Source organism: Pollachius pollachius (assembly GCF_949987615.1).
Source record: "Pollachius pollachius genome assembly, chromosome: 7".
In the NCBI taxonomy this organism is placed as follows: Eukaryota; Metazoa; Chordata; class Actinopteri; order Gadiformes; family Gadidae; genus Pollachius; species Pollachius pollachius.
The window spans coordinates 1,577,738-1,635,040 of NC_136940.1; the positions used below are offsets into that span (position 1 = coordinate 1,577,738).

The 57,303-nt window shown below is 49.2% G+C and overlaps 3 protein-coding genes across 4 annotated transcripts in view; all 3 read right to left on the reverse strand.

Moving 5' to 3' along the window:
- The window catches only part of lmo4b (LIM domain only 4b), an 18,207-nt gene extending 14,353 nt beyond the window's left edge, over positions 1-3,854 (reverse strand). The window contains exons 1-2 of one of the 2 annotated variants that reach the window (XM_079739223.1): positions 3,748-3,854; positions 2,405-2,693 (exon numbers count right to left, since the gene is read on the reverse strand). The gene's annotated coding sequence lies outside the window, so the exon portion shown is untranslated. Of the gene's footprint in view, positions 1-2,404; positions 2,877-3,747 lie in introns of those variants that run through there. The other variant, XM_079739222.1, reaches the window with a different exon arrangement.
- Positions 3,855-25,711: 21,857 nt separating this feature from the next.
- Positions 25,712-33,115, reverse strand: hs2st1b (heparan sulfate 2-O-sulfotransferase 1b). Its single transcript, XM_079740363.1, has 7 exons — positions 32,741-33,115; positions 31,981-32,219; positions 31,359-31,444; positions 30,476-30,614; positions 28,296-28,393; positions 27,188-27,345; positions 25,712-26,958 (listed from the first exon to the last, which is right to left on the reverse strand). The coding sequence occupies exons 1-7, from the start codon at positions 32,865-32,867 to the stop codon at positions 26,732-26,734; spliced, it is 1,074 nt and encodes a 357-aa protein (XP_079596489.1). The 5' UTR covers positions 32,868-33,115; the 3' UTR covers positions 25,712-26,731.
- Positions 33,116-35,031: 1,916 nt separating this feature from the next.
- LOC307078695 (claudin-18-like) lies at positions 35,032-38,680 on the reverse strand (the record flags this gene model as incomplete). The annotated part of the gene is made up of 5 exons (XM_079740638.1): positions 35,032-35,173; positions 35,675-35,785; positions 35,884-36,031; positions 36,648-36,812; positions 38,461-38,680. The coding sequence occupies 5 exons, from the start codon at positions 38,678-38,680 to the stop codon at positions 35,032-35,034; spliced, it is 786 nt and encodes a 261-aa protein (XP_079596764.1).
- Positions 38,681-57,303: the final 18,623 nt, after the last annotated feature.

Sequence of the window (57,303 nt, forward strand, 5' to 3'; positions counted from 1 at the left end):
CTCCTCCCTGCTGTTTCAGCCTCATTGAGAGCGTTTTATCTCTCTTTTATTTCATGTTCTGTGTGTTGTCGCCTGTCTGACCTACTTTATTCTGTACATCTCAGTCTCTATCCGTCAAGCTGCCCAGTCTGCTGACCCTGCATCAGCCGACTGACTGTCTGGGCTGGGATTAATACATATCTTAGCTTAGGGAATAACTTGGTGATAGCTGATGTTTACTTTATTTGCTAAACATTTTGTGTTGTGCAAAACCCATGGTTTGTGTGAACCACGTCTTATCGTCCTATTGTGTCTTATCGTATCGTAGGAAATGAAGAGGTATTTTAACTTGTGTTAAATCATTCCACATGCGGTATGTCCGATAGAAAACAGGATAAGATAAGGAGTAAGTTATTACTACCAGACGGGAGATTAAGGACCCTACACAGACATAGAACCTGTTACCTATCAAGTGTGTTATTAATAATTATGTGGACAGACTCTGGGGGCCCACATGGTACCAACAACAATCAACGGTTAATTAAATCAGGAACACGGGGGTGACTCTGATCCAAGCACGGAAGGAAGTGATCTTCCTGTGACCTGCTCTCACCTCCACCTTAACCCTAACACTAACCCTAACACCAACCCTAACCTTAACATTAACCCTTACCCTAACCCTAACCCTAACTCATACCCTAACATTTAACTCTAACCAACTACCGATACTGACCAGGTCAGTATCGGTAGTGACCAGGTCAGTATCAGTAGTGACCAGGTCAGTATCGGTAGTGACCAGGTCAGTATCGGTAGTGACCAGGTCATTATCAGTACTGGTCAGGTGGTCACGGTTAATCCTGTGATTAGGATGTTTGTAATGATTATTCTCCACCAATAAGAGCCTCCACTAACAATCAAACAAACCCACTCAGTCTCTCCCCTCCACCTCTAGGACGGGGCGGCCAGGGAGAGACATCAGACCCAGGAGGGATCTGACCCCAGCGTGGCCGGCTGCCGTCCTGTGTCTCCGGGCGGAGTCCTCAGCCCTAGCCCAGCGCGCGGCCGTACCGCCGGCGCTCAAACCAACAAATTAACGGGGGATCCGCCGCGGCCCTAATCCCGGCCCCTCCATCCCGCCAGGCAGACTTCACGGAGAGCTAAGCCAAATCTTTGTTGAAAGGCAGGTAGGCTCATTAGAAAAGGGGGGAGGGTGGGGGGGGAGGGGGGGGAGGGGGGGAGGCTATTCAGCCACCCCATTACCCAGAGCTCTTAGGGACGGCGGAGGAGACCCTGGCGCTGATTACATCTAGCAGGAGATGCATCAAAAAGCCGACCTGAAAGTGACTCCAAGATAAATAACCCAGCGTCGTCAAGTTTCATTCAGAGGGGGGGGGGAGGGGGAGAGAGAGAGAGGGGGGAGCTTTTAACTTAAATGGGAGAACTCAAGCAATTACACAGACAGGCAATCAGCTCGAGTCAGGACGCGGTCTGAGGACCGCACGAGAGCGGGCAGCCACCAGGACCAGGACCCAGTACCCGGGTCTATCAGGACCAGGACCCAGTACCCGAGTCTACCAGGACCAGGACCCAGTACCCCGGTCTACCAGGACCAGGACCCAGTACCCGGGTCTACCAGGACCAGGACCCAGTACCCCGGTCTACCAGGACCAGGACCCAGTACTCCCGGTCTACCAGGACCAGGACCCAGTACTCCCGGTCTACCAGGACCAGGACCCAGTACCCGGGTCTACCAGGACCAGGACCCAGTACTCCCGGTCTACCAGGACCATGTCCCCAGTACTCCCGGTCTACCAGGACCACGTCCCAGTACTCCCGGTCTACCAGGACCACGTCCCCAATCTCCTGGTCTACCAGGAGCTTGTGGACCTGGTAGGACCTGTGGTTATAGTTCTGGAAGACCACAACGAGGACATGGTGTTATAGTCCTTGACTGTGGACCTATACTGTACCAGGGACTAATCGATAGAATCCAATCAAAGTACACTACAGAGTATTACTGTCGTAAAACTACTGGAGCCGAACATAACTACCGTCGTAAAATACAGAGTAGAACTAGAATAAAGTACAACTACCCTAGCTGAATAGCATAGAATACATAGAATAGAGTAGAACGGAGTAGAACCATCGTAGTAGAATAACCACAGTAGTACAGCAGTAGTATGCAGCGGTATAATATAGGAGTGGAATAGAGAGCGCTTCGGAGCGGTCGTGGGATGCATGGGCAGAGGGTGGAGGAGGAGGGAAAACAAGATATCAAATATCACCAACATTCTTTAAAACACACACAGCCTTTCTAGATGGAGCGGAGGGACGTGTCTCCACTGTGATCACCACATCTAACACCATCTAACACCATCTACCATCACCGCACACCGGGGCACGGGGGGGTAGAGCGGACACCCACCTCGCTTGTCCTTTTTAAGAGTAATGGTTGGATCTGACGGCGGAGTTTGACGGGACGGAGAGTCAGATCGGACTGCGTGGAGCGGAATAAAAAGGCTTTAAACGTCCGTACAGTAGAAAAAGTTAGGCCGGTGTATCGCTGGACAGACGACCTCCAGGTCCGAGAGGAGAACTGCCTGACGCACGGACCGGAGCGCAGGAACCAAGTGGCACTTCGCAAATGGAGTTCTCAGATAGTATTTCCAGCGGGTAGGTTCCGTGGTGTCGGAGCCGGGGCGTCGGTCTGGGCTCTGCGGGGCAGCGGGTCCATGGCCCGGGGAAGAAGAGACACACGCAGGCGGTAATGTCCTCCGCAAGAACGACAAGTGTGCAGCGAGACGCGTCTGAAGATGCAACACACACACACACGCACACACATGTACACACACGCGACCCCCGCTTCACGCACTGTCTCCGACGCGCGCCTCCGCATGTGTGGCTGACGGACGGAGGGCTCCGGTGGAGAGCTGTTTTAGCCGGCTGACGTCACGGTGCCCGCAGCCAATCACCGCGCAGTCCATTTAGGAGCAATAACAAAGGCAGCCAATCAGCGAAGTGGTTTATTATTATGTCTTCGTTCCTGGACGCGGAGAGCATGATAAAGATCGGGATCGTGATATTATAATAATTATAATATGTTTAATGATAATAATAATAGTAAAAGTAATGTAACCAAGTGAACAATCCTTCTCGTTACGGAGGATATGTTAAAGACGCGTATAGAGGTTGTAAAGACAACATTGTCCAAGTGTTGATTTTTGATTAGACTGATTACATTTCACATCACGTGACGTGCCCCCAAAAAACACCTCAGTTCAGTCGTGTTCTCCACGGAAGTATATATTAGGTGTTTGATTTTTCCTCCTTTCAAATGTCGAAAAGAACTACTCGTTCTCATCGTACTGATGTCAAAGTGAACGTTAATAAAAATGCTCTCTTACGGAACGTAATGACGCCATCGTCTGGCGGCTCCCGGTACTGCAGCTCGCCCCGCTGATTCGCAAACCCATTAAATTAATCTTTAGTTCACTGGTTTGACCATAATCTGAAAGACCTCGATGGCTATTTAATCCGATAATTTATTTAATCCTACACTATAAATTCGCTCAATATAATTTTTTTTTCAATATAATTTTTTTCTAACGGATAAAGACTTGACATCTTTTACAACATATTTACTCGGGATAATTCTCTCCTGACATGTTCCCTAATGCAAAGTGTAGTGTGATTTATGACTTTTAAATAGCTTGTTACGGAGGTTCACTCTATCACCATCGCTGCTGCCCGGCTCACAGAGCGTTTTACCCCCAGAGAAGCCCCGGGTTCCCCCCATCAGGCAGATCAGATGAGCCGCTGCAGGTCCGAGCCTGCTGGAGCCCTGGGGCCGGCCGCGGGGACCGGGGAGGTTTTCCTGGAGAGTTGGAGAGCCTCTCTTCAGAGTGACTTGAGAATCAGGGAGCAGATTAGTTTAGTTTGCTATTAGATTAGTTTTACATGACAAAACGGCTTCATTAGCGCGCCGGGGCTTCATTAGGAAGACATCAGACTCATAAAGAATATCTCCTTCTTGGGTGTAATTGTTTAATTATTCCGTCCGCTACGACTTGATTTCCCTTCTGGCAGACGACTTCTCCCGGCTCTTCCTCCTCCTCCTCTTCCTCGTCGTCTTCAAACCGAGTCGAACAAAAACGCGCCACGGACGCCAGTGAATGTCCCGCTCTCCCAGGAATGATTAATTGATATAAATGATTAAAACAGAGGAGAATTATGAAGCGGAATTGAAAGGGGTCCTCCCAGAGCGCCCTGTTTGTTGCGGGTCTGTTTTAATGAGCTTTTCATAACTGGGCAGGAGAAATCACTCCTCCTCCTCCTCCTCCTCTTCTTCCCGCGGAATAATTACGACAAGGAAGGGCACATGGGACTGTGTGTGTGTGTCTGTGTGTGTGTGTGTGTGTGTGTGTGTGTGTGTGTGTGTGTGTGTGTGTGTGTGTGTGTGTGTGTGTGCGTGTGTGTGTGTGTGTGAGGTTTTGTTTGCGTTTATCTTGGTATATTATAAACATCAACAATAGTGTGTGGGGGGGGGGGGTCTCAACACTCTCAACTTAAAGGACTTCAGATGAAGAAGGGGCTAATATCTGATACTACTGGAATACTTTGAACATGGATTCATAGGATACTATGATACCGGTCTGTAGTACTGGTTCTGGTAGTGTTCTATGTGTTGCGTGTGCGTGTGTGTGCGTGTGTGTGCGTGTGTGTGCGTGCGTGCACTCTATCTGCTCAGCAGAGAGGTGGGGGGGGTGAGCCGGCCTGACTGATGCAGGAGATTAAAGCCGTGATTATCTCCTGATAGAGAACAAGCCTCTCAGGGGCGTGCACGGGTAGCGTGCACGCTGAAAGTGCACGCTGCACGTACATGCCGTCCAATCTCCAAATGAGATCTGCTAAGTGAGTAACTGGCTGCTTGTTCGCAAACACTTTACATCACGGACCAAGCAGACAGACAGACCTCTGGAGTGGGGAGGAACACAGGCCAGATCCCGTTCATAGGGGGAAAACGTTATTGTCCGTCAACGTGGGGACGCACAATTCTCTTCGACGTGGATCATGTTACAACATAAAGACCCACAAAGTTCGGACGAAAACGTTGTTCCTCTTTCTCCTGACAGATGTACTGATTGTAAGTCGCTTTGGATAAAGCATCTGCATCTGAATGTAAAACATTGTAATGAGCTCCCTGACACTCTGACAGAGAGGGAGGGGCCTTCGAAGTCGGGTGGACCTGATGCGACCAATCAGCGGCAGGCATTTGTAGCGGTTCAAACTGATTAGAGGCAATATTGTGGTGAAGCCGTCTGCGAGAGCAGGACCACTCCACAACGCTGCCCTGAAGTCTCTGATGAGGTCTGGGCCCACAAACCATATTATACTGTACATATGTATTATATTGTATGTATATATGATATTGTAGAGAGGAACTGAAGCTCTGTCTGGCCGGCTTCAACATCACTAGTGGGCGTGTCCCCCCAGATGATCCATCTTTCGATCTACCGGTCTGCCCAGTGGGCCAACTGGGAGCCTAACCCCTCATACATCTGGGTGGACTCTCCCAGTACTGACGTCACCGGAGGGTTAGAATCTGAAATGGCTTTTGACACGAAAGTCTGCTTGCTTGGATGAGAATGAGTGTGTGTGTGTGTGTGTGTTTGTTTGTGTGTGCGTGCGTGTGTGTGTGTTTGTGTGTGCATGTGCTTGTGGGTGTGTGTGTTGTATGCAGACACGTGTGTGTCGTATGTGAACATGTGTTTACTTGGTGGGTATAGCATGTAGCGTTCTCTGCGTATCTAAGTGGTCTGTAATCGCAGTCTGCTGTTCGGTTTCCTCTTAAAGGATAAGCACTGTAGCGTAGTGACACACACAAACACACACCACACACACAAACAACCATCATCCACACACATACACGGACACACACACACACACACACAAACACACACAAACATCATTCACACACGCACACACACTCAACACATACACAAACACACTCAACACACACATAGCCACCTTTATTCACACCCACTTACACGCATACTCGCACACACACACACAACACACACACTCCCCGACTCAAACAGCCTGCACTGCTTTCTAGAACAATATTGCTTTAATGAAATGTTGTGAATCCTTAATGAGCGCCACGTCTCGTGATAAATCTCACAATTATTCTTGCGCACGTGAGCGGAGTGTGAAACTCATCCGTCAGGCCGAATTAGCAGGGATGCATTAGGCTACGGTGGCTGGTAGGGACACACTTTATTAGACGCTTACACCCATTCCTTTAATTGGAACCATTTTTCATTTGGCTCCCAGCCTCACTATAGTGAATGACTGCTCCTTCACTTCCCATCCACACAGACGCCGTTTACACAACCGTGGTACGAGCCCCACAGAGTACACAACAGAGCCTATTTATACATTATAAATCTATATATATATACAAAGTGCACAGGTGGAGATGTCTTCATTGTGTATTGTTTAGAATTGGGGGGGCTGTACTGATAAACAATACATTTGTGTTACTATGTATGGCTGCTACATTTAACCATTTAGCAGACAACTTCTCCAAAGCAACTTACAGCGACTTTAGATTTCATTAATAAGCTTGGAGGGGTCAGGGGTCATCATGCTATAGGAGGCCTACAGGTAGGTAGGGGTCAGGGGTCATCATGCTATAGGAGGCCTACAGGTAGGTAGGGGTCAGGGGTCATCATGCTATAGGAGGCCTACAGGTAGGTAGGGGTCAGGGGTCATCATGCTATAGGAGGCCTACAGGTAGGATGGGAACAACAAACCCTAGCCCACACTATCCGCCCCCCTGTACAACACACAACTACACAACACACAATGAAGACGCACAATCGCGGCGGGCATCTCCAGCTGTGTGCTTTGTTTTACAGCGCCGGTCAACAGTGGAGATAAAACGCTGGATTGATTCCTGAGGGGAACTCAGCCCCGAAACCACTCCCCAAAACACGGGGTCCTGATAGAAGCGCTGCCTTTAGATAGAATCAACCATCGACCCTTATCACAGCGCTCAATTAATATAACAAGAGAGAGGAGAGAGAGGGGGGAGACAGGAGAGAGAGGGGGGGGGGGGGGGGGGGAGACAGGAGACAGAGAGAGAGAGGGGGGAGACAGAAAAGAGGAGGGAGACAGGAGAGAGAGGGGGGGGGGGGGGGGAGACAGGAGACCGAGAGAGAGAGGGGGGAGACAGGAGACCGAGAGAGAGAGGTGGGAGACAAGAGAGGAGGGAGACAGGAGAGAGAGGGGAGACAGGAGAGAGGGGGAGGCGGAAGAGAGAGAGGGGAGACAGGAGAGAGAGGGGGAGACAGGAGAGAGGGGGTGGGGGGGGGGAATGGAGGGTCACATGTGACTTCATTGTTTCTGGCTACTCAAAGTCTGCCTCAGGCCTGGCAATAGCTGGCCTCTCTCTCTCTCTCTCTTTCTGTCTCCCTCCCCCCCCCCCTCTCTCTCTCTCTCTCTCGCTCTCTTTCTGTCTCCCTCTCTCTCTCTCTCTCCCTCTCTCTCTCTCCCTCTCTTTTTGTCTCCCTCCCCCCCTCTCTCTCTCTCTTTCTGTCTCCCTCCCCCCCCCCCCCTCTCTCTCTCTCTCTCTCTTTCTGTCTCCCTCCCTCTCTCTCTCTCTCTCTCTCTCTCTCTCTTCACCCCCTGCCCTCCCCTCCCTCCCTCTTTCTCTACCTCACCCCCCTTCCTTGGTTCAGTCTCCCCCTCTCTCTCCCATCGTCTCTATCTCTTTCTCCGTCATTTTTTCCCTCCTCCCCTCTCTCGCTCTCTTTACTCCCCCAACCCTCAGTCTCTCCCCCCTTCACTCTCCTCCCCTCTTTAATACTATCCTCTCTCCCTCCCTCTCTCCCTTTTCCCTACCCCCTCTCGCTCCTCTATCCCTCTCTCTTCTCTTCTCTCCCTCCCTCTCTCGCTTATTTCTCCCCCCTCTCTCTCCTCGATCCCTCCCTGCCTCCCTCTCTCCTCCATTCTTCTCTCCCTCCCTCTTTCCTTCCCCCTTCTCTCTCAGTTTCTCTCCCTCCCTCTCTCCCTCTTTCTCTATCTGAATCTCTCTCTCTCCTTTCTCTCCCTCTCTACCTCTCTGTCCCACGTTTTACGACATGTAAATTCATAAGTAAATCACGCATTGTAAACAGATTGAGTATGAACAACTTTCATGTGTAATTTTATGGTTGTTTTTCACCAGTTTATTTCATTAGAAGGTATTTTTTTTTCATTCTCTGAGCGACACACACACACACACACACACACACACACACACACACACACACACACACACACAGAGTCCAAACCAGTCCAAGATGTGAGGTATAGCTGTGAGTGGCCGATACATATCTGCGAGCTAATAACAGAGGATTTAAGAGGGAGATTTCTTTATTGAAATTCCAAGAGTGAGATTTTTTTAATTAAATGACTGGAGAAGAGGCAATATTGAGACAGATGTTCAAATGTTTGCTCTGCTGTCGAAAGGAAAGCTTCTTAAAGCCTAATGGACGCCTTCCAGAGCTCGGACCGGGGTACACCGCACACGCTCAGAACGGACAACGCTCACCGCACACGCTCAGAGCGGACAACGCTCACCGCACACCACGCTCACCGCACACGCTCAGAACGGACAACGCTCACCGCACACCACGCTCACCGCACACGCTCAGAACGGACAACGCTCACCGCACACGCTCAGAACGGACAACGCTCACCGCACACGCTCTGAACGGACAACGCTCACCGCACACGCTCAGAACGGACAACGCTCACCGCACACGCTCAGAGCGGACAACGCTCACCGCACACGCTCAGAACGGACAACGCTCACCGCACACGCTCAGAACGGACAACGCTAACCGCACACCACGCTAACCGCACACCCTGCTAACCGCACACCACGCTAACCGCACACCACGCTAACCGCACACCACGCTAACCGCACACCACGCTAACCGCACACCCTGCTAACCGCACACCACGCTAACCGCGAACCACGCTAACCGCACACCACGCTAACCGCACACCACGCTAACCGCGAACCACGCTAATCGCACACCACGCTAACCGCACACCACGCTAACCGCACACCACGCTAACCGCACACCACGCTAACCGCTCAGAACGGACAACGCTCACCACAACGCTCAGAACTTTCAGAACGCTCACCGCGCACAACGCACCACACTCGCGTTCCAAACGCACAATGCTAAACGCTAAGAATGCCCAACGCACAATAATCAGAAGGCTCCTAATGCTCACACCGTTCACCTCTCGGCGCTCACGCCCAGCGACGCCATGTTGGTTGAAACAGCGACCTCGGAGTCACGCGCCGCCGCCACACGGAGCCGCGTGATTGGAGGGGAAATACCAACTGGAGCCCAGGAGGAGGAAACACGCTACCGTCAACTCGGCCTGGCTCTCCCTGTCGCACACACACGCACACACACAGACACACACAGACACACACACACACACACACACACACTGACATGCACGTACAGACGCACACACACACACACACACAGACTGACAAGCACGTACAGACCCACATGCACACACACACGCACACACACACACCAGCCCCCACACACACACAGACACTGTCGCACACACGCACGCACGTGCACATGTAGGCTTTCACACACACACACGCCCCCCCCCCCCACACACACACACACACACAACCACACACACACACGCCCCCACACGGGAAATAGCCCCCTTATCTTCCCCATCTCATTTAGAGTTGATTGCTGTCGGATTATAATGCAATCACCACACTGTGTGATGGGTAACCATGGGAACGGGTTTTAACTGTTTATCTTGCCTGAGATCTTAATTTAAGTTTGAACACTCTGGATCACAGGCATACGGGCGAGAGACATGGGAACCCAGCGAGAGAGGGGAGAGCGAGAGGGGGGAGGGAGCTGTGATGAATACGCAGAAACAGACACATTCCTGTTCTTTTTGTTGGATTTCATTTGCAATTAAATTTGTCTTTCAGAGGGAAAATCAATTTATGATGACAATCCGCCGGGCGTCTGAAAGCCAGGACGCTCCCGCCGCACCCTGGGAAGGGAGGAAGAATGTGGCTAATCTCGGCAAAATGAATCATTCACACTTTATTTGGACATCTGTGTTACCTCCCCCCCTCCTCCCACCTCCTCCCACCTCCTCCTCTAGCCCGCTTCATTCACATGTGACAGTTTTATTAGTCGGGTGCAGGTGGCGTGCGCGGCGTTCCTCGTGCGGCGGTCGGAAGAGAACACGGAGCGCCGTAGACGACGGAAAGGAAGAGCCATGAGAAGTTTAGGAACGTTTGTCTAACCGTTTTTAAAAAATATGTCAAATTTAAAACAAGATTCTTTGGGTTCAAAATGAAAGATTCATGAAGGGAGAGTCATGAAGACCCATGATGCTCTCTGTCTGGTCACCTCACAGTTTATTAATAGAGACGGTTCAGACACACACACAAACACACACACACACACACACACTAACCTCCACTGCCTGTGTCCTGAATGAGGGAGGGGTCACGTGCGCACCCTTTAGTATCCAGCACAGCATCTCTGGAAAGCAGTTTGGGTAATTTACTGCCATTGTACATTTCCTGGAAAAATCGAAATCCTGTTAATCTTGATGAATTTTAAGGAGAGAAAGATGATGCTGAGACCGAACTGACGCCAGTGGAGTCGCATCGCTGAGTGGAGACCTGGAAATTGTACAGAAACTCATATTTATTGCCCCAAAAACATGTCATTCAAATCTCTAGAACATCCCAACCGCTTTTCCAGATGTTCAGGGCTGGTTTAAAGCTAGGGTAGGCAATTTGTTGTCATATTTATTAAATTGCCCTTACGTAAGGACAGTAATCGATAAATCAAACGCTAGGACCAAAAAAAATAACAATATCCGGTATCTCTGACTGTCACAGGCCTTTGAGCCTGTCCAATGGATGGTCTACCTGTCTGTCTGCCTACCTAGCTAGCTGGCTGGCTTCCTGCAGACCTGTTGCTTAAGCTCGCAGGTAGCCAGCTGCAGACCTGTTGCTAAAGCTAGCAGGCTAGTCATGTGTTTTGGGGGAGTGGCCTTGAAGGGAGGCCGGAAGGAATGTATATTTCAGTTGGTTATTTTCAAAATCGGGCTTACATTGACTGGTTTCTTTAAATTGCCTACCGTAACTTTAAAGCCCCTATTCGTAGTTTACGAGAAGACGCAAGAAAACTACAACTCCCATGAGCCCTTGTTTGCAAGAACTCCATTCATCCTGGTTCCTTCTAAACTTTTCTTTTTTAGAAAAGGTTTTTGAAAACATGTGTTTGTAATAATGATATGATGTTATCAGTACCAGTGGATCTTGCAAATTCATCTGTGACTCTTATTTCATCTTAAAAGGATACATGTGTTCGGATAATTTGTCAATTTTATCACAGATGGCTTATGTCGGTGTCAAAATATTCAAAATTAAATTCCACCAAAAGGTCAATAGTTTAAACCGAGATTACAAACTTAATTGAACATTATGTTGAACTTTAACATAATGATTTGTTTATTGGATATGTGTGATGTATGCCTTGCAATTTAATAACTCTCATAGCAGAACAATGGGCCACATACAGAGAAAACGAAATCGTTATTAAATGTTATTTAAGGAGAGAGATGCAAACAATGCACATATTAAACCGTGCTGGATCGATTTTGGTTTATTTTAAATGAAAAAGCGAGCTATGAGTGGTGCATTTAACTGAGCTCTGTATGTACATTCACTGTCAGGCCCGTTAATTCTCAAGGTCTTTCAACAGCCCAGCTTTGAACAAAGAAAATCAATTTTACATCATAGGATGGACCATCTGAAGGCTAACATCATTACAGAGCCGCCCGTATCTCCAATGTTTAATCTGCCCTCCTTTCACCCAGACGCTCCCCATTTCCTGTGTGTCCCTCACTCCACACATTCATCCAATCACAGCAGCCACATTCACAGGGAAATATGGTGAATTGGTTTGGTGGCCAATCAATAGCAGGCTAATTAAGGGGTTATGAGAGGGGTTGTGGATCTATAGAACCGCGGGCGGGAGGACGGAGATGGTGTCACTGGAACATCATCGCGGACGTTTGGATATCATTGTTCGTTTGAGCTGCTTAGTCACTTGTACTGGTGTACTTTTAGCATATGTTTATGTTTAATTAGGTTTTGACCGTGGAGTAAACAGTGAATGAATGAATGGAGCGTAAACGTGGTTGTAATTCGGTCACCCTTTCATTCATTCATCAGCCATTTGACCGGACGACATGGAAACGACAGATGTGGCGGCATTAGATTAAATGAGGATGATGCGTGGCACTTGAGTTCTGCTGGAGGTCTATTTGCGATACGTCTCCTGAGTTGAGTGTGGGAGCGCACTCGACTCTGCAGAAGAGCTTTCTCTGTTCCTGTGACGGAGAGGACGGCTGTCGTTGTGAATGGATCCCATGAAAGGGATTCAAGAGTCTTTGGTTCGCAGGACTTCAAGTCAAGTCACGTCTAGAGAGCGTGATATAAAAAAGCATAAAAATGTGTCAAATAAAACATAAACTTCTATACATTGGCATCCACTAATTTCATTGATTACTGATCAGGTGTTGTGTGATCAGTGTGGTATTGATTAAGCCAACAGCACTTGGACGTGGAGGCGATTAGCTTGTTGGTTTTTAATCATTAGCTCTCCGTCGTCTAGAGACCTGGGGAGACCTTTCTGTCTGCTCCTCCACCTCTCTCTGCTCCTCCACCTCTCTCTCTGCTCCTCCACCTCTCTCTTTCTCTGCTCCTCCACCTCTCTCTCTCTCTGCTCCTCCACCTCTCTCTCTCTCTCTCTGCTCCTCCACCTCTCTCTCTGCTCCTCAACCTCCCTCTCTCCACCTCTCTCTGCTCCTCCACCTCTCTCTCTCTCTGCTCCTCCACCTCTCTCTCTCTCTCTCTGCTCCTCCACCTCTCTCTCTCTCTCTCTCTGCTCCTCCACCTCCCTCTCTCTCTCTCTCTCTGCTCCTCCACCTCTCTCTCTCTCCCTCTCTGCTCCTCCTCCTCCTCTCTCCTCCGCTCCAGACTGTTTGTTGCACAAACCTCCAGAGTTTGATTGTAACAAAAAAAAAACAAGTTGAGCTCTGAGAACAAAACGAAAAATTAAGTTCTGATTACGATTATGGGACGTGACACTTTGCTGATTTCGAATCAGCGAGGCCAAATCTCACAAAGCCTGTCACCGGCGGAGGCTCCGCTCGGCAAATCCCTCCCCAATCAAAAGTTTTGCTCTATATAATTTTACGCAATCAGATTTCTCCACAGTCATCCAGTGCAATCAGGTAATCAGAGGGGAGCATTAACAAGACAAATGGGCTCTAAAAAGTGGGTGCACTCTGCCTGGAGGAAGTCCCCGCGGAGAGGAGCCCCTCTCCGCCCTGATTACCTCTATCACCCTCACACGGCACCCCACTCCCCGCCACACGCCCGCGGGCACGCCCCGCACGCCGCCGCCTCCGTCACCACGGCGATGATTGTCATTAAGCCGTTGTCGAGGTGACGGGCGGCGCGGGGGGGGGGGGGGGGGGGGGGGGGGGGGGGGGAGGTGTTGCTCTTAACACACCTTGGTCAAGTGATTAGTCAGGGGCTAGCGGGTCGCGGCGGCGCGGCGCGGCGTAGCGTAGCGTAGTGTACGGGGCGTGGAGCAGGGCTCTGCTCATGACCCGGTTTGTGGACTCGCTGGGACGCGTGCGTACGGAGGCTGGGCCCCCCCGGGGGGTCCGCGAGGAACCGCAGGGGGGTCCGCGGGGAACCGTCGCAGTGCAGCAGCAGCTGTAGGAAGCGATGGTAAGGTTTACTCAGCTAATGAAGGGCTGATTAGCCGCTGCTCCAGGTGAAATCAAGAACCAATGAGCCTGGGAAAGAGGAAAACAACCTCCTGAAAACAGTCTGAGAAACAACCAGACAGCTAAACAGTGCATGGCTGATGTTCTGGAGGAGTGTCTGTGTAGAGTCATGGCATGACAACACCCAAATGCACTTATTCTTCAAGTTTTGTGTTTATTTAGTCATTTTGGAGATGCTTTTATGCAGGGTGACCTACAGTGAACGCAGATGCATGCCATTGAGCAGCAGGTAGGGGTTATGCATCATCGTAGGAAAACAGGTCATCTCCCACAAGTCAACTCTGGACACCGGGGCTCGACTGGGTTGGTTGGGGGTCAGCCCAGCTGCTGCTCTGTCCAACCGTTGCTTCAGCCAATTACTGTGAGTTTATGATGGTCTTGTGTTCATTTATAGTAATGACCCCTGGTTAACTGCATACATTCTCCTATTGACTTATCAGAGCAATGTGTTCTTTTGACTCAGGTCAGGGCCTTTAGGTTGACCTAGTTTTTCACATTATTATTCAGAACATAAAGGAGTAAGGATCAGGAGTTGGGGTTCAGAGAGAGAGAGAGAGGATGGGGTTCAGAGAGAGAGAGATGATGGGGTTCAGAGAGAGAGAGAGGATGGGGGTTCTACTCACAGAGATCCTCCTGCCAGCAGGGTTATGGAGCTGGCTGGTTCCATCGTTGAGCAGCCTTTTTTTATAATTCTCGTTTTGGACGTCGCCCCAGACTCCGCCCCTGGGTTGACGCAAACGCTAAGAGGAGCCTCCTTCAGTACATTGATACAAGAAATCAATGACCAACACATTAATATCATCTCTGGACTGCTGGCCAACTGGAGAACCGCTCTGCCAAGACTACCATGATACCATCGATACCATCTTTATTATTATCCCTCAGCCAATCAGAGATCAGCCTTCATTTAAATCTTTCGACCAATCACGACTGCCTTTATTCTGATCAATCACCAATCAGAGTGCCTTTTGTTTTAACCTACGGCTAATCAGAACCCTCCTTTGATGTTATCGTTAGACCAATCAGAACCCACCATCATTCTGGATCATTCATCCAATGAAAGAAAGCCTTCTTTATTTCAAATCATTTGGCCGAGTGATTCTTGGCTGTGAAAGAGTTGGTGAAAATGAAGTACGTGAACGACAAAGGACAACAGCAGACTGAGAGAGAGGGCCCCTCTCCGGGCCCTTCGGCCCCTAATGAAGACTATTCACAGCCAGAGGCTCTGGTCCTCATCAGGGTGTTCTGCACGTGGCTCTCGTGTCGGGGATACACAGCCAATTACCAGCAGGAACAATGGAGGGATAGCAGTCATGGAGCTCCACGACGGAGCCGCCGCCACCACGCTCTGACGTGCGACCGCTTTAGCGCTCACACCGTCTGGCCGGGACTCGTGTGGTCAGGAAGCACTCGGAAGAGGACGGGTTGGGGACCAGTCTGGGACCGCCCTGATCATCGTTCTTCCACTCCGGAGCACTTTTGTTTATTGGATTTACATACAGGCCCCCCCCACAGCAGCTGGCGTCCACCTTATCTCAGGTCTGACCGGGACCAGATTACGGAGCCTATCTTTCATTTTGTTCATTGTGCATGAAGGGTAATTGCCCAGAGATAAGTGTTTCCTCTGACCGGGACCAGAACCAATCTCTTTCGGACACGGCTGCCGTGCCGAGCTATTTGCTGGCCGTTCGTACGGATGTTGGGGGGGCTGGCGGGGGGCGGTGGGGACCGGCTAAGCTCCGCTGGTCTTAGTCTGGCGTTGCCATCAGGGCGGGCGGCGCCGCTGTGGGCTTCAATCTTTCAATCCGACAGCCTCTTTACCATCGCAAAGCTCGGCTGCTCGCGCGGAGGCCTGCGACCAGACCCCGATACGGAGCCGGACCCAGCCGCCCGTCACGTCTGGCCCCCGGACGGACGGACACGTACCAGACACCAATCTGGTGGCAGGGCGGAAAATATGTTTAAAACGAGAAGGGAGAACTTAGAGATGGACTAACGGTTGAGGTGTTTAGGATTGTGATGTTGAGTGAATATCACTTTAGTTTACCGCTGTTCCTCGACAAGCTGCACACTTCTTTGACACGGAATGACCAGAAGGGTGGAGGTATGGGAGACAGGTGGAGGTATGGGAGACAGGTGGAGGGGGGGGAGACAGGGTGGATGGATGTGCGGCCGGGTTGTGAGACCAACAGTGTTCTGACCATACGCTGACCTCCCTCTCCCTGTATATTGGGCCTTCTTCCTTCTTTGTCCGCACATAACCTTAACATTGTTTACCATCTGATTCTGGTTCCTGTACTGCAGAGCGGAGCCGGGCTTCACATCTGTTCCTGAGTCTAGTCTGGGCTGGACACGTTTCTGTCCTGTTCTGCCCAGCCGGTGCAGACTGCGACCCCTGCCCCCCCCCCACTCAGGGTCTACCCCCTTCCTGCTGGTTTGAAGACTTTCCATTGGTACTTTGAACGGTTTAGGGTAAGCAGTGGTTCTCTAATGGGTCTGGGAGACTTTAATTGTGCTACAGAGCTGTGGTAATAAAGTTTTAAAATGTCTTTCCTGCTCTAACTAGTATTTAGCGAATATGTTCTTGCTTATTCATCTTCTCAACTATGTTTTCAAATTAAACACTTTTCTTAGACACATAAAATTCACACGATTTTAAGTACCTGTAACATTTCGTCTGAGAAGTTTGGGCGAACCATGTTTGTAAATGACTGGTAAAACGTAATTGGTAAAACGTGATATCCGCCCGTGAACATTCCAACAGAAGTGTTTAATTCGATATTTCCTGACATGGAAACATTGTGTTATTTCAACAACAAGAGCAACAACACAAAACCATTTCCTCCCACTGTGTGCGTTTCAGCTCATCGGGACCAAACAACAATTCCCTCTTTCTTTGTAGCGAAACGAGAGACGCGGGTTAATCTCATAAAAGTGTGTTGTGTGTTTCTGGTTTTTCCCTCCATAATCTGACGTCGGGGAGGGAGAGAGGGGGTCTTTGTCTGGGTGGGGGGGGAGGCGTGTGGAGGAAGGGTCTGCAGTGGGACAGCGAGGGACTCCGGGTGGGTGGGGTTGGCGGGGATTGCGGGGGCAGCAGACACATCCCTGTTTGATCAGGGCCTGTTGACGGAGCAGAATGAGGATCATACCGGACCGCGATGACAAGAGCCAATTTTGATGTCCCCTTTCTCTCAGTGCCGCTGTCGGCGCTCAGGGGGAGATCTGTTTGAGCTCCCTGGGAACAGGCCGGCCCGCGCCCCGCCGGCCAACACGCTGACAGCGGCCAGACGTTATGAGGAGGTGGGGTTGGAGGAGGTGGTGGGGACAGTGATGGTGGAGGAGGGGTGGTGGGGTGTGCCGCAAACAAGCGGCTTCTTACACAATAAAAACCAGTTTGGACGGAGGGCTGACGGAGCCGGACTGACGGAGCAGGACAGCTCGGTTCCATGCCACACGACGTCCGACTCGGGTTTCAGCCGACGGTCGGACCTGGGGACACCAGAGTTCTGCTCCGGGATCCTGGGATCCTGATGTGTATGACGAGGAGGAGGAGGACGAGGAGGAGCAGGAGGAGGAGGAGGAGGAGGAGGAGCAGGACGAGGAGGAGGACGAGGACGAGGAGCAGGGCGAGGAGGAGGAGGAGGAGGGGGAGGAGGAGGAGAAGGAGGAGGAGCAGGAGGAGGAGGAGGAGGAGGGGGAGGAGGAGGAGGAGGAGGAAGAGGAGGAGGAGGAGGAGGACGAGGAAGAGGAGGAGCAGGACGAGGACGAGGAGGAGGAAGAGGAGGAGCAGGACGAGGACGAGGAGGAGGAGGGGGAGGAGGAGGAGGAGGAGGAGGAGGAGGAAGGAGGCTGGTGTAACAAGGGCCCGGTTGTTCGGCCCCTCATTGTTTAATGTGAATATGCGGCGCCATGTGTGAGGCATTAGCCGGCTCTGATTCATATTCAGGGGAACCGTAGCCTGGCGGAGCACATGTTGATCAGGCATTAGTGAACACTCTCTGCACTGTGGGCCCGCCGCCGCCACCTGGTGCCGATTGGTTACAGATGTGGGCTGTGATTCATAATGAAGTAATGCCCGTCGTGGCGCTAGAAGATTGTTTTGCTTTCTCCGCTCGCACACAACGGCGGTCCGAGAGAGGGGTGGTTCCGGGACGGGGGAGGTCTCCGGGTTGAGGGGTAGGGTGGGGTGAGGGTCTCGGGTCAGGAGAGGTCTCGGGTCAGGAGAGGTCTTGGGTCTGGGGGTACCTGGGTCGGGTCGGGGGGTCTGACCTGTAAAGCCGTAATGCTTCACACGTAAAGCCGTCACAAACAGTCTGCTCACCAGGCAGGTCTGTGGGCGCTGTACTGGTCCAGGTTTGATTCAGGACTACGGTAACCTCCCTCTCTTTCAATCCAATTCAATCTCTTTCCTGTCTGTCTTTGCTGTCCTGTCGTGTCCAAACACACACGATGTTGTCACTTATTTCTAACTTCATTCAACATGCTATTGTATGGTTACTCACACTCAGGCCTAGACGTTATTTGAGATTTGTCTAAATGTCTAGGTCAAATTGATGTCTCTGGAACATCTGTCTGTATGTCCTGGTCAAACTGCGAACATCTGCACTACAGTAGTACAGAGACACACAGGCTATATATTAATACATCGATTCACATAAGAGCTACGATGCTATGTTATTAATATTTCACATCTCAAAATCCCATCATGAGATCTCTGTAGTAATGTATTGATGTGGTTACACATATGTGTTACCTGTCAATACCTTTTCTACACAATGAACTAGGAGATAAACATTCAGCAGCCTCTCTCAATGTTAAATAATAAATACCCCAGTGCAGTCAGAGAGTATTCTGCCCTCTCCCTTTTCAGACAGAGTAGAGTTCATGTGAGGCAGTGGTCCTGTGCTAGGCCACAGGTCATATCTGGATTAATTTGTTTTTTTCCCGTTAAAACCGACTTTAAACTAGGATTAGCTACGAAAATAGGGAAATCTCACAAATATGTTGCCAAATGTTAAGATCAGCACTCGCATCTCCGCCCAAAAATTGCTTTTATTTTGAAATACAACAGGAATTAAAGCCAAATGGTCCTGAACATAATGCCTCCTGTATGGCGCCGCTTAGTGTGGGCGGTTTACCCATGGGGGTCTGGACAGCTGCGTCCCGCGTCTGAACTGACCGCGGTAAAAGAGACACAAAATGTCCGACAGTGAATCACCGTTTTAGAAAGTCATCCGTTTCCTCTTTCTCTTCCACTACAGGAGTGTTTTGGTTGGCTGAAAGACGGGCCAGAAGTGGCGTGACAGATGTGTAAAGCCTGGCAGATGTTCCTTTAGAATAAATCTTCGAGTCCCGATCTCGTTAAAGGCATCTCAAAATAACAGCAATCCAAGAGTCAGCTGTCAGACGCCTCTTGGAGGAGAGGGGGCTTTAAATGGATGCCGACCAAAACACAGGTTATCAAACCTGCACTCAAACCTCTGGACGTCACAGCCAAAGCCAATCTGCCCACTTATCTTTATACATTAAATACCCCCCCCCCCTCCTGAGCAGACGCTCTTACTGCGACGACGCCGGCTGAAGTCGTTTGCCTGCCAAGAATACACGCTTTTAATGTGTAGTTTGACTTATGGAATTGACCGGCTCAGACGTCCTCTCGCTGCTTCCTTTCAGAGTTTTGACGAGTGCCGAATCCTCTCAGCGCGCGTCTCTCTCCCTTCCAGGAGAACTTCTCCTGGGAAATAATCTGCTGTGAGGGGGAGAAGCGACGCCGACCGCGGAGAGCGAGAGCGGAGAGCGGAGAGCGGAGAGCGGAGAGCGTGGAGCGGAGAGCGTGGAGGAAGGATCGATTGTAATTAGTTGCACCTGTTCCTTTCAAGCCCACTCCGGTTTCCTGGACCGGGGCGTGAAGATCGCACATCAAACGTCTCCTCAATGGAGCCTTTGTCAGCAGCGCTCGTCAGCAGGGCCAGCGGAGGACGGCCTAGCGCACCCCAGAACCGGCCCACCACCACCCCAGAATCGGTCCACCTCCACCCCAGAACCGGTTCACCACCACCCCAGGCCTGGTACCCCAACACCCCAAGACCTGGTCCACCAAGACCCCCAGGCCTGGTCCTCAGAGAACCCCAGCTTTTGGCCTACCCAGACCCCCAGGCCTGGTCTACAGACACCCCCGGGCCAGGTCTACAGAGACCCAAGACCTGGTCCACCAACATAGACATGGCCCACCAATGCCCCCCTGGAGCAGACCAGCTTGTATAATGATTATTGATTGTTGACCAGTCCAGGTCAACTGTCACTAATCTCGGGGTCTAGACTCTGAGCAGAAAAGTGATACCCCTGCAGTTCACCATACTGAGGTCTGAGTGTAGTCCAGTACACCCCATAATGAGGGTCTGAGTGTAGTCCACTACACCCCATAATGAGGGTCTGAGTGTAGTCCACTACACCCCATAATGAGGGTCTGAGTGTAGTCCAGAACACATCATAATGAGGGTCTGAGTGTAGTGCAGTACACCCCATAATTAGGGTCTGAGTGTAGTCCACTACACATCATAATGAGGGTCTGAGTGTAGTCCAGTACACCCCATACTGAGGTCTGAGTGTAGTCCAGTACAGCCCATAATGAGGGTCTGAGTGTAGTCCAGTACAGCCCATAATGAGGGTCTGAGTGTAGTCCACTACACCCCATAATGAGGGTCTGAGTGTAGTCCAGTACACCCCATAATGAGGGTCTGAGTGTAGTCCAGTACACCCCATAATGAGGGTCTGAGTGTAGTCCAGTACAGCCCATAATGAGGCTCTGGGTCTCTGGGTCAGTACCCACCAGTATCAGGGTCTGTGGGGTGGGGTACAGTCCCGTCTGGGCCTGGTGTGGCTCTGAGGTTACGACCACCTGACTTGCTCGCTGCCTTCGTCTACCCCCCAGACTCTCCCTCTCGGCAGCGGACCACCAGCCAGTGTCGGCCCCCCTCGTTTAAACACCACACGTCCTGCAACCATGGACGAGTGGGACCACTGGTGTTCAGAGAAACCAGTTGAATCCCCCATGAGCCCACGCTGGTCCTCCACCACAGCGGCCGGGCGCCAGTCGTCGGAGCGCCCGGGGGGCGGAGCCTCGCTCTAACGAGCCTCCATTAAAGAAACGCTGCTTATTATGCTGTTAGGTCGGCGCCCGTGCAGCCAATGAAGGAAGTGGAGGCTCCTCTTCCACAGGGTCACATGACCGCCTCATGGAATGTATGTCACAAAAGAGCACTATGGCTGAGAGGGGGGGGGGGGGGGGGCGCCGCATTCAAGCACTAATTAGAAAAATTAGATCTGTGAAAGACAGCGAGTGATCGTGGCCTTCAGCCTCCCTGCCTCCCTGCCTCCACACAATGCAGGGGGGAGGAGGGGGAGGGTAAATAATTTAATCTATTATCTGCTCTGGGAAACTCATCAGCCACACTCCACAATAGACACGCTCTGAACCACTGATTGCATTCTCCTCTCTCCCTCTCCTCTGCTCTCTCCTGCTCTGTCCTCCTCTCTCTCCTCTCTCTCCTCCCTCTCCTCTCTCCTCCCTCATGGTGACAGACGAGAAAAAGGCCCCAGCGTGAGAGGAGAGAGCGAGGGGGGGGGGAAGGGAGAGCAGGCAGCGGAATAGAGCGAGCAAAGGGAGGGAGATGAAGGGATGGAGGAGGAGAGAGGAAGAGAAAAAGAGGGAGAGAGCGAGCGAGCAGTGTGTGAGCGAGAGAGGGAGAGAGAGAGAGAGAGAGAGAGGGACAGAGAGAGAGAGTTCCACCAAGGTGAAACGATGCGTCAGTCTAATTAAGAGTATCACAGTTTCCTGTTTGAGGTCAGGCCCCCCCGCTTTGTTCCATGCTCCTGAATACTGTTACATTATGTTCTGACCCCCCCACCCAACCCCACACACACACACACATACAGACACACACATTAAAACATCACACTGATTTCAGTGTGATGTTTTGAATATATAACTAGGTTAAATTATATTCAATCAATAGGCCTATCTAAAATATATTTAAAAAACATTACTATATTACGCATCGTAAAATATATAGATTTATTACGCAATAATTAAGTCGACATTGCCTTTTGAAACGTGCCGCGGAGCTTTTTGTAGTGCGGGCGGATTATCAGCCATTGATCAGAGCTAACATCTCTGTGCTTCCTGCCGTGAAGACTCCATGATGTTCGCTCCGGGCTCTTCCCCTCCTCTGCCGTCCGTGCCAGACTTAATTATAGTCAGAATGTCAGGAGCTGGCTGCCCGGCCTGGCCCGCTGCCGTGCGCAAGCACCATCTCACCTGCTCTCCGGCACCGTGCATGTGTGTGTGTGTGTGTGTGTGTGTGTGTGTGTGTGTGTGTGTGTGTGTGTGTGTGTGTGTGTGTGTGTGTGTGTGTGTGTGTGCGTGTGTGTGTGCGCCCGCGCGCACACACACGCACACACACACACACACACACACGCACACAGTGTTATAATGTGGTAATGTTGGGGCCTGTGGACTCACTCCGGGCTCCTCCGCTCTGCTCTGGTTGCTTTGTGGAGCAGCGGAGAGAAATCTCTCCCGAGGTCAAACAACTTCGAGATTCGGAGAAACACGCAGTTCCCTCTCTTATCGCGAGGTCATCCCGCTGAAACACCGCGGTTTCCCTAACTTCGATTGACTGAAAGAGGTAGTCATTGGGGTAAATCATGCCTCACCCCACCCGTGTTTAGATGCGTTATGTTACATCCAAGGAGAAACCCTTTTTGTGTTGGAGTTTTTGGTGAAAACAGCGCTAATGGACACATCATGAAAAAGACCCCATTTCCCCTCACAGAGCACGGTGCTCAATTTACACTCCCCGCCTGAATTAATTTCGGGGGTGTCATTATGCAGGTGCTGCACATATTTTCCGAGACCAAGTGACTCTATTTATAGCGGTCCGCTAGGCCTGAGAGCCAACTATATCTAATGGGGTAATGTCTGTGCGTAATGGTAATGCGCTCCTAGTTTGTTCCGTTTGGCTCGGTCCAGGTGCGTAACGTTGAGCCGCTGCTGCCGCGTCCAGAGGCGCCACGGCGCCCCCTGGTGGCCGCTCGGGTTCAGCGCATCACATCAGACACAAACTGAGTCTAGTATAACGCTGACTACCACAATCAAACCAACATATCACCAAGGGAATATACAAAAAACAAGCATTTACTATACTTCGTGAAGTAACAAAATATAGATTTTACACATTGAATTAGTTTTGTTTTTGGTAAAAAAATTAAAAAAAAAACTAACGGAGAAACCGAAGCGTTTCCAAGCAACATCTGAACCGTTGGATTAGGAGAGCAAACAAACACGGGTTCCTATAGAGTGCAGCAAATCAGTGTACCCTCGTGAAATCTGCTGCTGCTAATTAACCTTCAAGCTAATCAGCCACAATCAATAGTGTGCGCGGGCGTTTTTAATTGAGAATAAGTCATTATCGCACTGTATTCATCGTGCTAATGAAGCAGGGCTGCAATACGCCTGCAGCTCCAAACCGCTAATTACGTTCTAGTTTCTCAGATGGGTCGGTTCTCCTTGTGTCCACAGCGGATCAGAGCGGGAGGGGGTGGGCCCCCCTACTGACACATACACACACACACACACACACGCGCGCGCGCACACACAAACACTCACACACGCACACGCAGCCCTCTCAGTCCCCGTCCTACGGAAGGGCGCGGGATTGGGGGGTAACGGGGTTTTGGGGTAACGGGGTGCAGTCGCTCAGCAGAGGGCGTGGTCCTCATTCGGTGGACCATGTGGGGCTGGACGATCCAAGTTGATCACAACTGCAGCGGTGCTGTGTGACCTAGTTACTAACAAAGATGGATGTATGCGTATATATGTGTAAATATACGTATGTTTTATATCTATATATATATATATATATATATGCAGATTTATGCATGATACATGTCTTTATGTATCTTTTCATATCTATCTATATATATATATATACAGTGGGGCAAAAAAGTATTTAGTCAGCCACCAATTGTGCAAGTTCTCCCACTTAAAAAGATGAGAGAGGCCTATAATTTTCATCATAGGTATACCTCAGCTCACATGAAAAAATCACATGATTTTTAAAGAATTTATTTGCAAATTATGGTGAAAAATAAGTATTTGGTCAATAACAAAAGGTCATCTCAATACTTTGTTACATGCCCTTTGTTGGCAATGACAGAGGTCAAACGTTTTCTGTAAGTCTTTACAAGGTTTTCACACACTGCTGCTGGTATTTTGGCCCATTCCTCCATGCAGATCTCCTCTAGAGCAGTGATGTTTTTGGGCCTTCGCTGGGTCATTGTCATGCTGAAAGACCCAGCCACGTTTCATCTTCAGTGCCCTTGCTGATGGAAGGAGGTTTTCACTCAAAATCTCACGATACATGGCCCCATTCATTCTTTCCGTCACACGGATCAGACGTCCTGGTCCCTTGGCAGAAAAACAGCCCCAAAGCATGATGTTTCCACCCCAATGCTTCACTGTAGGTATGGTGTTCGTTGGATTCAACTCAGCATTCTTTCTCCTCCAAACACGACGAGTTGAGTTTTTACCAAAAAGTTCTATTTTGGTTTCATCTGACCATATGACATTCTCCCAATCCTGTTCTGGATCATCCAAATGCTCTCTAGCAAACTTCAAACGGGCCCGGACATGCACTGGCTTTAGCAGGGGGACACGTCTGGCACTGCAGGATTTGAGTCCCTGGCGGCGTAGTGTGTTAGTGATGGTAGCCTTTGTTACTTTGGTCCCAGCTCTCTGGAGGTCATTCACTAGGTCCCCCCGTGTGGTTCTGGGATTTTTGTTCACCGTTCTTGTGATCATTTTGACCCCACAGGATGAGATCTTGCGTGGAGCCCCAGATCGAGGGAGATTATCAGTGGTCTTGTATGTATTCCATTTCCTAATAATTGCTCCCACAGTTGATTTCTTCACACCAAGCTGCTTACCTATTGCAGATTCAGACTTCCCAGCCTGGTGCAGGTCTACAATTGTGTTTCTGGTGTCCTTTGACAGCTCTTTGGTCTTGGCCATAGTGGAGTTTGGAGTGTGACTGTTTGAGGTTGCGGACAGGTGTCTTTTATACTGATAAGGAGTTCAAACAGGTGCCATTAATACAGGTAAACAGCCTCTTAAAGAAGAAGTTACAGGTCTGTGACAGCCAGAAATCTTGCTGGTTTGTAGGTGACCAAATACTTATTTTCCACCATAATTTGCGAATAAATTCTTAAAAAATCAGACAATGTGATTTTCTGGATTTTTTTTCATTTTGTCTCTCATAGCTGAGGTTTACCTATGATGAAAATTACAGGCCTCTCTCGTCTTTTTAAGTGGGAGAACTTGCACAATTGGTGGCTGGGTAAATACTTTTTTGCCCCACTGTATATCGATATTCATATCTGTATTTACGTATCTTTATGTATTTATATATAAATATATTTGTTTATGCATCTGTATATATGTTTAATCTAAACTATTTGATTAAAAATAAATCTGACTATATAGTATTAACAAGCAGATCTTATTAATAAAATAAGCTGCAGTGAAAACCCTTACAAATCTGCTCAGGAGTTGTAAGGGACTTTTAGACCCTGAAGTTTACTCAAATATATCCTGCACATTCAAAGTCTCCAGTTACAATAACCCATAAATGTAATGTGATATTTATATTTAGTGGATTCCACAAGGGAAGTTCCAAGAAGCTGAAATGTTGTATAATATAATAATAATCTTGATTCATTCATCAAAAACCTGCATTCACAAATGCAACATTAGTTTATTAGCTGTGTTACAGAATAGTGCAGCAAATAAACAGTCAAGTGCACATTTCAAAGGTTAAAAAGCTCCAGCAACTCGTGTCAATGATATGTCTCGATCGATGCGGAAACACAAACATAAAACCGAACTAAACAAACACTGTGACAGAAACGGTGAGGTGGTCATCTACTGCCCACAGAGCAGGGGCTGAAGGGGTCAACACTTCACTTCATCACTCAAAATTGGTCCCAGGAATATATATATTTAACACTGCATGCTACCGCTGCTCACGAACAATCCCTTGATACTCCTCCCATCATTCTAATTATTGGCGTGTGAACATTAGGGGTTAAGCTCAAAGTGTAAAGAGGGCATAGAAAAACAAGACGGCAGCTCCAGCATTAAGAAAACCCTGAACCTGTTGGGAGGAGGAGCGGCCAGAAGATAACCAGACCAGAACTCTGAGCGCTCAGTGAGCCAGCTTCAAAGACGAGTTCAGCTCGGCTACTTTTAACACAAGGGCAGCTTGTGAGGAGAACAACTTCTGCAACATGGAGACCAACCTCTGACCAATGACGACAAAGCTCAAATTCCAGAGCTCATCTTCCCTGAAATGGAGTTTCAGAGCCGACCCCAGCCGAGGGGGACGCCTCCCTCCAACCCTTTACCTCCCACCTCGTCTCCTCCTCATGCAGATGTTCTCTCCTCTTCCTCAGACCAGAGCATGAAGTCTCATGGGCGCTCCTCCTCCTTGTGACGCGTCGATCCATGTGAAGGCCACTGTTGGGACCGCTCACCGCTCAGACCAGAGCCGTGTCTCTCCCCGGTTGGATCGTTCACTGGACCAGAGCCGTGTTTCTCCGAGCCCATTGTCAGACAGGAACCCTGGTCAGGTGCTAATGCTAACCGCTAACCAGTGTCCTCAGAGGGGAGGTTAGCATTAGCACCAGACAGGGTTCGTGCCCAAGCCTGGCCCTGGCCCTGGACCGGCCCCGGCCCTGGCCCTGGCCCCGGCCGGCTGGGCTAGCTGACCTTGGGGTAGATCTTCTCGTAGAAGAAGCTCTGGGGCAGGACGGAGAGCACGCCGTCCTTCTCCCGCACGGCGTGGGCGCGGACGAAGTGGAAGTGGTCCTGAGCGAACAGGTAGAACTCGTTCTCCATCTTCCAGACCTCCGACTGCTGCAGCCGGGCGAGCGTCTCCGGGGCCACGGCCTTCTTCTCACTGGTCTTACGCAGGTGGGACTTCTTACCTGGGGACCGCACAGGAGCCGGGCTGTTAGACCAATGGGACGGTGTTGTGTGTGTGTGTGTGTGTCTAGTGTTTATTGTGTGTGTGTGTACCTATGCGTGCGCGTGTGTGTCTAGTGTCTATTGTGTGTGTGTGTGTGTGTGTGTGTGTGTGTGTGTGTGTGTGTGTGTGTGTGTGTGTGTGTGTGTGTGTGTGTGTGTGTGTGTGTGTGTGTGTGCGCGTGCGTGTACCCGTCCTGTACAGCTGTGTGGCTCCCCTGAAGAAGCGCGGCAGCACGGCCTCCAGGATCATCACAAAGTCCTCCAGCTCCTCCGTCAGCCCCACCAGCAGGTACTGCCTCACCAGGTTGGCCTTGGCCGTCTCCAGGGCCCAGCGGCTGCCCACCGTCCTGGGGGACCATCCGGCAGGGCAGGGTTAGGACCACCACACCAACCAGTTCAGGGGTTAGGACCACCACACCAACCAGTTCAGGGGTTAGGACCACCACACCAACCAGTTCAGGGGTTAGGACCACCACACCAACCAGTTCAGGGGTTAGGACCACCACACCAACCAGTTCAGGGGTTAGGACCACCACACCAACCAGTTCAGGGGTTAGGACCACCACACCAACCAGTTCAGGGGTTAGGACCACCACATCAACCAGTTCAGGGGTTAGGACCACCACACCAACCAGTTCAGGGGTTAGGACCACCACACCAACCAGTTCAGGGGTTAGGACCACCACACCAACCAGTTCAGGGGTTAGGACCACCACACCAACCAGTTCAGGGGTTAGGACCACCACACCAACCAGTTCAGGGGTTAGGACCACCACACCAACCAGTTCAGGGGTTAGGACCACCACACCGACCAGTTCAGGGGTTAGGACCACCACACCACCAGGGCAGGGGTTAGGACCACCACACCAACCAGTTCAGGGGTTAGGACCACCACACCAACCAGTTCAGGGGTTAGGACCACCACACCAACCAGTTCAGGGGTTAGGACCACCACACCACCAGGGCAGGGTTAAGGGGAGGGTTAAGGTCAGGGTTAAGGACCACCACACAGACACCAGGTCAAGGTTAAGGGGAGGGTTAAGGTCAGGGTTAAGGACCACCACACAGACACCAGGTCAAGGTTAAGGGGAGGGTTAAGTTGCACAGTCCAGTTACGGTAAGGTTAAGCTGAGAGTTAAGTTAAGCTCTGAGGTGAGAGTAATGGGGAGAGTTAAGGTAAGGATTATTATCAGGGTAAATGTTAAGGTGCGAAATTCACTTATGGTTAGGTTAAGCTGAGAGTAAAGGTACGTCTTAATGTGAGAGTTAAGGTAAGGTTAAGGTAAGGGTATCTCACCAGCACTCTGAATGATGTCCGCAGAAGAAGGGAATCTGGAGCCAGAGCTTCTCTGCAGCGCAGTCCGCCCCCTCCGTGGACACACACTCATCAAACGTCTGGAACGCACAACACACACATTAACACACACTCATCAAACGTCTGGAACGCACAACCCACACATTAACACACACTCATCAAACGTCTGGAACACACAACACACACATTAACACACACTCATCAAACGTCTGGAACGCACAACACACACATTAACACACACTCATCAAACGTCTGTAACGCACAACACACACATTAACAAACACTCATCAAATGTCTGTAACGCACAACACACACATTAACACACACTCATCAAACGTCTGGAACGCACAACACACACATTAACACACACTCATCAAACGTCTGGAACACACAACACACACATTAACACACACTCATCAAACGTCTGGAACGCACAACACACACATTAACACACACTCATCAAACGTCTGGAACGCACAACACACACATTAACAAACACTCATCAAATGTCTGTAACGCACAACACACACATTAACACACACTCATCAAACGTCTGGAACGCACAACACACACATTAACACACACTCATCAAACGTCTGGAACGCACAACACACACATTAACAAACACTCATCAAACGTCTGGAACGCACAACACACACATTAACACACACTCATCAAACGTCTGGAACGCACAACACACACATTAACAAACACTCATCAAATGTCTGTAACGCACAACACACACATTAACACACACTCATCAAACGTCTGGAACGCACAACACACACATTAACACACACTCATCAAACGTCTGGAACGCACAACACACACATTAACAAACACTCATCAAATGTCTGTAACGCACAACACACACATTAACACACACTCATCAAACGTCTGGAACGCACGACACACACATTAACACACACTCATCAAACGTCTGGAACACACGACACACACATTAACACAGTCATCAAACATCTGTAACGCACAACACACACATTAACAAACACTCATCAAATGTCTGTAACGCACAACACACACATTAACACACAGTCATCAAACGTCTGTAACGCACAACACACACATTAACAGTCATCAGACGTCTGGAACGCACAACACACACATTAACACGCACTCATCAAACGTCTGTAACGCACAACACACACATTAACACACACTCATCAAACGTCTGGAACGCACAACCCACACTCATCAAACGTCTGGAACGCACAACCCACACATTAACACACACTCATCAAACGTCTGGAACGCACAACACACACATTAACACAGTCATCAAACATCTGTAACGCACAACACACACATTAACAAACACTCATCAAATGTCTGTAACGCACAACACACACATTAACACACAGTCATCAAACGTCTGTAACGCACAACACACACATTAACAGTCATCAGACGTCTGGAACACACAACACACACATTAACACACACTCATCAAACGTCTGTAACGCACAACACACACATTAACACACACTCATCAAACGTCTGGAACGCACAACCCACACTCATCAAACGTCTGGAACGCACAACCCACACATTAACACACACTCATCAAACGTCTGGAATGCACAACCCACACATTAACACACACTCATCAAACGTCTGGAACGCACAACCCACACATTAACACACACTCATCAAACGTCTGGAACGCACAACCCACACATTAACACACACTCATCAAACGTCTGGAACGCACAACACACACATTAACACACAGTCATCAAACGTCTGGAACGCACCTAAAGTGAACCTCACTTTAGTACACCATCAAAACAAATAAAGATTATGCTACATAGATAGTTAGAGATAGTTATCAATTATGTCATTGGTTTTATATTGTGAAAGGACGATCATCACAGGTTTTCCAAGATGTTTGCACACTTTAATATACTGTGCACTACTGGCACTGGGACACATTATCACTCTTACTGTGTGTGTTTGTTCGGTTTGTTCCGATTGTCCTTACTTGAGCATTTACTTTATCACCTATTCCTGTTTTCCTTAGCACTACTGTGTTTTTATTGTGTTGCTTTATATCCTGTGGTTCCCACTGCTGCTGTAACAAAGGAACTCCCCCTCCGGGGGATTCCTGAAGCCATGGCTCTGGCCGATCTCCGAGTGAGGACCTTTTTGTCGCCCTGCTTCCTGCGCCGCAGGCCGGGCCGGTAGTCGTCTCCGAAGCGCAGGAAGTAGTAATAGGAGACCAGCCTCTCCACGGGGTCACGCACCACGTTGACGTACGTGGGCTTTTCCTCCACGCCGTACCTGGAGCACAGAACACAACCAGGCTCACTCCCTGCACTAACGCTCAAAGCCTGCACTATCTAAACTGACCAGTCCCTCCAGAAAAACGCGATTATGCGATCGCATAATTCAACGCATAATCAGCCAAGGTCCGCATAATCATGCGGAGGCCGCATTTTTTCAAATATGCTGCACTTTCACCACATAAATTGCCGATTTCTGCGCAAAATATGCGGGGCTTGCATGATTTCATAATCCCCGCATTTTCGTTGCAAAAAAGTCACATATATCGTAGCAGAAAGTTGAAAAATGTTGCGTTTACTTCATACAAGAGCAGCCATTTCCCCCTGTTGCCATGGGAACGTTATGAAGTGACGTAATTACGTGATGTGAACGTCATCGAAAAGCTGCATTTTCCGCAAGTTCCCGCATTTTTTCGCAAGTTCCCGCAATATCATCGCATAAAATTACATAAATATGCCGCATATTTCATCGCACTTTTTAAGAAAACATGCCGCATAATCAAGGATTTTTGGCCGCAACAATCACAAAAAAACGCCACATTTTTCTGGAGGGACTGATTTACATTCATAGCATTCAGCAGACATTTGTCAGAAGAAAGAGAAATAACAATATATCTCTGTCACTACAGTAAGGATGTTCATAGAACCAAGTGCCGAGCGCTAACCATCACTAGGTTAACCCATTAATAACACAGATAGCTAGGAGGAGGAGGAGGAGGAGGTAGAGAATGAGGAGACTCACTTGGAGAAGTCCAGGTAGACGACGTGGCCGTGGTAGAAGGCCGGTTTCATCTCGCTCCACGAGGTGACGTTGTGTACGAAACGCACCTGACGACAGCAGACCACGGAAACACGTCAGACAGCAGCACAGGAGGTCTCAGGAGACATCGACATCAGCTTAGGAAATATGAACCTCTTCCTTCAGGAAGGCAGTTCAGATAATGAAGTCAACAACAACAAACAAGACACTAATGAACTAACCTTATCCTGCTCTATAACCTGATGTAAATAAAGCCCCTGTAAGTGGCTCTGGAAAATAGCGTAAATCAACTATGACTGAAATAAAACAGATTAGTAATAATAATAGATATAATCTGATACCAGAAGTGGATCCAGAGGCTCACCTGGTCCAGGTAGGACCACCAGAGGCTCACCTGGTCCAGCTAGGACCACCAGAGGCTCACCTAGTCCAGGTAGGACCACCAGAGGCTCACCTGGTCCAGGTAGGACCACCAGAGGCTGACCTGGTCCAGGTAGGACCACCAGAGGCTGACCTGGTCCAAGTAGGACCACCAAAGGCTCACCTGGTCCAGGTAGGACCACCAGAGGCTCACCTGGTCCAGGTAGGACCAACAGAGGCTCACCTGGTCTTGCAGGGACAGCACGGGGTTGTTCTTGGAGGTGTTGATGTGCAGCACGTGGAAGCCGTTCCTCCCACAGAGGTCGTAGGCGATGTTGGTGAAGGAGGTGCTTCCTGTCTTGGGCACGCGGTTGTAGATGACCACCACGTCGTCCGCCTCGCTCAGAGACGGGGTCACCTGACCACCGGCCCCGCCCTTCCGCGGCTCTGACTCCGCCCCCTCGCGCCGGGCCATGGTTCGCTCTGGAACAACACGGTTCCGTTATGAAGGCGGGGCTTCATAGGAGTATGAGTGCAGTACTCAAAGAGGCCAGGAGGGGGAGGCATTGTAAACTACCCAAACCATGTTTATGTGTCTGGGATGACCACATCCTACTTTATTCTGGATTTATGGGAGACTTGACTCACTTTAAACATCTTAACATGCTGTTCAACACCATAACGTGCTGCAGCCAGCAAATGCATGTCATTAAGCACAATGCAAATTAATGATAATCTCTTTAATGAATGCATTGGGTTATACCAACAAAGATGAGAGTGTCCCTGGATATGTGTACATAATATACAAATTAAATACTGCAGTAAAGCAAGTTATCGAGACTGTGTGTGTGTGTGTGTGTGTGTGCATGTTTCTATATAAAGTGTGTGCATGTGTCTCGATAAAGTGTGTGTGTGTGTGTGTCTCTATATAAAGTGTGTGTGCCTATAAAGTGTGTGAGTGTCCGTGCTTTGATCGACAGATGAATGTGTTGAGTTCCCCTCACCCAGGATCTCTCTGGACTCCTCTAGTCTCTGGATCTGGTTCTCCATGAAGAGCAGCGCCAGTCCGAACGCCACGACGGCCAGGAGCTGGACCTTATGCGGCATCATGGTCCGGAGAAGCCCCATCATCAGTCCTCACACCATGCCCTGGTCCCGCTGGGAGGCCAGGGTCCGGAGAGCCTAGCAGGAGCCTGGTCTCACTGGTCTGATCACCGGGACCGGGACCACAACACGGAGAAACTCGTCTTGGACGGAACTTTAACTAATAAGCTAATAAGCTACCGAGTGTTTCGTGTTTACTTCCGACCAAACATACAGCAGTAGATGAGTTACCGAAGTACTCGACCCGACCTCAGCTGGTATTCGTGCGCGTCCAGTCCGCAACGTGAGGCTTTAATGCTGCGTTCGAGGAACTCACGGTGATGATACTTCCGGCTTGTAAGCGCTGTTCACTTTGCCACATGTAAACTGGTAATTGCGACTAGGAATTGGTGTCTTCCTAAAGGGTCTGATAAGTGCTTCCTATAAACGGGTTCATCATGCATTGACATTTCCAATTTGTAAATAAAGGGAAACTGTACCATTGCTGTCTTCAGTCCCACATGACGTGAACGCATCACTGGTAGATTTGGGTCTGTTTGGGATGCGGGGAAGTATTCGCTTGGGGACAACTTGTGGCCAACCATCACGGTTCTAAACTGCTCCTAAGATTGATAGTCACGCCTTTTTGTAGTCTGATGTGTTTTTTACTTTTAAACAGGTGTTTCTTTTTCAGATTCGACATGCATTGTTGGAGAAATGCAACGTCACACATTCGACACTACAGGCGCTCAGCAACCAGATGGCGCCAGAGGTTTGGGCAAGAGAATCAAACGGTTAATCGAGGACAAGATCCAACAGACCTTCAATACGTCCCGGGTGGATGAGTTTCCAATATTCACAGAAATAAAATCTTCTACATTTCTAGGTCATGTTCAAAATAAGTGCTCAATTGGCTTTTACGCTGAAAATTCACCAGCTCAAATTCCAAATTGAAATTAAATAAAGGATAAAATACACCATTTAGCGTGCAGCTTAAAATACTCTGATAGGAACACAAAGCTTGACTGCCGAGCAAACATAATTCTTTGAATGGAATTCCTTTTATCTTTAAATGTTTATTTCTGTAAACATATCAGAACCGTCCCAAGTGAAGGGCTGTATGTGTGTGTGTGTGTGTGTGTGTGTGTGTGTGTGTGTGTGTGTGTGTGTGTGTGTGTGTGTGTGTGTGTGTGTGTGTGTGTATGTGTGTGTGTGTGTGTGTTAGAGAGAGACAGTGGGTGTGTGTGTGTGTGTGTGTGTGTGTGTGTGTGTGTGTGTGTGTGTGTGTGTGTTAGAGAGAGAGAGAGAGAGAGAGAGAGAGTGTGTGTGTGTGTGTCTGTGTCTGTGTCTGTGTGTTTGTGTGAGTTTGTTTTGGTGAGCGTGTGTGTGTGTGTGTGAGACAGAAAGTGTGTGTTATTCTCCTTGTCCTTGGATAGGCCTTAAAGAAAGTGACATACTGTAGAAGTAGTTTCCAGATTTATTATTTATATTTATTAAAACACACACACAACCAACCAACAACTCCATTATAAACTGCTAATCCAACAGTAATTACACGGTTATTTACAGTTTAAAGTCAAGTTGAAACTAGAAAATACAAACTTTTGAGAAAAGGTACAGCAGTCTGCCAAACACGACCAACGAGTTTCAACGATGAAGTCGAACAAAGGAAAACATTCAGTCAAACCACGGAGAATAAAGTAATTTATATCAACAGATTCGTAGGATATAAAAGAAAGGTTTTAATTATCAAAAAACGGGGAATACACTTTTATGTAGATGGAGGAATATTTAGAACACAAACATCACACTTTTGAAACGGGCCCCAAAACATCGCTTCACCAAAACAATGTTTTGTTAAAAACGTGGCCACAACAACCAAGATTTCAGCGACAAAAGCACAAGATAGAGGGCATTCATTGGTTGCCAGGGATACGGTGAGGATGGATGTTTGGTCTTTCACAAGCAGATCATTGTGGACCTTGACAGACCGCAGAGAGCGTGGAGTTTGCAGCGGGGGTTATTAAACCGAAACACCAATTCAACGGGACAAAACCACCAGAAAACTCTGAGCACACAAGCATTGGTGATTCGCTCATTTTAAACGAATCAGTGCTGAGAGTTTTCTGAGGGCTCCAATTGGGTCGAGACCCATTTTGGGTCCCGACCGCCGCTCGAGTCCCGCTGGAGGAGGGTGTGGGGGCTCCGCCCGCTAGACGTAGTCGAACCTCTGGTTCTGCTTGCCCTCCACGCTGTGGGTCTTGTAGGAGGCGTTATAGATGGGTTGGTGCCTCATCTCAGGGCGGTACGCGGTCCTCTGGGTAGACGCTGCTTTGTAGGCGGTCCCGTCGTACCTGCGGCGGACACGTGGAGACTCGATGTCATGGGCAGACAAAGTTTATACCCTTTTGGTAACACTTCATAATACCTTCAGTTCCTTATAAATCAAATCCATTCAATTAATTCAATTCAATTGTATTTGTATAGCCCTTAATCCCAGGTACAGTCTCAGAGGACTTAACATTATATATATTTATAAAACATGTTGAATGATTCTGATAATCTATGATGATTTATGATTCAAATGTTGAACTAAGTCTTCAAAGTCTGACATCTAGGATATAAGTAGGCCTAATGCGTATTTCATGTTTAATTCAGCTTTTACTAACTGCTTGTGGGTGGTTTATAACGTATTAACTATATGATTATGAATTATTATATATCGTTTGAAATTAAAAAGTGTACGTCATTTTTCCCACCGTGACGATGAATCATTGGGAAAACACTCGCAAAGGAACGAAGACGATTTGAGTACAAGTAAGCCAATCCCTTGGTTTTTATTGTCTAATAATTACCGTTTGTCCTCGGAGACCATTCCACGGCAGGCCAGACACATCAGGACGCCGCCAATAACCAAGATGGCCGACCCTATCCAGCCCACGAAGAGGGCGGGGCCAAACGTGTACCTGAAAGGACACATCGACAAATCAATGACGAATGAAAGAAAATAACAGCCATCGCGGCTTCAGGTGTGACCGGATATAGAAAGTGAAACGGCGCTTACTGTGGACGGAGGCTGCCGCCCAACCCGCTCACGGCCCCCATGCCCCCCCCTCCCCCGAGGCTGAATCCCCCCTCGGCGTAGTTGTTGAACCGGAAGCTCTGCACGATGAGGTTAGCGAAGGCCGACACGCCCGCGATCCCACACACACCTGCACGGCAAAGATCAATAACAATTAAGAATGTGTTCATTGATGAACAAGAGTGTGTTAATCAATACCACGAGGCTCTTCGTTTGAATCGATTCTATCGTCATTTCTAGTTCAAACTGATTTACTTTTGTCATGTTGATCTCAAACTAAATCCACATCGTTTGCCTTCTTGTGTACAATGCATTCTTTATATTTGCATGCGTGATAAAAACCTACAAATGATTTGTAGTATTATAACTATTATTAGTATATGCTACACGTGAACCTCCTAAAATGCACAAATTGATTGGTTCGCTATCTCGGGATATTGGGCAATATCCCATGATTGAGATCTCAAACTCGAGATATTGCGTGATGGTCGTCTCGTTACGGTAATAAAAACAAATAAAACGCTAATAAAAAACAAATAAATCCCGGCAAAAAGTGTTATTTTGATTATTTTTGGAGTGTTCACGTGTAGTATAGAATAAAACAATCGTTCACCTCAGGCTCCGTGAATAGTGGGAATAGCCCCCGGGACCGAAGGGCTCGGGGGCTATTCCCACTATTCACGGAGCCTTTGGCGAAAAATTGTTAATTATTAAAACAAAATGGCGGAAGAGCAGCCAGGAGGTACCGGCCAGCAGGTTGAGGATCCCGGCGGCCAGCGTCATGGTGGCCTTGATGTTGTCCTCCATGTTGCCCATCTTCAGACACTTCAGGGCGAAGATGGCGACCAGGCAGCCGATGGCGCCCAGGATGATCCCTACGACCATCAGCGCCCGCACCGCCTGCAGCAGCGCTGGGGTCAAAGGTCAACGCATATAGGTTAACATTTATAGTCAGGGGTAAAAGGTTAAAACAAAAGGTTGGCTTGGGACAGAATACTTTAAATATGTTAAAGGGTGACACTATCCTGGAAATAGATAGTTTTTTCCAAAACAAGAGCCCAATTAAATGCAATTTTGACTTCTCTGTTTTATTTAACCTAGCGCTGATACCTCAATGAAGAAGTAAATGTAAAAGAGAGGAAACGATTGAATGATGTCAAACGATGTATTTCTATTTTGGTCCAACTTTGTGAAAACAAAATGTGAGGGTTCCCCTCATCTGAAGGCCTCTGCTTCCAAACTACTTTACTCTCAGTATGACAGTGGATCCTGAACCAGGTCATCAAGGAGCATGTAGGGGTGATGCATCTCCTGGATGCCTGCTGGTAGAACGAAGACATCACGGTTTGAACCCAGTGCCTTTTGGCTGGGAGTCACACCAAGAATCCTACCCTACGGCACCTTCCTGCCCTTGAAAAGGTTTCCAAAAGAAAGAATATGAAGCAGATCCAATGGATCTCCAATAACACTTTCTTAAAATGTTCTAGTTCCAATAGATCCATGAGGAGGAATGCTGTCTTAAGGAGTTTTTGTGTTCAGTCCTGGTCCTGATCAGACCCTCCCTACGGATCAGACCTTACAACACTGCCCCTCTGGATCAAACCTACCAGGCCGTCCCGGTAGGCTATAGTAGGACTGTCCCCTGACGTATCAGACCTGACCAGGCCTTCCCAGTAGGATTGTCCCCTGATGGCCAAACCTACCAGGCAGTCCCATTATGGTGAAGTAGGGGCGGCACTGGGTGGTGCCGTACGACGTGCCCACGCACGAGGCCCAGAGGCCGGAGTAGGTAAAGAAGTTTGTGATGACGGTCCCGGAGCGGTCCTGCAGACTCCACATGTCCATGACGGTCGCGGCCGAGATCAGGAACAGGCCGAGGGCCGACAACATGAACCCGATCAACTGGATCATCGAGGCGGCCATCTTAGATCATAGAGCGGTGGAGTGGTTGCCAGGGAGCCGTGAAATGGCCGGAGTCCCCACAGCGTTATCAATATGTACTCTGAGGAAGGAGCGGCGCTTATCATGTTTACCTCCACTGTCTTTGTCTCGGTTTCGGTAAACGGCGCGGAAACGTCACTGTGAGCGTTTGGTAATTAAGGGCGGGGCCATAACCGATTTTGAACGAGGTGCGGCACTCCTAATAGAATTGGAGGGGAACTGTATTCTGCTACCGTTCACAATAACAAATCGTTTTGGTTATTTTATCATTTTGGTGGAATGCGTCTCAAGGCCACATTCAAACACACACATTTTCACATCACAACCAGCGCCTGGCCTTCTCGAGGTCTGACTCTCTGAACATACAACCTCATGTCGATTCCATGGCGATATACTGAGTCAGAGCTATTCTTGTGATTAGGGTGACCCCAGCAGAAAGGTTGTCTGCCGCCTGACTTGTTTCCTTAACCATGATGACCCTACCCAAACCTGCACCGTTACGACACGTACCTTAAATCCCTGGCACGTCTCGGTAGATAAAAGCATCTGCTACCAGACTGAAGCGTAGAAGGAGAGCAGCAGGAGAGGGGAAGGAGTGGAGGACCGAGGGAAGCATACCTGGCAACCCCATGATGGTGAAGTACGGCCGGCACTCGGTGAAGCCGGTGCTTTGGCGGACGCAGGCCTTCCAGAGGCCCGAGAAGATGTAGACGGAGGTGACAGGGTTGTCCATCAGGTCCTGGGTGGCCCAGGGGTCCATTGCGGTCGCCACGACCATCCCCGCCACGCCGATCAGGCTCAGGATGAAGCCCATCACCTGGCACAGAGTGGCTGCCATCCTGCACTCTCTGGACTCTCGTTGGGGTTAGAACCGGATAAAAACTTAAAATGAGGTGCGACTCTGCTGTGGTGCGGCAGGTTTTTTAACGTCTGGACGCGGTACTGGTGCAGTGGGGATTGGGAAGGACGTTTGCTGTGACCCTAGGTGTTTACCCAACGTCTTTAGTCACTGGGCGGAGCGATCTGGGATCAGATATTTGATTGTGTCGCTGGGTTTCCTTGCAACATTTTTTCTCTTCAGCTTCTGAGTGACGTGTTGAAATAAAAACATTTCAGCCTGAAGAGAAACCTCTCCATGTTTGTTTACCCGAAACCCTTTATCCAAACACATTCAAATTGGCGTTCACGCATGTTTTTATTCATTTAATCAGTGAAAGGAGCGCCAGGCCTTGGAAGATGAAATGTTATTTAAACGCTGAGTTTTTGGGACACAAACAAGTTTGACCCGAAGTAAATCGTTTTGGTGGTTTTATGAAAACTGCAAATCTTTAACTGTTCACAAAACAGTGAGCCATGTTGAATTATATTCCAATTCTACTGTTGAAATACTATTCAGAAGCAAACAAATTTTAAGATAATATTTAAGTTGTTACAGAATTATTGATGGGTATCGCCGGCCGGGAGGGAGGTAAACATGGAAGAGTTGGCAGAAATGTGTACATAGGCAGGAAATAGAACAGGACAGTATTAGTATTAGTAGAGATTAATGACTCTCAAATAATCAATTGTTTAGCCTCAGGTTAATACTGTTATTCTCTCCGATTTGAGATTTAGAGTTGTCCAACTTTCATTAATACTTATTTTTTCTTCTTCCTATTTAATTATTATTATTACTATTATTATTGTTCTGATATTATTATTATAACACACTGTACACATGTTGTATGGTAGTCTTACACAAGGGCCTAGTTGTGTTGGGCTGTGTGTGTATTAATACACAGTACTCACAATGTACGTATACACGATATCAACAGAGTAGAACTACTATGCTTATAAAACACATTTGATGTGGTATATTTGTACACCAGGGCCTAGCTGTGTGGGGCAGTGTGTAGTCATACGCAGCAGTAACAGTATTGACAGAGTGGTCTGACTGTTCCGCCACCAGCCAACAGCCAACCGAAAAGCAAACACAGATATGATTGTGGAGCTGAAACGCTGATAGCATCCGATACTCGTGTACGTTGTGTCGAAACTAGGCCGCGTTTCTTCATTTGATCGTAGATCACCCTCCATCAGGGGCAAAGGCTGATCAATCAATCACAGGGATCATTTGATATCATGAATGTAGCAATAGAAATGACTGCAGTGTTTCTGAAAGGTTATTAAATGATTTATCCTTTACTGGAGGAGCACTTTTATTGGTCTAATGGGGCAGGGATAGTCTATTAAGGAGTTCTGACTCCTAGCCGAAAGGCACTGGGTTTGAGTCCCATTTTCCCCAGTCTACCTTTAGGCATAATTTAGGCAGTATAACACATAATAATAATGATGATGATGATAAGAATGTAATTTTATGTATAATATTTCTGTCAATTGCTGTGTATTTGAAAAAGTTAGACTAAATGTGATTAGACTTAACAGATGAAGGATCAATCACGTGGCATTGGTTATATATATACCTAACTCTTCGGAAGTTCAAATCAAAAAGGATCTTGAGTAGAGGAAGTGAAACTGAGTCACTGATAGTGATTGTTTTTTTTTCTAAGAGTACACAGTAGGTCTCCAGGAAGACATTTTATCAACGATCAGCTGTAATCGAAAAAGTGGTTCAACACCTGCCAGTCAAATCAGACAGCCATTTAAATCCCTCCTAGCTTTTAGGTCCCACCCTCAAACCTTCCCCTACTTGGGGGAGGGGAGAGAGGCCTGCTCCCTCCACGCTGCCAGCCAGTGGAAGACCCCCAGTCCTCTGCCTCGGGGGTCTGGTACCAAGATCACTAATCGGCCTGCTACTATTCAGTCATTTATCAGACACACCTTAAGTAGTGACTTACAGTGACAGGACAGAGACAGGTCGTTAAGGAGCAGGTAGGGGTTAGACAGGACAGAGACAGGTCGTTAAGGAGCAGGTAGGGGTTAGACAGGACAGAGACAGGTCGTTAAGGAGCAGGTAAGGGTTAGACAGTACAGAGACAGGTCATTAAGGAGCAGGTAGGGGTTAGACCAGGGGGGCCCAAATTCTTCCCAGTGGAGGGCCAAAATGTAATCGTGGGGAGGCCCGTGGGCCAAAATTTAAAATTGTCAGTATATTTAGTCAAATATGTGGGAGGCGGCTGAACAGGATAGGAGCTCAACAGCGCCACCCTACCATCAATGTATTACAATGTTATTCTAGGGTCAGGAATGGAAGTGCACCAATAAATAATATTCAATGAGAGCGAGCGCAGATTCGGAGCGCTGATGGCGGAAAACAATAATATATACAGTGGGTAAGGCGCGGGCCAAATAAAATCGGTCGCGGGCCAAACTTGGCCCGCGGGCCCCAAATTGGGCAGCCCTGGGTTAGACAGTACAGAGACAGGTCATTAAGGAGCAGGTAGGGGTTAGACAGTACAGAGACAGGTCATTAAGGAGCAGGTAGGGGTTAGACAGTACAGAGACAGGTCATTAAGGAGCAGGTAGGGGTTAGACAGTACAGAGACAGGTCATTAAGGAGCAGGTAGGGGTTAGACAGTACAGGGACAGGTCATTAAGGAGAAGGTAGGGGTTAGACAGTACAGAGACAGGTCATTAAGGAGCAGGTAGGGGTTAGACAGTACAGGGACAGGTCATTAAGGAGAAGGTAGGGGTTAGACAGTACAGAGACAGGTCGTTAAGGAGCAGGTAGGGTTAGTGAATCTTGCTGTAGGATTCCTATTGGTAGTCTGTGGACATTGGGGATCGAACCCAGTACTTTAAACACTGCAATATATTGCCCCTAACTTTAACCATTTTAACTTGAGAGAATAACAAAACAAACCATCTGTATTTTAATGTCTTCCTGTATGCTTGCTCCGTGTACTAGCAGCTCGTCGCCACTAGAGGGCAGAGTCCGTGCGGGAAAAGACAAGTTAGTGGAGACGATAAACATTTTATTTTTGCAACCTTGCCTTAAAAGGAGGTTGCCCTTTTCTCCTGAAGCATTACCTTATATTAACTAAAATGTGAAAAGGTGAAGCATAATTAGCTTTGAATAATACACATTAAAAAACGCGTCTATTTAAAACCAACTGTAAGCAAAGTATAAAAGCAAGTGAGAGTCTGACTGCCAGCCCAGGGGTAAGCCCTCTGGGTCCGAGCCCCAGCGTCCAAGTGAGGCGATTAGAAGGGAATTAAAGTAGTTTAAGTAAACAACCGAGTTCTACAACAATAACCAAAAGACGAAACTCATTTAATTCCACACTTTCCCCCTCTAATGTATTTCTTTATTCCTAGCGGCGGGGACACAATGGGCTGAGCACGCCTCGCGTCCTGTGACAGATGAGGGAAAAACATCAAAAAATCCCACAGCAATTAACCAATCAGCGTCCGGCAGGACGGCGTGACAGAGTGCACACATCAGCGCACGACAGCGCCGCATCCGTTATGCTTTCAGCGGGCCGAGATCTAAATTAGAGAACCAATTAACTCTGCTAATAGCCCTTTCCCGTTTCATCTGCAAGACAATGGGTCTGAAGAGGAAGCTCTCACAATATCCTCTTTCTGCGCGAGCCTCCTTGTTTCCCCTTCAATTAGCCCGGCGCTTTCTGTGATTAAGTACCTATAATTATTTTTCAATTAAGGCTTTGATCTGCCGTGTGCATGTGTACACTTTCCCCGGCGCGCCTGGAAGAATGAGCGGGAAGCGGTGAATTTGTTCGCCAGTGTTTGCGGCGGGAGGGACTCCGGTCTCGGGGCTCCGCCGGGACATCCGTCTCCCCTCCTCCGCGGGAACCGGACGGAAGCAGCTGAAACTCAGAACTACAGACTTGTTGTGTTTGTATTTCCTTTGTCGACAAGTTTACCGTTTCTCAGCTTCCTCCCCGGCGAGATGACAGCGGCGGTAGCCATGACGACAGGCAGCTTCAGTTTAAAAAGACTGCGTGTGTGGTGTGTGTCTGTGTGTCTGTGTGTGTGTGTGTGTGTGTGTGTGTGTGTGTGTGTGTGTGTGTGTGTGTGTGTGTGTGTGTGTCATATGTTGACCACCTGCTGTGAACTCAGTACTTCTTACACACAACATGTTAGAACAAGAAACCAGTAGAGAGACATTAACATTGACAGCAATACAGTACATAGACACAACCATAGACTACAACACAAAACAGTACACTACAACACAATACCTTGCTTTACAACACTGTACAGTACAATACAATACAGTAAAATACAGTACAAAACAGTACAATACAACACAATACAGTACAGTACAATATAGTCCAATACAACACAGTACAATAAAGTACAACACAATACAGTGTGGTGCAGTGCTCAGCTCCCAACTCGTGGAGATAAGTCCAGTGTCTCTGCTGAGCCGACCCACAGCTCAGCAGAGGGAGCAGAGAGGAGGTTAATGATGTGAACAACCACTGCCAGGACTTCAGCTCCACAACACAGAGCAGGCTAGAAACCGGCATCATAACAGTGGGGCAGTATCTGGTGGAGAGTGGTGAAAATACAGGAAGCTTTTTATGAAGGACGAATGTTGGGCAGTGTAGGTATTGGTGTAGTATGTCCAAAGATATTGTGAATGCTTTCGAAAACTCAATATTGCAGTTGATCAACGTGAAAAACTGCCTTCATCATTCATATTCAAGCTATCAAAACCATCATTGTCACCTACCGGAGGTGTTTAGTTTAATTAATTTCATAATCTTGACTCTTCTGTGTATGTATGTTTCTAAGCACTGATTGATTTGGGACCCATCAGTTATTATCAACATTGTTGTTCCAAACTTTGACTGTGCTAGCTAGCTATCACTCAACTGTGGTATCTAAATAGCATTCCACTGTGCTAGCCAGCTAGCTGTCAGCTGTACTTACTAGCTAACTATCCGTCACTCCACAGTGCTAGCTCGCTATCATTGGACGGAGAGACAGTAATTAACGGCTGTACTGTAATTAAAAGACTAGGGGCCTCTTAGGGGCCTGAGGCTGCTAATGAGTTGTGACATTCTGGAGGTTCCGCCCACACCTCCAATCTCCACCAACCAGGCGGATCAAGATGGATGGATCCGACTCTCTCATTGGCCCGGATGTATCGGAGCCCCTCATTGGCCGGGACGCCCGATCCAGCGAAAAATAATAAATAATGAAACGAGAGCTTCATGGAATAAATAAAATAATAAAAGAAATGGATCGGGGGGAGAGTGTGCGTTTGTGTGTGTAAAGATGTAATGTGTGTGTGTGTGAGCGAGTGTGCACGTGTGTGAAACATTTAGTGTGACCTGGCGGGCCGGCCATCCATCAGAGCAGCGCCTCATTATTCTAACTAGCCACTTCCTTTCTGCGCCGCCGAGACGCCATCAGCTGCAATCTGCATGCCAATTATGGGCCAGACCCCCTGATACCAGCATGGAAAATGATCTGTCAGCCCAGAGAAAGGGGGGGGGGGGGGGAGAAGGGGGAGAAGCGAGAAGCCTTGTGCACGATACACCTCCCCTCTCCTCTCCTCCTCTGCCCCTCCTCTCCTCTTCCCCTCCTCTCCACTCCTTCTTCCCCTCACTCCTTCTCCCCCCCCCCCTCCCTCCACTCCTCCCCCTCCTCCCCTCCACACCTCCTCTTCCTCCCCTCTCCTCCTCCTCCTCCGTCCCCCTCTCCCCTCCCTCCCCCCTCTCTCGCTCCCCCCCTCCTCCCCCTCTCCCCCTATTCGTAGTGACAGGGCTTCCTAGGAAATTAATCTATGGAAGCAGAAGAAAAAATTTATAAATGTAGCTATTCTCCGGCGTGGGACGGAGGGTGGGGGTCCGGAGGGCAGGGGGGTGGAGCTGCTGATAATTGCCAGGGAGGGGTTGGGGTGGGGGGGTAGGACGAAGGGGTGCAGAGGGGTGCTGGGTAACAAAGACACGCTGGCTGAATGTTAGACTGAGGGCAAGAGGGCCGATCGCGCCGTTACGCCTGCCAGGTATTCACCTCTTCCTCCTGCTCCTCTCTGCCCTCCTCCTCCTCCTCCTCCTCATGCTTTCATTCGCCTCCACGCCGATCAACGGTGAAGTGGCGAGGAGCATCGACCAGCTGATCTCCTGAGCACCGAGCTCTTATTTAACACCACCGCCCGGGTCCCCAACCCCGCTGGATGAGCCCGGAACATCCTGCGCTGGGACGTCCATTTCACGCTCGTTTAGGGTTCCTTGTTTAAGGTTCCTCGTTAAAGGTTTCCAGTGGTGGCAGAACTGCGGGTGATAGAGCCGTCGGGGTACGTCGAGGCCCGGCTCCGTCCGCCTCGACGTACCCCGTGAGACGGGCGGACAAAAGGGTGTCACGGTGGAGACACGAACGCACGGCAGAGTGACACTCCGTCGACGGGCTGTGAAACAAACAGCGCCGATGTTCCTCCTCTTCGTGATGCAACACTTCAGTGGGAAATGACAACACCGAGGAAAACAAACCATAAACCATAAACCATAAAAACACCCCCTCCTCTTCCTCCTCCTCCTCTTCCTCTTCCCGGAGAAGAAAGAGCTCAGAAGGATGTGAACAGTGGCTTTCACGCACAAGAGAGGCGAAGAATTGCCTTTCCCTCTGTCTGCCTTTGTGCGGCGTGTGTGTGTGTGTGTGCTTTGATTAAAGACACAAGATTCTTTAAGCACATTAGGGCCATTTTTTCCAATTGTCTCCCAGCCTCTGCCGTATCCTCCCTCACAGAAGATGGAGACGGCAGCACAAAGCCCTGCTGGCCCTCTTACCTCTCCTCTATCACTCTGAGCAGGCCCACAGGAGCGCTGCGAGGCGGAGGACCAGAGAATTATGATCTCCTGGAGGGGAAGAGGAGCAGAGCAGGGCAGAGGAGGCGACAGCCCGGTGTCTTATCGGCGAGGAGGCAGAGGAGCACACAAAGAGCAGACCATGTAGTCTCCCACCGCCTCCTTCATCCTCCCTTGTTTCAGTGTTCCAGGACACCCAGGGCAACATGTATGCACTACAACACATCCCAGAGGAACAATGCACAAACCCGGGTTTGAACCCTCTTGTGTTACGTTGTGGGTTAGGGGCGCTGCCTCTGTACCCGCTGTTCAAACCCGCACTGAGCCGGTGGAGAATCAACAGCGCATTAAACATTCGATATGCAATTATCCCCATCCGGCAGTCCGACAGCAGGACACGGTGAACAAGACTCCACTTTGAATATCACGCTGCAACGCAGCGAGCCGGGCGGTACGAGGCGCCTAGCGCTGGCTGGTCAGCCGGTCGCCCAGCCCTCCAGTAATAATTAAGAATCCTGTCGCGCAGTCGTCAGGACTCAATTACACCTCTCGCTGGCTGGGTCGCACCGTGTGACTGGGAGCGATGTGGAGACACTGGAGTTGTCATCGGAGAGGAGGAAAGGGAGGGAATGAGTGAAGGGGAGATTATTGTGGAGCCGGGATTTCGAACGGGGTTGGAAAGCCCGTGTCAGGAGGTGAGCACTGAACGCGGGTGACCGAGCGCTCCCAGAAAACATGAAACTATTATTTCCGATTAACAGAACGGAGACTTTGGTGGCGCGTTAATTGGAAGCTTTGGCTCACACTACTTTTCCAATTACTTTCATGCTAGCCGGCGGTTAATGCCGTCACAATGGACAGTAAGAAGACGTCTCTCAGGCCGAGTGTTCTGCATGCGATGCGAGTGATGGCGTCTCTTCGTGGAGAACTATGCGGTCTGTAATGCATTGGGGTGACATGACAAGGGGACATTGGTATAGAGACACACTCAACAATATCCGAAGGAAACGCTTTTAAAGGACCGAATTAAAGTAGGATCCCCAGAATGGAGCCTTGTGGGACGCCTTTTGGAAATGCACATATTCAATAACCCAATACTGTCCGTCAGAATGTTACTCATTGAACTTATCTTCAAGACTTCTTTCTAATTAACTAAAGAAACGATGAGTACAGTCGTTGTTTCCATGACCGTACTGTGAGCTTGGTGGATTAGCATTTAGCTTAAAATTGCTGATCGGTCATTCGAACAATTTAGACGAATAACAAGAGGATTGTTGATTCTGGGGAGGGACCTTCATCTGGAAGTGTTTCTACACGTCTATGATGGGGGGAAGACGGCGGTGAGAATTAGTAGATTCCACACTTCCTTTTAAACAGAACTGACTGCTCCTACAGAACATTCGCTGGGAGAACGTTTCCTTTCGCTGTGCTAATGCACACTTTCTAAACCGACAATACAGCCGGTGTGTCCCTCACCCTGGGTGGATGCTCTCCAGACCTCGGCCCAGGTACCTATTGTACCCTCAGCATAATCCCTTTTTCAAGTTCCACTGGATTACAGTTGTAGATATACTGCTGTGCAAAGTGTACTGAAGTACAATCGCAGCACAAAGGAGCAGTAATAAAGATGATCACATGTGCCCTGAGTGCGGCGCGCTCCCTTGACCACTTCAAAGAAAGACGCATTGATTTCATAGCTTTTTCTTCTGCGGCTTTAATTCATTTCTGTTCGGTTCGCGTTTTTGGGAGAATATATGATTTTGTTCAACATTCGAGAAACCGGCGTGCATACAGCCGTGTATATTCACACCTTTGAGCAGCGGGTTGAATCTTCAGGGTTTTTTTTGTGTCAGAAAAGTGTTAACTAATAAAAGAGTAGTTCGGTACAGAGAGAGCGTTTTCTTCTCGCTTAGGCACTCAACCTTGTCTAAAGGCAGGCTGGGTAATGTCCCCGACACAAGCGATCTGCTGTTGATCTCCGAAGTGCGGAGGGTACTTTGAAGAGACATAATACCCATCTTAAAAGCTGTTCAAATCGACTGACCTTAAGACTTCACAGAGCGGCCGGCAGAATGCAGAAAAAGCTCTTTCACTGACCCCATTTTTAATTTGGTTTTATGACTATTGAAAACTAAACTTCTTAATTACTACCTCAACATAAGCCCACACTGACACACTAATCTCTTTCATGTACGTATTATACGTTCGATTCCGAGGCGTCTGATTGGCCGGGAGCAAAGGAACCTCAGGTGATTTTATAATTGCTTCCGGCACCTTCTTTCTGAAGCCTCTCTTTCGCTCTCGCTCCCTCTCTCTCTCTCTCTCTCGCTCTCTCTCTCTCTCTCTCTCTCGCTCTCTCTCTCTCTCTCTCTCTCTCTCTCTCTCTCCCTCTCTCTCCCCTTCAGAGCGATGGAGAGGGAAGGGAATTCCTAGACGCAGTTAAAAGATTATAGCACCAAGAGAACATTGAGGAGCGAGAGAGAGAGAGGGAGAGAGAGAGAGAGAAGGGGGGGGAGAAAGAACATTGAGGAGCAGGAAGAGAGAGAGAGAGAGAGAGAGAAAGAGAGAGAGAGAACATTGAGGAGCAGGAAGAGAGAGAGAGAGAGAGAGAGAGAGAGAGAGAAAGAGAGAGAGAGAGAGAGAGAGAGAGAGAGAGAGGGAAAGAGAGAGAGAGAGAGAGAACATTGAGGAGCAGAAAGAGAGAGAGGGAGCCGGAGGGAGTTTTGAATCGCTCCCTCAGCACCATGAAGATCCGGCCCAAACCAGATTTTATCACTGTGTGAATTAAAGTGTGATTTCGGCGGACTCAGCATGACAACTCCAGTCGCTGGGTTATTGGACGAGTTCCCTGCCTGGACAGGCCGATGAACGTATGCAAATGTGTTAGAAACTCTCTGCCCGCAAACGGCATCTTGACACTGATTTGTGTTTGATTTATTTAATTTCTTTCCCTTTTTTCTTTCCATTTGACCAATTCTCATATTCAAGCCTCGTATTGGGCTCAGGCCACGGTCTCTGTGGAATCCTGTCGCAGAGGAGAGAGAGAGAAAAAAATAAATTAAAATCCATCAGCTAATGTGTCGCTCGGTAATGAAATAAGAATCTGACGCGCGGCCATTGAAATGCAAAAGAGGTGTCCTGGTGTTACCCAGGCCATTTATCATAAAGCGAGGCCTTCTACTTAATAAACATGAGCTACAGTGAATTATTACAGGGCGCGCCGCTATAACAAACTTCTCAAAGTGTGCAGACAAAGGGGTCGAGTATATTATTTTCCTTTATGTCACTTGGACGGATGGTCTAAATGGGTTTCCTCAAGTTGGGAAATTTCACACTTTCTTCTGGCGTGTTTTATATTTTGTCCTCTTTCGCACAATGCAGTCCTTTACTCAAGCCTCTGTTGAGGGGGGGGAGGAGGAGGGGAGAGAGGGGGAGAGGGGGAGAGGGGGGAGAGGGGGAGAGGGGGAGAGGGGAGGAAAAGGGGGAGAAGGGGGAGAGGGGGAGAGCGAAGGGGGGGCAGAGGGAGAAAGGAGAGGGGGGAGAGGTAGGAGAGGGGGAGATGGGGAGTAGGAGAGGGGGGAGAGAGGATGGAGAGGGAGGGGGAGAGGAAGGAGAGGTAGCAGGGGGAGGAGAGGGGGATGAGGAGAGTGAAGAGAGGGGGTGGAAGGCGAGAGAGAGGAGTGGGAGGAGAGGAGCAGAGGGGGAGAGGAGGAGAGGGGGGAGAGGGAGGGAGGGGGGAGAGGAGGAGAGGGGGGAGAGGAGGAGAGGGGGGAGAGGGAGGGAGGGGGGAGAGGAGGAGAGGGGGGAGAGGGAGGGAGGGGGGAGAGGAGGAGAAGGGGGGGGTGTCAGTCGGTGGTTGAGGAGGCGCTCCAGACCTTTAATTCATCTCTGCCAGGCGCCCGTCTCCTGGTTTCTTCTCCGCGTTCCCAAAGCTATCTTCTGCTTTTTGAACCGCAGTGTTTTTGAGAAAGTTCCCTGTTCCCAACAACAACAGCGTCAACAACTCCTTGCGGCCCCGTGGAGGGAGGTTTTGTGACTTGGATAATGATTCATTATGACGGGGTAATCTTGTGATTGCACCCGGTTAAAAGGAAATAAGTGCTCGCTTGAGGAGCGGCGTGATTGATACGTGGGCCCGCAGCGTTCGAGGAGTCGTCATCAAATAATTCTCCTACGGGCGCAGCACACGGCGGGCTGTGATGGATACACAGAGCAGCGCTAACCAGGGCAGTCTGAGGATGACTGATGAAACACTGTGTAAGGTCTATCACGACACACATCGTGTTTACCTTGCTCCGCCCAACACAGGCTATCACGCGCTAACACACGCTAACACACACGGTGCTAACACACACTAACACACGTTAACATGAGCTAAAACACACTAACACGCGATAACACGTACTAACACTTTCTAACACAAGCTAACACTCGCTAACACATGCTAACACATGCTAAAACACGCTATCACATGCTAACACACGCTAACACACGTTAACACACCTATCTTTCCAACTTATCAACCCAACTGTGTTCAGGTGACTTTGCGATGCTACATCCAACGTTGATTCCGTAGCACGAAAAGCCAAACCTTGCGGCGGTCGGAACAGCGACAAACGGCAGTTTCTGCGGCGTCATCGCCCTAAACGTTTGAAGAGGGCTAATCTCCAATCAAAGAGGAGGAGGAGGAGGCGGAACTCCCAGCCGCCCGTCAAACGGCCTGGGGTCGTGCTAATGTGTTCTCACCTCGGCGCCGGCGGGCTCCACGCAGACTGACGGCTGTCACGGCGACGGTGATGTATGCGTCCAGTCACTACGCATAATTGATACAACACGTCTGCGCGCGGCCCGCCATAATGCCATTATCATATCGCCAAATGTGTTTAGTTCTCCTCTGAGACTCTCCGGCGAATCAGCGTGTCCCGACGCAGGCCGGGGCCAAAGATTAATGATAAACATGACAGCGACAAATTAAACTCGACGGAAGTTTGCATGTTAAAGAAAAACACACACACACACACACACAGGGTGGATATCCCGGAGCTCAATGCAGGAGGATATTTGCATGGTAATCTGTTTGCTACTCTGGAGCTACTCTGGGAAACAGCAGAGTTTACTGTTTTATCACACAGGGTGCTGTGCGCTTTAATGTCGTGTTTTAGGGCCGTTTTGTACCTTTTGCTTCAGCCTTGTGTTAGGACATAAATTGTACATTTTAAAACTGTTCATCTGTCTACTTTATCCTCTTAATCTGAATTTTCTCCTTGTTTATTCTGTAAACCTTATCTTAATTTCAGATAAGGTACAAATAAAAAGCAATAGATTGATATCAGACACTAGGTCATCAGCCAGCGCTAGAGTGTAACCGGTGCTAGGCCATGAGCTAGTGCTTGTTCATTAGCTAGCATGAGGCCAGTAGCAAGTGCTAGCCCATTATCCAACACTATGCCAGTATCGAGTGCTAGGTCATTAGCAAGCGCTAGGTCAGTAGCCAGCACTACGCAAGTAGGTTGGCTGCTGACCTAGCACTCTCAACACTCTGTTTACCGAGTCTGGAGCTACATTCTCCTAGCGTCATACCTCCTGACCCGGTGTCTCTCTACTCCTACTTTGAAGTACCGGGTACGACGTACTTCCGCCACCTCTCCATGGAAACCACGAACCCGGGGTGACGTTCCGGTGGAAACCGCCAAAGGGCTGGCGGACAAAATGGAAGCCGTTCGTCGCTCCCCGGCGGAACCTTCTAAACTTCCACGGTGATATCCCTTTGTGCGTCTAGAAAGGGGCTTTTGAAATGCATTAGCGATACACCCTCTCTGAAGAAAGCCCGAGCAGGGATTTGAACTACAGCAAAGAGAGGAGAAAATGGAGCAGGGAAATGGGAACACTGCAATCCTTTTTTTAAAGATCCTCCGAGCCGCCTTCACATCTCCCCTTTATTGTGCGCTGACAACTTGATACCGCAAAGTTAGATATAAATATATAAATGTGTGTGGATATATCCCCTCCTCTCTCAAAACGCTTCCCTTTCTCAGAGCCGTGGCTAATTTGTTTTTAGGTTCCATAAAACAGTCTTTTCTTATTCGCGAGCGCTGGCTATGCGTGGCGTAAAATCCCCCCCATAATATATGGTTAAAAGCACATTACTCTGTGGCATACAGCGGTAAGAGTTAAGAACACAGTTAATATTCACAGCTGGAGAAAGAAGAGGAGAGAAGGGAGAAGAAAAGAAAGAGGGGATTGAGCCGGCGAATAAAACACCCCCCCCACCCACGCACGGCGCACTCCCCTCTCCCCGGAACACTCGAACAATCACCGCTCACAATCCTATCCTTAAACCACGGGAGCGACATAAAAGAGTTTCAGAATATAGGGATAAGCCCTTTCAGCTAGTCTAAGTCTTAAGGCAGCCTCGCTCGCAGCCCTAGCGGTGCTGTTGCCACTCTAAATAGATATTACAATGATTCAGGAACAATGCGCTGGCAGATTCCCCCAGACACCAAAATACACATACGTGTCTGCGCGGTGAAAGGGAGGCAAACATTAGCAGCGAGCGACAATACCAGGCCCTCGACGGAGCAGGGGAGAGCGAGATTAATGTCTCGGGGGGAGAAAGGAGAAGATTGCTCTCTGGGTGTTGTTGTTGAGATGCTTTGGGAGTCTTAGACCCCCCCCCCCCCACCCACCCTTCCCATCCGCAGTACAATGCCTGGGTGCTGATCCAACCGGCTGACACAGGGTCAACTCCCCAACCCCAGAAGACAAAGGGACAAGCCCTATCACTTGGAGGCACTGGGAGGAAGGGTCCATGATACTAATGCACCCAGACTCAGTAGTAGGGAGTGTACTGGCCAGCCTCTAGTGTTGTGGAGTATGATCAGGAGTCGTGACCCCGTGTTCTGATACTGTGATTCCTGCATCGCAGGGGTCTGTGAGTTCACAAGTATTCAAACTATCTAATCTCAATACACATTAAGAAACAAAAAGTGTGATCCAATGTACCGTTCCATACTGCGGTACAGCACAGGATTACAACACGAAGAGACAAGCTTATGGTGTTATGTTTCACCAAGCCAGGGCCATTTAACTTAAGATCTATTAATTAGTATTATATCATTAATCCCAGACAGAATGTTGTTATTTACCTCTTGCAGTGTAGTTGGTCGTCTTGTAACCGATAGGTTGCTAGTTCGCTCCCCAGCTCCTCCTAGCTGAGTGTTGATGTGTCTCTGAGCGAGACACTTAACCCTGACTGCTCCTGACGAGCTGGCTGTCGCCCTGCATGGTCGACTCTGCTGCCGGTGTGTCAATGTGTGTATTAACCGATGTAAGTCGCTTTGGATAAAAGCGTCTGCTAAATGCGCTAATAATAATAATCAGTATATGACTTGTGTTGTTCTGTTTACCTGTATAATTCAGTAACATTTTTGTTGTGTATGACTATTATGACTTAAAATATACCAGTATGACCTATAGACTACCAGTATAGACCACCAGTATAATCTACAGACTAGCAGTAAAGACGACCAGTACGACCTCCCAGCATTACCTACCAGAATAGACTACCAGCATAACCTTTAGACTACCAGTATAGCCTACCAGTACGACCATTGTAGCCCAGTAGGACCAGTGCAGCCCACCAGTAGGACCAGTGCAGCCCACCAGTAGGCCTGCTGGTATCTTGGAGCTCTGTATCTGGTGTTAAGATGCTCTCCTCATTTGGAGGAGGTGAGGATAAGCAGCTGCATGTTTCTCTGGCTCCACTTAAGCTGTGCCGAGGGCCCGGGGCTCCGGAGCAACAGCGACCCTTGTGTCTCCTCCACCAATCCAAGATTAGCCTGTCTTCTCTGCTCCTAATCCAGCCGCACAGACCCTGCATCCCCACTCCCTAACTCCTCTCCACAATTACACAACCCCTAATCCCCAGCCTCCGCTGCTGCTGCAGCACCGCTTTAGGACGGGGAGATCAGGGGTGAGTCCTCCTCCTCCTCCTCCTCCTCCTCCTCCAACAACACCAACTCCTCCTCTTCGTTGTCCTCCTCCTCTTCCTCCTTCTCCTCTTCCTCCTCCACCACCTCCTCGTTGTAGTCCTCCTCCTCCTCCTCCTCCTCCAACAACACCAACTCCTCCTCTTCGTTGTCCTCCTCCTCTTCCTCCTTCTCCTCTTCCTCCTCCACCACCTCCCCGTTGTAGTCCTCCTCCTCCTCCTCATCCTTCGTTACCTCCTCCTCTTTGCCTACCTCATCTTCTTAGTCCTCCTCCTCCTTGTCATCCTCCCCTTCTCCTCCTCTACCCTTCCTCCTATTCTTCTTCCACCCTCCGGTTCATCACAGCCTCCCCCCCTGGCTGGGCTCCAGACTATCCGCTCCTTCTGACCTGGACGACAAGGCTTCGCTCGCAGCTCAGGTGGTCCTGTGCAGATGAGGAGGTGCTCCTCGGGGGCCCGGCCCTCATTGTGCTCTGGGGCCAACGGGGTGGCAACAGACCTCTCATGACAGATTGACTCGAGAGCTCTTCGACCGCCGCTCGATCAGACGGTGAGGGGAACCCCTGCTCTGACCCAGCCTGAAGACAGCAGCCAGAGAAACCCATCAAGACGCTCTTCATCCCACCAACTTCTGGTGCTTTCTGTTGTTCCAGAAGAATGGGCCCAGCGGTCTTTTAGGAATCAAAGCGGCAGTTCTTTAAATGGCCGGGGATGAATCGAGCGTAGCTTAGCGTAGCTCCGCTGCCTTCCTTCTCTCCACGTCCTCAGCATTTGTTTGTCTGCCTCCGGGGCGCCGCTTTTCTCTCTGCTTTGTCTCTGTTTTCCAGCCACATATAGATTATAGCTTTTTTATGTTCATTTCAAAACCAAGATGGACTTGAATTGATCAATACTTCATTGTGTGTTTGGGAACTAAATGGCGTGTGCGTTTGTAGTTTGTGTACGCGTGTGTATGTGTGTGTGTGTGTCTGTTTGTGTGCATGTGTGTGTGTGATTGTGTGTGTGTGTGTGGGTGCATGGGGGGGGGCACCAAATATGACAGATGTTACAATTCAGCCTCTCCTTTCATTCTCTTTCAGGCGAACACAATAGCATATCGAAAGGAATTTCAAAAGCTGTCTTAAATTGATTTAAGTTAGCTTCTCTGGTCACAAAGCACTGCGTTCACAAGTATCACAATGTTGACTGGCAAGGACAGAGAGGGAGAGAGGGGGGGGTAGATGAGAGAGAGAGGAAGAGGAAGAGAGACAGAAAATCAGAGAGAGACAGCAATGGAGAGAGAAAGAGAGATGGAGTGAGGGAGAGACAGGGAGTGAAAGAGAGAAAGAGAGTGAGAGAGAATGAGTAAGAGAGATGGAGGGAGGGAGAGACAGAGAGATAGATAGAGGGTTGATAGCAAGATAGAGAGAGAAACCAGCCTCAAGCAGTCCATTGTGGGTCTTAAACCAAAAGCTTTGGGTTTCTTAAAGAGACCAAGCCTGGACAAAACAGCTCAGAAGCCTTTTGAGAAGATGTTTTTTTATCTTTCTCTCTGAGCGGGAGATAGAGAGCGTGGAGAATAAACAAGTTGGCTTCACAGACGGCGGACATGAAGGCCGAGGCGAGGCGGCAGTGGCCCAGTGGACGGTGAATCAAGGCAGGGAGAAGGGCATCGCGCCTCTGAGCTTCAAACGTACCACCGATCCACAATCAGCACAAAAAGAAGACGGCACTTGTGCATAATATAGCGATTGACATAACACATTACTCAGGCACCGGGGAAGAAATGGGCTCAGAATGGAGTCTTTTATGTTCGGAAAATACGATATGATTAGTGCCTTTTGATGCTGCGAGCTACTAATATATTTTTTTCTTTCCGGCATCAAAAGGTGAGATCTTACGGGTTTCCCATTCTTCACAATTTCCACTGTTCCACGCTATCGGCCCGATATCTGCAGAAATATTACCGCGCTGCATAACCAAACTAATCTGCGGGAGTACAATTGAGTTGAAACCCCCGGTGCCCCGGCTCGGCGCTACGGGGAACATCGTCTCTCTCCTCTGTTCTGTTTAGTCGACACGATTCTGGGGAGTCAGACGGCGATAATCGGCTCCGCTCCGTTTAAGCAGATAGGCGGCCGGCCTCCCACAGAAAAACCGCTGCGTCCTCAATTATGGCGGAAGTGGAAGTGGAAGTGGAAGTGGGAGGGGAAGGGGAAGGGGGCCGAGAGGGGAGAGGGGAGAGAGAGGGGAGAGAGGGGCTGGAAGTTGAAGAGCAAAGTTACCTTCTCTTGGAGCGTGTTTTGAGAACACGTCCATTGTTTCCCTCTCTTGAGGAAGTCAGAGCTTCCGGGTCCAAACAGTTTGAACTCTGACCCCCAGCTGTGCATTTGGCGGCATGTGGCTCAGGAGGAAGAGCAGGTTGGCTAGCGCTAGTTTTATCCCTGGTTTGGAGTGTAGAGGTGTCCGTGAGCAAGACACCTCACCCTAACTGCTCCCGACGAGCTGGCTGTCGCCGCGGATCGCTTTGAAACGCTTTGAGTCGGTTTGTGTACAATCCAAGTACGTAGAAAACGAGGACTATACGACTATCATACTACTCAACACTACTACCGCTAATACTACAGTAAAACCACCATCCCCGCTACAGTAACAAACTAATACCACTGCTACAACATACCACCACTGCTAAACGATACGGCTAGCATTAGCTTCAGTTGCCCCACCTAGCCTCTCTCTCAGCCCGTCCCGAGCTAACGTAAGAGCAGCGAGTTGGTGCGGCGCGATCCAGTCAGCCGCCGCCGCCGCCGAGAGGCTAGAACAAGGCACCGTAATGAGGGCGCCGCGGCGGAGCGGTCATTACCGGGCCGTAATGAGCGCGGCGCTATCTGTTGGCACATTAAAGACGCGGCGCTAACGAGAGCGTGTTCATCATCGGAGAACACAAGTCATCACATAATCCTATCGCCTGCCCAGCCCGTCCTACAGGGAGGGAGGGAGGGAGGAAGGGGGGGAGAGGGAGAGAGAGGGAGAGAGAGGGAGGGAGGGGAGAGGGAGGGATGGAGGGGGGAGGGAGAGAGAGGGAGGGGGAGGGAGGGAGAAAGGGAGGGAGGGAGGTAGGGAGGGAGAGAGAGGGGAGGGAGGGAGGAAGGGACGGAGAGAGAGAGGAGAGAGGGAGGGAAGAGGGAGGGAGGGGGAAGGGAGTGGGAGGGAGAGAGAGAGAGGGGAGGGAGGAAGGGAAGGGGGGAGGGAGGGGGGGGAGAGGGAAGAAGGGAGGGAGGGGGAGGGAGGGAGTGAGGGAGAGAGAAAGGGAGGGAGGAAGACAGAGAGCTAGTGAGAGGGGGGAAGGGAGGGAGAGAGGGATGTGGAGAGAGCGAGCAGGCTGACAGTGAGCTAATAGATTGGGATGTGTTCTGGTCGTGGGGTGTTGGCCTAAGTTAGTTAACACCTTCGTATTGTTGAGGCGCTGAATGGTGATAGAGAGCAAGGGCATATTTCAGCAATCATAAAAAAAACACTCTCATTAATAATACAGAGGTTACAGGACTCTACTTAATCTTCTTTATTAATATTAAAAGTGTTAGCAAAAGATAATAAGTATAAAAATAACAATGTGAATAAATGTATGAATCCATAAAGCAATATTTGCTGACTTTGCTTTATTCTACATATTAATCCCGTGGGTCGCTGATGTAGTTATGACTTGTAATCGTGTTTTAGACTCATCATATATCTCAAATCAACTAATAAACGTGTTAAAACGAGTTTCACTCG

Coding starts and splice junctions, on each gene's coding strand:
- hs2st1b (XM_079740363.1), bottom strand. CDS start 32,867: ATGATGGGGCTTCTCCGGACCATGATGCCGCATAAGGTCCAGCTCCTG. Junction 30,615..31,358: donor GTCTACCTGGACTTCTCCAA/GTGAGTCTCCTC, acceptor TCTGTGCTCCAG/GTACGGCGTGGAGGAAAAGC. Junction 27,346..28,295: donor GGACATCATTCAGAGTGCTG/GTGAGATACCCT, acceptor ATGGTCCCCCAG/GACGGTGGGCAGCCGCTGGG.